Source organism: Caloenas nicobarica, chromosome 3 (assembly GCF_036013445.1).
Source record: "Caloenas nicobarica isolate bCalNic1 chromosome 3, bCalNic1.hap1, whole genome shotgun sequence".
NCBI classification, from domain to species: domain Eukaryota; kingdom Metazoa; phylum Chordata; class Aves; order Columbiformes; family Columbidae; genus Caloenas; species Caloenas nicobarica.
The window spans coordinates 91,298,928-91,369,569 of record NC_088247.1 but is presented as its reverse complement, the minus strand read 5'-3'; the positions used below and the strand labels follow the sequence as shown (position 1 = coordinate 91,369,569).

The 70,642-nt window shown below is 46.3% G+C and overlaps 1 protein-coding gene across 3 annotated transcripts; it reads left to right on the top strand.

Moving 5' to 3' along the window:
- Positions 1 to 11,559: 11,559 nt before the first annotated feature.
- LOC135987139 (uncharacterized) lies at positions 11,560 to 69,451 on the top strand. Of its 3 annotated transcripts, none has more exons than XM_065631847.1 (5): positions 11,560 to 12,140; positions 29,777 to 29,852; positions 31,104 to 31,594; positions 54,575 to 54,625; positions 66,800 to 69,451. In XM_065631847.1, exons 1-5 carry the CDS (start codon positions 12,072 to 12,074, stop codon positions 66,926 to 66,928), a joined length of 816 nt encoding a protein of 271 aa, XP_065487919.1. In that variant the 5' UTR covers positions 11,560 to 12,071; the 3' UTR covers positions 66,929 to 69,451. The 3 variants fall into 3 exon arrangements, with proteins under 3 accessions (XP_065487919.1, XP_065487918.1, XP_065487920.1); XM_065631846.1 differs by having other exon boundaries at positions 54,572 to 54,625; XM_065631848.1 differs by lacking the exon at positions 54,575 to 54,625.
- Positions 69,452 to 70,642: the final 1,191 nt, after the last annotated feature.

Below are 70,642 nucleotides of genomic sequence, written 5' to 3'. Positions count from 1 at the left end.
CGCGCCGCTGCTGCCCCCTGGCGGGTGCGGGTGGCGCCGCCTCAGGAGCCCGGCCGAGGAGCCCCGCTGAGGGAACGGCGCGCCGGGCGGGCGGGAGAGCGGCTCTCGGGCCGCGGGGCCGGGAGACGGCGGGACAGAGGTCCTGGGAGGTGGTTTTCAAAAATTTTTTATTTATTTTTTCTAACTTTGTTTTTACGCGGGAAGGTGTCTTCCTGCCCGGGTTAAGGGATGAGCGAGGCTTCCATCGCCGGCTGTCGGCAGAGAGCCGCTGTCAGTGCAGGCTGTGCTCCCTTCTTGGCCCCTTGGCTCCCTCGGGCCTCCTTGCAGCCCTGGCGGGACACGGCCGGGCTGAGCCCCGCTGGGGAGCGGTTTGCAGATGCTTTCGGTTAGAGTGCCTTTTCTGGCCATGCATGTGTGTGACTGCACCCCTGCAGCAGTTCCTGCAGAGCGATCCAGGAGTGGGTCATTTCCTTTTGACTCAGTGGCATCAATCACAGAGCATATTGCTCTGGCTTTTGGCTCAGGTCTTCAGATGTGAAGACATACACTCCTGCTCACACATGGGCCGTGGGAAGCTTGGAGACAAGCCTTGGGCTGTGGTTTTGTGGGCCTCTTAGCATCCGTCAGGCACTAACTGCAGCTGGCAGGGCACTGTTCCCCAGCCTTCTCAGTGGCCATTATATATCCCCTCCTGATTTAAAAGTGTCAGCATGTCTTGTGAGCCAGGCAAGTCAGCGTCAGGGTCCTGCCGAGCAGGCCTGCTGAGCTCAGACTGCCCTGCTAGCACGGAAGATCTGCTGAACAGAGCGACAGGCTTCTGTGGGTGTCCCAGCATTACATGCCATGCGGAGTCAGGTCTTTAGGCAGCAAGTTTTATCTCATGCTGATTCAGACACTTCTGGTACAGTAAACCGTAACCTAAATCCAGACATTGTCCAGACTGTTTAGAGGCTCTCCCTTGCACCCACAATGTACACACTGTATTGTTTTATATGAACAAGTACACAATAGAATTTTTATGGACAAGTTTATGTGAACAAAAGTTTTCTCTTTTTTTTTTTTTTTTTTTTTACAGCATGAGATTTTGACTTTGTAGCTGAGGCTCTTTCCTGTAAAATTTAAGACTGCTGCTCATGTTCCACTGCTGAAGCAAGATGACTGGATGGACAGAGGATGCTATCCTACCCATGGATAAAGAGGATGCTATCCTGCCCGTGGGTAAAGAGGAGTCATCTGAAGGCTAAAACTGTAAATAAATACCCTACGCTTCCACATAACATGCCTGGAGTAGTTACAGGGAAAACCAGCTATTACTAACAGAGGAAATCAAAGTGTATTTTGTAATTTGGGACACACTAAAGGTCCTATATGTGCTACAGGAATGGGCCCACAATTGCTGTGCCAATCCCATCATCCCCATGTGTCTTCTTTGCCTCTGCAAAATGACATTGTGTGACTGACATCAGGCAGACAGGACAGAGCAATGGCTTCCAGCTCTGAAGACCTGCAGTGTCGCCTACCATGAGAAGCAGGTAGAGCTGGTGGTTCAGGCTGCCTTCTGGCAAGGTGGACACAAGGTGCTCAGTCACAGGAGAGTCCTGGGCTTTACACTGTTTCTTGGGTCTGCCAGATCGTGTACCAGACAGACATGAGAGAGTGTTAGTGATTCACAGCAAATCTCAAAAGTAAAGGCGATCTCCAGGCAAACACCTCTAAGCACAGATGAATACACACTCCAGTTGTGAAAATTAATGTGAAAATTATGCCCAAATGTTTCCAGTTATTCAGAATAAAATTGCAGTGTCAGAGAAGATAGAAATTCAAGGTTAGCTGGAAGGGAAGAATGAAGACACTTGAAAGTAAGGACTGCTGATGGCTAGCCAACCAGCAACATAAATGTCTATCTGCCACGCTTTTGCCGAGAAATCCTTCCCATGCAAGCCAAACTTGATACTTGTAAGTATATGGTTTAAGTTCATAATATTCTACGTAAATGTATATATATAGATACTGTGTAAGTATATATAGATAATATATGTGCACATGACAGTATTTTAGGTTTACATCTGTATCAGCAAATGTTCTGGGGCACTACAACTCCATTGTTTATAAAATTAATAGTTGATTCCTGTTAATTTATTCTTTCCATGGTTTTGGCCTGTGCCAGCTAACACTCTTCCAAACAATTCCCAGGCATGACTGAGGGAGTTAGTGTGGGCCAGGGGCCGTTCCCAACAACCACCTGGATCCAAATGCCTTGCTTGAAGGATAAAAGAGTTTAATGTTTATAGGTGCAAGCCATCATATGCCAGGGCCCTCAGTGCCAGCGAACAGTCCTGGGCATGTTTAATTTACTGGTATAGACATAGCCTAGGAGCCCAAGGGATTAGGCAGGCTTTTAAGGGTTGCATGCCTGGACTTAGATACTTGATTTCTCCCAAGATCCATTTAATGGGACCTTGTGTTTTTTGTGGACATGGGCCTTGACCCTTTGAATCTTCTATCACCTTAACTAAAAAGCCTTGCCTTCTGGTGTTAATGGCCCTTTAGTGTTTTCCCTAAATAGCAGACACCCAGCAGAAGGTAAAGTGGGTTGTAATTACACAGTTTTATTATCACTGCCTTCCTCATAGTGGCATATAACAGCAGTGAACTCTGTTTAATTAACATTTTAAAAAATATTTTTAGGAAGAAAGTCACATAAAACATAAGAGAAAAAAAAACCATACAAAATGGTATTTTTTTCAAGGCCTGGCTAGTTTTCATCAGGCTTTGTAGAAAATAGCTTCCTTTGCCTTCAGGTGAAATCTGGAGATTTTAAGATTACACTGATTTTGCTCTATGAAATTATGGAGGGACTGACTAGAATTTGCAATGGAACACACTTGCAACTGTATTCATTTATACAGATCCTTGTGGTATAATATCTCTTGGGAATGGTGCTATTGAGTTTCCACTATGTGAATATACTTGCGCTTTTAGCTTTTTTGTGTCCTCTGAAGAACAGCACAGAAAGGTCTCTGACTGACAGCAGCAAATCTAAATTGATATGAAAGAACAAATCTTCTTTGGTCAGGATGTAATTGCAGTGCTCCAAGTTGCATACTTTTTCTGACCCATCTGTCTGCTCTAATCACAGCTCTTTCTTCTAACTCTTTCTGCCTCATTCTTACTATAGCTCGAGTTTCATTTCTGTCAATGCAGCCACCACATTAGCATCAGAATATGTAGGCCTGGGATGAGATGAACACTGGCACGATGAGTGTCTGTTCTTATCTGTGAGTCTGGTTGATCTGGTGGGACTGCCACTCTGCTATGCAATATGTGACTTGAGTATCCAACCATCCCAACCACAGCCCACTCAATGTGCAAATAGGTGTTGGGACAGCTCTGATACTGTGATGATGATACAGCATGGTGATGATAGCAGCAAAAAACTGGGCAGAATTATATTGAAAGCCATTTTATCTGCTGGTATGATGAGTGCCTACCATATATACAGCAAATTTGGCTGGATCTTCAGAAGTCGTCTTTCGGGTTTACACAGGAGAAAAGAAGAGGGCTAGGAAGAGATGACATTAACATCCGATCCTTTAGACTGAACCTATCTGTCTCATTTTCTTGAAATTTGCTACACAGCTATGCAGGTCTCCCAGAGATGGAATCTCACACACCTGCTATTTGCACTTGTTTGTGATGTGTGAGCAGGTTAATACGGAGGATTTGATGCTGTGTATCTGATCCTATTACCTATCTATGGGGAGCCAGAATACAGCCGAGTAGATCTGTCTGAGAAAGAGGAGAGGTTTTTCAAAAACAAGCTCCCGAAAATTACTCATTAATACCTCTAGGAATGCTGGCTATGGTGTGGAAATTAAGATCAAAAGAATTTGTTTCTGCATTGCCTCCTCTGAATGCAGTCAGGTCGTGTGGGCCATACTTGTGTTCTCCTTTGAAGAGTAGGGAACTGGTGGTGGGTGTAACTTGTGTCAGGCTCTGGTGCCCACCACTGATACACTCGGACAAGGAGAGGTCATCCTAGGGTGGGATTTGGAGGCAGGCCCTATCCTTTCACTCTGGCCTTTTGCACTGTTCTTGGGCTTAAGCACTGACAAGGGAGCGTGCAGAGCCTGGGATCAGCAACCCGGCTGGCCCTGTGTGAGACATCCAGACCTTTGGCTAATACAAGTGCAACTTCCTGCTTGCATATGTGCTCATCAACAGAAAGCAGCTCGTTGCTGTTATGTGGCAATCCCTGTTCTGCCCTCAGCCCATGTGGAAGAAAACAGAGGCAGAGCTGAGAAAAACCAAGCATCCCATAAGACCCCTTTCCTTTCTCCTGGCAGTGCTAGGTTGGTGAGGGTGAGCCGTGCACAGGCAAAGTGGTGGTCTCTTGTGCCCTCTGGGGACGAGTGGTATATAATACAGGCAACAGAAAGTGTCAGATAGGATTCAGGACTTTTCACAGCGTTTCTTTTAGCCAGCCCCCTATAAGGCAGGTTTGTAGGACAGGAGGAGGCCATGGCTGTTGTGTCTCTACAGATCTGCCAGATCCTGCTTCTGTCCTGACAGCACCCCTTAGTGGAAAAGTTTTACCCTGGAAAGAAAGAGACATAAGGGAGTGATGTACAGTAAGATTTCCATGAAAATATCTCATCCCCACACTTTATCTGCCCTTTGTCTGAGCCCATTTTCTCTTGCCCCATTTTTTTGACCATTTTTAGTGCTAGCGTGCCTGCATGCAGAGCTCACAGTTTCTGATGCCAGACTCATTTCCTCCCTCCCAAGGACATTTTCATCCTTGTTTACACAGCCATGCTGCATAGAGAGCTGTTCCAAATGGGATTTCTGGTGAATAGCTTGCAAATAACTGTCCTTAGTTGTGAGGAACCGATAAAGGTTTCAGCATTTGGCCTTGGCCTCTAGAAGAGCCAGGGGTGGGGGAGGGGATGTGGTGTGTGTGTCCAGATGCAACCTGCATTAACAGAGTTCAGAAAGCAAGGAGTAAGTGACATGCTTGTGATTTATTCTCATTACAAAAATATTCTAACGTAGCTCTTTCCTTGGCTAGTCTAGCAATCTGAGCTTTTGAGGCAGAGGCTTGTGAAGACAGGTTGTCTTGTTCTGTTCCTCAAAGTGCAGTTTTAGTGGATGCTTGGACCCCTTTGGTTGATTTTGGGCTGGTTTGTGGCCACAAATCCTCAGTCATCAGAGCACTTTTCAGTTCTACAGTTATTTTGAGGGCTTTATATTTTACCTCTGAGCCTTTCTCTGAGGATTCTGCTGTGCTGTCACTCCTGCAGAGGCCTCAGGCAGTATTTTGCTCCTCTCCCCAGCTTTCCCTGCCATGCTAAGAGCAGCTCAGTAGCGCAGGTTTATGCACTCACTGTCTTCCCTTCCCACTGATAAACTGGAGCCTAGCAGCAGCTGGAGATGGGATGCAGGTAGGCTGACGGGAGTCCTAGCAGTTCTGTGAAACATCACCAGTGCCTGGCTGGTGTTTTCTGATCATCTGATGGCAATTTGAGAGGTCTGACCAGGCTTGTGCTGAGGCACTGTGGCCAGGAGGCCCCCAGGCTCGCCCAGCCAGGGTCCAGAATGGGTGCAGCCTGGCTGTTGCTCTCCTCGTCCATGCACTATGCCCACAGCAGAGACAAGCTGCAAGGCAGCAAGTTCCAACTTGCACCTCCTTGAAATTCTTCCTGGAATTTCTTTCCCTGATAACACTACCCTGGCTCTTTTTCACTTTCCTTAGAAGCACTGAAACTGCCCACAAATACTGATCTAGATGGGGTGCCCAGAAAGAAGAACTGGGAAACCTCTTTGATGTTGAAAGCCGTGTTTTATTTATACACTTGGGATAAGCCCAGAGGCTGTCTGGGCAGCCAGGAAGTTCTAGAAAGGAATTTCCCCCCATCAAACTAGCAACCACAATAATATTTTCTCCTTTGCTCTGCAGAGGCTGTGTGTGCTCACTTCCAGCACTTTTGCTTAAGAAGTTTCCTGCCTTTGCAGGAATCTAGGGCCTTTTTCTCTGATGCTGCCCTTTTAAGCATGTAAGTTTGAGATTTCTTGTCTTTGACCTAAAGACCTGAAGTCTGAGGCAGCTGATGAGCTGGTTGGCCCTCTCTGTGGGGGTGGGATGTATAGACTGGATATTTCTTTCATCTTTCGACTGACTGCTCCTTGCTAGCTACATGGCAGGGCTCAGAACCACTGTGTGATCCCAGCTGAGTACTGCTATTATGAAGGCATTTGAAAAGGAAGAGACGTGAGTGAAGGAAAGGAGGTCAGAGATCCTTTAGCCTGATGAGATGATTCCTCTTCTCCAGAGGTTAGAGGGAAGAATCTATCTAAAGCGGAAATCATCACTTTTCTTGTGTTTCTGAGGAGCCAGGCTGCCCTGCTACCCTGGAGCTCCTCGCTGGCCAAGCTAAACTGTTGGCCCTGTGGGTCCTGTCCAAGTGGGTGTCGTGGGGGCCCTTCCAGGCCTGTTTGCAGAGGAATGAATGTCTGCAGTACCAGCTAGAGAAGCACGGTGTAAACAGCTGTGGTAATCCTGCTCTCCCTGGTTCTCATTGTATTAGCCATATGCTGGCCTTCCAATTGGCCCTAGCAATTTGCGGGAAGAGAATGGGCAGCAAGGGAGTTATAACAGAGATGGGGCTGCCGAGCAGTGATGTTAAAAGGATCATCTCTTTTCCTTACTGCTGTCATGTGGCCTATGCAGGCATGGTCATTGTTCTTCTGTCACATAGCAGGGATCAGTAATTTCTGAACAATTTTTAATTTCTTTTCTGCTTCTTTTCCTCTTTTCATGGCAGTCAAAACTACACCTGCAAAAACATGCATTCTAGGTAGTTCATTACTCAGATGTGCCTAAAAAAGATATATCTCAAAGAGAACAAATAGCTGTCAGTCTCAATGATCTCTGACCAGCCCTTCCTGACACTCCTTTAATGTCCAAAGTGTTTGCATGGCAGCAGCTGTCTCAGTTCTGGAACAGTTTGTAGCCATTAAGGTAATGGTGGCCAGTGCTCACCTTTGGGTGCCTATAGTCTTAGTGAAGGGCTGCTTCGTGATTGCATGTGAGATGTTTTCCAACTGCCTGCCCCACGCTCCTGGTATAAAGATCACACGGCCAGAGCTTGGAGAGTACCTGTGTGCACTGCAATTTCATCCCTGCAGCTTGGTCACAGGGTGTTTGTGGTTTGTATGGGAGGAACTTGACTTAGGTTGGCTTGTGTTAGGGCAGACATTGCACAGAGGCAAAGTCAGAGATGATCTTGTCTGGGGAAGCCTACAGGCACAGCAATTCACACACTGGAAGGAGAAATGCTCTGTGGTACCTGCCATAAGTGATTGGTGGCTGGCTCGGTGATAGAGCTCGGTGCACTTTACCTGTTTTGTCAGTCATACTGTTCTGGGAACTATTCTCATTATTTTTGTGGACCGTTCTTCTCCCCTGCTTTTACCCACATACATTGGACTGTGGCTGAGACAGGTGGTGGATGGCCCTGTTCTGTGGGACCATTCAAGATGTGTCTGGCTTTGAGGCCACATCTCCCTCCAAACAAGCTCTAGGCTCAGCTTTCATCCTGCTTCCGCCTGGCTTTTAGCATTGCCCTTGGCAGATAGATGCTCTTTCTGTGCCCGGCACTGGCTGTAGCTCCAGTGTATGTCTCTAGCCATCACCCATTTAGGGTCATAAGTGAGAGGGGATGGATGAGGTTTTTCCAGCTCACCCGTCTCCCTTGGTGTAATGAGGGGAGATCCCCAATAGATGGCACTTGAACTTCTTCCCTGGCAGGTTTTTTTGTCTTCAACATCGGGATGTTCAGAGCAGCGTCTGCACAGATGCAGTATGATTCTGCTATGGCACAGGGCGGTGTTGGGGAAAGGGAAGCAGAAGAGCCGTTCGGTGTGTGAGGTGGGCTGAGTAAATCCCCGGTGACCTCAAAGAGTGAAAACAGCCCCTCCTTCCTTGTGAGAAGTCTTGGCCAGGCCTGCCTGATAGGGCCTTCTGCACCCACACACATTCCTGTTCTTGCATCTCGCAGTGTCAGTGGTACACCCTGGGCAGGATAAGCTGCAGAAGGTATTAGATTGTCCTCTGGGCACAACAGGAAACACAGCTCAGAGGGAATCTGTGAATTAAACTGATCCTCACTGCATTGTGTTCACTCCTTCTGCCTGTCTCCTATTGTACTGTTTGGCTACAATTCCCACAGAAGAATGTCTCTGAGGGAAAATAAGATGTGGCACACTGAGATCTAAGACAATTCTCCAGGGATGTGTTCCCCATGGCAGCAGCAGGCGGGAACACATGGGTTTTGCAGAAATGAACCGTGATCCTGGGTCAGCTCACAGCCTTCTGCCCTCCCCCTGTCTCCACAACCCCATTTGTTCTTGCAGGGGGAGCTTGCCACTTGCCTCCCTTCTCCTCCTTGTCTGGCCAAGAGGAATTTGAAGAGATCTTCAAGCAACATTGGAGCAGGCGTGTGGGCTTACCATAAATGTTATGCAATGCATTTTTCATGTTTTTGTCATGTGACCAGAGGAAACTTGGCCTCTTTGACTAGGTTTGAGACTTGGATTTGGTTTGAACTCAGTGGGCAGATCAAAACTCCAGGGGTGAGAAACCCACAGGAACCAAAACCAAAGCAAAGCGATCACATGAGATGCTTGGGAAGTGAAACCACTGAATTTTGCATAGCTCCAGCAGTGTGATCCAGTAACAGGCTAGATTACAGTCTGGAAGCATAAAACTAGGGGCCAGGACATACAACTTCTATTCTTGGATCTCCCACAGTTTTCCTCAGTGATCTTCAGAAAATCAAGTAACTTTCCTCTGTCTTAGTTTTCTCCTTTGGGAGTAATACTATTACTTACCCCTGGAAAATATTTTCCTATCCTTGGATAGAATTTTCTTGGTAGTGTTCTGCAACTGCTATGTGTGTGGAGGAGCAACACCTCCAGACCTCTCAGGAAGCTTTCTTTCCAGTATATGTTGCAGCAGTGTGACTTGTGGCTGGCATTGTCTACTGGGAACCCATCTGGCATGTCAAACCTCATCCTTGGGGCAGGAATCACATAAGACAAGACCTGGAGCAGTAGGTTGCAGCTCTGCTTTCTACAAGGGCTTCTTTTCCTCTGAGGCTCTGTTAAACTGCTTTTTGCTGTTTGCAGCAGTGTGTCCCTGTGCCTCATTCCGAGGAGATGCTGGAAGGTGTGGATCAATGGAGAGCCTGTGATTTGTTGATGAGTTGCTCCTGGCATTGTGGCAGTGGAGCGAGAGAAGCCATGGTATTTTACCAGTATGAGGCGCAAGGTTAGCTGGGGAGCAACGTGAGAGTGTGAGTTTCTCCTGGGCCTGCTGGAACACAGAGACGCTCATGGCCACACAGTCTGAGGAAACACTGGGAGCAGGTATGTATAACTTGACCCCCAAGAGAACTCAGTGTACCCAAAGTTGGTGTTCGTGACTGTTCTGGTTATATGAAATACAAAGCAAGCAAGAAATAGCTGCTCTGCAGGTATCTGCTGAAGCACATGTAGGCTTGAAGAAGGTTGCAGAGTTAATACAAGGAATTATAGTATTAGCTTCTCTCACATCACAAGTGCCATGACAAAGCCTTATCAGCACTTGCTCTTGCTGCTCGTCGTTAGTAGCACTGTCCCAGCAGCACGTCAGGCAGCCTTGCATGAATCCACCACCAGCCTGTGGTCACTGCTGCTGTTTTGTGCCTTAGTGGAGTGGTGTGAGCTCAGGTAGAGGCTGTAAGGTGTTGGGGTGGGGTGGCAGGTTCTGCTTTTTATTTCAGGGAGCTTTTTCAGCTTTGTTGGTTCTGAAACGAACAACTGGGCCCTGGCATGTCCCTGTCCCAAAGCTTGAATCTGAAGAGCTCAAATATGGGAAAGCAGTAATACCCAGTAGTGTAAGCTGACTGTGGTCTATGGGTCATATCTTACAGACCATTAAGAGGAAAGCCAGCATCTCCTGTGCCAGAATAAGGAATGAATAAAGGCCTGGGGAATTTGGCTTTATGTGAAAAAAACAAATCTTCTTAAGTGATATTCACCAGGGTAAGAGACTCTCAGATGTCAGGCTTTGGGATATACCTTCTGCATTATTGGTTAGGGATCAGAAGTAATTTTTACCTAACATTAGATGTATTATTGCATATCTATATGGAGGATTCTGGCTTTCATCTGGCATTTTACTCTTTCCTATTGGAGGCAGAATGCTAGACTAGCGATCTGATAATGTGCACCATTACCTGTTTTCCTGTATTCATGCAATAAGGAAACCAAAATATCTAGAAACAACATATGGTGATTTAGAGCCATAAGGTTGGATGGTGATTTCAATTTGGTGTGAACTGAGGCAAAACCAGGTGAAAATAAATCCACAGTGTGAATGCAGAACTCACAGGGTAAGTATTGTTTAATAGATGAGATAGTTTCCTACTGCAGGCATCTTCTATGAAGGCAGAAAAAGCCAAAGAAATGCTGTTTTCTGGCTCGGACTCTATGCCTGCTGTACTCCTTCAAGAAAAATAATTGGCTAACTGGAGCTGAACTGAGGCCCTTTCCCCTGCAGCAAAGATGTTCACTTTCTTTTCCACAGTCAGCATTTTATGAGTGCTCTTTCCTTATCTGGATACAGGTGTGCTGGCTGAGAACAGGGAACCAATACGTTAACCAGCCCGTGCTCCTCTGGAATTCGTACACAAATGGAAACCTCCTCAGCGCTTCTGAACTTGTCCCAGGAAGAAGGTTGGGACAAAAGGCTCTGCTGGCCCCAAGGGACTGGTAATGGGCAAAAAGGACCTTTCACCTAGACACAGGGAGTTTATCACTGGCATAGAGTTGGCAGCAGGTGAAAGCCCTTTGTTGTTACTGCTGGCAAACCTGTCGGTGGCTTCCTGCGGGTTCAGTGCGGCTGGGAGCATATCAGTCAGTCTCTGATAACTTTCCTGCCTGTTTTGCCAGGGAGGTGCTGGAGGACAGGCCATGGAAACGGAGCACCTTGCTCACGCCCGAGGGCGGCTGGTGCAGCAGGAACCGATGCCATCCTGGCCCCGCGCTTGCAGTTGCTCTGAGCAAAGGCGGTGGCGAGCTGCCCTGCTGCTGTAGGCCCTTGGCGAGCTCCCTGGGTGGCTTAGGGGACTCGCGATAGGATATACGTGTGCTCCCTACGGCTCTGCACTCTGGATGATGGGACAGGACAGGCACGTCACGGCAGCCTGTTACCCTCTAGCTGTGAGCAGGCAGCGGCACGGCACAAGCAGCTATCAGTCTGCTACGTCCCGAGCAGAGCCCTCCCAGATCGGGGACCCAGGGCTCGCCGCCTGGGACGCGGTGGGCCTGCTCGGGACCGGTCTACAGCCCCCGAACCGGCGGAGCCGGCACCAGGGGTCACTCCACCGGGGCCCCTTTAAGTGGAGGCCCCGCCCCGTCCCGCCCCGGCCGGCCAATGGGCGCCGCGGCCGCCGCGCCGTTTGTTACAAGTTTCCCGTCGCGGGCAGGGGCGAGGGGCTGCGGCCGTGTGGGGGTTCGAGGCGGCAGCGCCGCCCGAGGGCAGCGGGCCGCGATGTCCGCCGGCGTTGGGGCTGAGGGAGGCAGGAGGGAGCGCAGCCATGAGCGCAGCCCGGGGCCCCGGCTAGGGAGCTCTGCCTTCCCTCAATAAGCACTCTGTGCTGAGCGTCTCTTGTCCCTTGCACCACGCTGCCAGCTGGTACCTCCCTCCTTTCTGAAGCGTAACCAGGGAGGGGTGGAAAGCAAAGGAAATTTGGTACTTTTTTTTTTTTCTTAGGCTTTAGAAAGGGATTCCCTCTTCCTTCCCTCGCGGAGGGCTGCAGGACAGAGTGCGGTGACGGACGACAGAGGGGCACAGCTGTAAGTGGGCTGTCCGGAGCCTTGCCCCCGCCACCCCCGCCGCTGTGTACCTCTGGGTGCTGGATGCAAGCTCTGCGGAGCTCCTCCAAGCGTAGCGGCAGCGGCTCGGCAGATGTAGATGTGTGCGTGTGTGTGTGCTTAACCCTTTCTTGGCTCCTCGGGTTTGTACCATGCTGAAGATCCTCACCAAAAAGCTCAGGAACCAGAGTTTGAACGAAATTCAACCTTTCCAGCTAAAGGTAAGAACAGGCGGTTTTGTCTGGGTTATTTTTGCACCTTTCATGTAACTAATAACGGGGCCTTGAGACACTAGTAACTTGCAGTGTTTATTATGCTGGGCCAGTTTCCTCTCAGCCGGTGTGCTCAGTAGGAACTGGCCTGGACTGTGTTCCTGCTACTTAAGTCCTGTTCTTTTGCTCTCAGAGTTACACTGCACAGTCTAGTAGGTAATACAAAAAGGTGGATAAAGGCAAATGTATCTGTCTATTCTTTAGAAGTATTAACTTTTAATGGTGTTCACATCTAGCTACATAGGCATTCATAGTCTAGTTACCTTTGTATGTGTGCCATCTGTAGTCTCCTAGCTCTCACCTGGCTGGAACTCCGCTGTGCTAGGTAATGTACAAACACTATTTGTCTAAAATGCCTTTCAGCTCATTATTTGCTTTTCTCTCACTTCTGGTCCAGAAGGCTGGAATATAAGCTAAAGTTTGTAGTCTGGCTCACTGCATTGACCCATGGCTTTCCGAACTCTTCTTACATCCTTTCTTAGTGTTAAAAAAAAAACCCCACAAAAAAACCAGAAACCCTTTATCGTGAATTTGTGGTTTTGTGGGTTTTTTTAAGCCCTTCCTGCCAAATGCAAGGAGGAATTTTTGAGCCATATGCAATGGGATAAAAATGGAGTCATGATGAGTTACTTACAAAAAATCACCAGATCCTATTTTGGCAAAAGTGTTGTGAACTGAGGGATACTTGCTGAAATCAGTAGAGTTACTCTGTTTCAGCATCAGTACTGTGGGAAGTCTAGTGCATGGCTCCAAATCAAAGAAGGGATCTGGAAAAAGTGGCAGTCTTCATTGCCTGAGTTGGGGGCTGGGGATCTGTATACCAGACTCTAGAGGAGTCTTTTGTATGTGTTACACAGAGGCGGTTTGCTGTGTGGCTGCATTTCTGCGCAGTCACTCTGGACAGGCTGATGGCAACTATCTTGGAAACAGTGCTGGTGTTTCCTCAAAGTTTGCTGTGTCTGTGTACTTCTTCCTGCAGGGCTTGCACATCCTGTGGTTCTTGGGGGAGGTAGGATTAGATTTTATTTTTGGAAATAAAATAAGGGCAATGCCTTAGGTTGTAGTAGATGGATTCAGTGCAGAATATATCTGCAGAGACACTGGGGGATTTCTTTTGAACACTGTGTTTCTGGGTCTTGTGTCTGTGATCACCTCCTTTAGCTTTATTGTTTCTCTTGGAGCCTCAGGTTGTGAAACAGTGAGAATCTTTGGAAGCAGCAATCAGGGCTGTATACAGCCTTCGGGATGCATGGAGGAAAGCAGGAGAACCTGCAGGAGTGTGTATCTGCAGCCATTTTGTTCATATTAGTGGAAAGGTTTCATGCTGCAAACAGGTGGTCTGCAGTTTTGCAGGCTCAATAGAGGAGACTTAGGCTTGCACTATTTCTTGCCAGGCTAATGCATAGACCATCAGAGGTAGCATTGCAGTCTGCCGTGGGGAGTGGTACAATGACTGGTATATATGTGTATGGGCAGAAAGCCAGACTTTCAAATTCTGGGTTTATGTAAGTTTTGTAGGCCTTTGGGGACCATGTGCAGCTGCCTGGTCTTGGTTGAGCCTTGTACCAGCATACTAACGACTTAACAAACTGTGCAGTGCTCTCTGTTAGGTGTGGGCAGATCTCCTTGCAGGTGTGGGCGTGGGATAGGTGGCACAAGCAGTGAGTGTTGTGGGAGCTCCCTGTGGCTGCCCTGTGCATGGACCCTCTGATGAGGTCAGGTGTCCTGTGCCATCTCCCTCTGGTGCCTTCAGATGATGTGGGGCTGCCAGGCACAGACTGGACTTCTGCCTCTCAGCTTCCTCACACTGGTCTGTGTCTGTGCAGTATGTGTTCTGGCATGTGGTACACGCATTATTTAAATGGTCCAGTCTGCTGTCATTGAAACTTAATGAAAAGTTAGGTGTGAGCATAAAGTCAGAGAATGAGCAACCAGTTTGGGAAGAATAAGAACTGATATGCATCTACCACCCAAACCAAGAGCTTTCTGAGCCTTAGAAACAGTGTACTTAGCTGCTCTTCTCCTTCGTTACCCACTTGCTTTTGCACTTTATGACCTTTGGAAGTTCCCAAATTCAAGGGAAAGTAAGCTGCTGTTGCATTTCTAGCTTGCAACACTCCTGCAAAGTCCTGGGAGTCTGTCCTTGGGTAAATTGTCAAATCATTTTTGTAAGCTTGGGAGATTTGACCAACCTTGGAGTGGCATCCAAGCTTTGGGGATCTTTTCAGGATTAAATTTTTGCCCACTGTAAAGATCTTGTTTTGGTACCATGTGTCCCGAATTGGTTTAGTGTGACTGTGGCAGGTCTTGTCTCCCACTTGGAGAAGCTGAGAGGCTGCCATTGCCTCCCGTTTGTGAAACCGGGAAATAGGCAAGCTTTGGGTGTTGATGTAATGGACTTTTTTTTTCTCCCCCTACTAAAATTGGTCTTTAGGCAGTTGACAACTAAGGCTGCTCAGAGGGCTTTGACTCAAGAGGTCTGCTGGCTCGTGCTTGTGTTGCTGAGGAAGCTAGTGTCCCTTTATTGCCCTGTCACCAGAAGTCACCCTAATGGGAAGGGAGGGTTTGACTGACTGACATTTCGCCTGCTGTTGGGTTAGCATGTGCTGCCAGCAGTTTCTGGTAAGGGTGCCTGGGCTGTGAAGTGTGGTAGTTAAGGCTCAAATTTGAACCCTTAGCCTTGGAAGACTGGTCCTGCTGACCTTGCTGTCTCCCCACTGGACACTCATGACCCTGTAGCAGGGGTGGCTCAGTGGCAGCGTCTCCACTCCTGAGCTGTTGTGGTTCATAGTCCAGCCTGTTGGCTTAGAGTCCCTTCAGCTGCTTTGGCCCAATCCAAGAAAGGACTGAATTGGAGCCTTGTGCCTCAGCCTGTCGTTCCACCTCTTGCTTCAGTGGTCTGGTGTTATTTGCTAGAGATTAGGCCAGATTCAGAAACTTCCAGTTTTTGGATGGCTGCTAGAAATTGAGAGCCAAAAGCAGATCTGACTTTACAGGTAAGAGTTCATCTTTGATAGGAGCTGGCAACTGGGTCTGTTACAGAGCAGACTTTTTGAGACAGGAGAGAAGTGAAGACAAGGGGTTGTCTCATGCTGTAGTGACATGCTTCAAATAAGGAAAGTGAGACAGACATGTAACTCAAGGCCTGAAATTTTCGTTGGTTGTCCAGTCTCACAGTCTAGTGCAGTTTTTTATTTTCTTTTGTAGTTTTGGACTGGTAGCCCCGAGAAATCTGTCCTGAACTATAAGTCAAATTGTCCAAGGAGCTTTAAAAATGCATATTCTGGAGTTGCATGCGTGTTTTTGTGATGGAGTACAGATACTGAGCCCTTAGAAGTATTCTCCAGCTGACTCAGTGAGCTGTCTACAAATGAAATGTCTTACTCATCCCTACAACTTGGGGTAGGGGTTTCTCACACAAATGTGTTTCTTCCAAATCCCTCTTCAACTCTTGTGGCCTTGCATATTTGTGTGGTGGATAAAGTGTAGGTGTCTATTTTCTAAGCTTTACTTGCAAGCAAGCTCCTTGGGGCAGGGAGCATCTGGTTGGAACAAGTCTGCACATTGCCAGTCAAACTAAGCCCTTAATTAGTGGCCCTAGGTGTTATCAGAATGAAACAGTTGGATTGTGGTGTGTTAAAAAATTAACTGGCTGGAACAAGTAGCTGAAGAAAACTAAGCACTTTAAGCGTGGTGATTCCATTCCAACTTTGCTGTTGACACAAACTACTTTGGAGGCAATACAATTGTTTTATTCCACAAGGGTTGTTAAATTACTTATGTACTTGGCATATTTCTTTTTGTCCTGGGCAGGGGTAATTAAGACATGTTTGTCATTTCCTTAATGTCAATCAACAAAATGAAGTCATATGTGAGTCTATTCTGGTGTCAGAACTGCATTTCTCTGCTATGTAGTTTTAGCTTTACACTTGCTTACAAGGAAACTGTGGATTAGGCATTAACAAAGCCACCGTGTCAGTTCTCTTCATGTACCTTGCAGCTTGTATATATGCATACACAGTTCTGGGGACCAGCAAGTCATGTCAGTTATTTTCTGCTGGCATCTGCATCCAGAGCCAGCTATGAGACTCTAGTCTGGCTGGCCAGCCCTGACCAGTGACTGAGAGTGTTCCTGACCCTTCCTATATGAACGATGCAGTTGTCTGTTCAAAGTGAACCTCAGGCTTGCAGGCAGTGACTTAAGAGTCACTGTCCTGGTGATAGCTAGTAATTCTGCAGAGCCAGGAGTGTGTTGTTTAATTTTTTTTCTCCTCAGACCAAAAAAGAATGAAGTAGAATTGTTATTGTTGATGCACAGTGAGTGTGCTTTCAAAGGGCTGTGTAAAGGCTCATGCTTTGTATGAATGAAGACAGATTAATTTCCTTCTTTCTTTGGGCTGACTGCTTGTCACGTGCTCAGCCAGCCACTGGTCTTCAGGCTGGCTGAAGACAACTTGGCGCAGTGAAAATTTAGCTTCATCTGCCTCCTGTGGAGTGTGAAGGTTTTCTCTCCTTCATGGATTTTTTTTTTCAGCACATCCCACCAAACAGGTTCATTGCTCTAGGGCTGGAGGACTCTGTTTTACATTGAACCTTTGCTTTTCCTCCTACTAACACCTGATAACATTAGGTGCTTCTGGTTGGTATTGATCTCATTCAGGAGGGTGATAAACACTTGCATGAATGTAAGTGTGTAAATGTAGTTTTGGCTATTGGAGTATCTGAATATGCCTAAAGTTAGGCTTGTGATAATTTGGACTAAAATTATGTTAGTGGGTTAGAAATGCTGTGATAGATATTAGGTAAGGAAAAGAATAGAACATGCAATCCCAGTCACTCAGAATTCTGAAAAATTAATACTGTGTATTTAACTCTTGCATTTCAGTGAAAAAAGGTTAATCCATTTTGCTTTGCTGGATAGTGCAGTTCTACTTAATTTCCCGCTGTCATGCACTGTCTTACAGCTCCTGCATTTATGTAGCACTGTTTGGGAGGCTAAAAGTTTTCCTGACTAGGAAAATAGCTTATATTTAAGTGAAAATAGAAAGCAGACCCAGGTCATCATTTATTTTAATTATGGCTCTTGCAAAACAGTGGGTTCACCTTTTTTAAAGTAAAACACAAGGCTTGCATCTGCTTAAGACACCTCTGTGGAGTGGTGGGTGGGCAGAGCACTACTCTGCTGGAGTGTGCCAGCATGGCCAGCTTCTCTGGCTGTTCCTGGGGTCACAGAAGTGTTGTTGGGATGTCGAAGTATGGGAATCAAGGGCTGCATTCCTTTTTCAGTGGGAAATACACTCCCACCCACAATATAGGCAGCACCAACCCCTCCTACCTCCATGCATTTATCTGTAGCCCCTGTTCTCCTGTTCAGTGGGATTCGGGTTGCTGGGTGACCCAACTCTTCCTAGCAACCAGCATCACAGGTATGTGTGCACCCAGGGCTGTTTTCTGCTGCAGTAATTGTTGTACGTGGCCGTGGGCAGAGCCTGTTTGCCCTCCTGCCACCATTGACCAGAAGAGTTGGCCAGCTGTTTTTGAATAGGCACCAGCACCACCCACAACTGCTCAGCAAGAACACCCAGGCAAGGATTTAGAGAAAAGCCAATTAGTTGTGACCTTTATCTGCACAGAAAGCATTCTCTGTGTGGTATGAACTCTGCTGTGACCCAGGCTTGAAAGTAGATGTAAAGGATATATGGACCAATGTGACCTATGCAGAGCTGTCTCCATGCCAGCCTGGGCACGGGCTTGCCCACGCTGTGGGGACATGGCACACAGGTGAAACACAGTTCAAAGTCTAGTTCGTTCTGGACCAGCTTGGTTGCTGCTTGGGGACAGACAGCTCAGGGTGCCTCTGGGCATTTCTCCGCTCTCTTGCTATGTTGTTCTTGCTTTTCAGACCCAGTATAACCTCCTCCCTGTTGTAGACTGGTCTGTTTACATTAGCCTAGCCTCTGTGTGTCCTTCGGTATACATGGTACTGAATTGTTCAGTTGTTGTGGGACAGGCATTTTGAGGCTGTGGCATCTAAGGAGCTGACTGAGGCAGAGGGAGCTGATCTTACACGGTGAGTAATCTCTCTTCCTCCTCTGTAATTACTGCAGCACATCAAGCACTCAGCCAGGTGAACTTCTGCTGTTCTTTGAGACAGCCCTAGCAGAATGGGAATGCTACAACAGAGTACCCTTGTGTGGGTACATCATGTGAAGAGCTCACATGGTTGCTTCTCTAGTCCAGCCTTGATAGCTTCATGGAGGGTGAAATATTGTGGACACTTAGGGAAACTTGCTGGTATTCCCAAATGTAAGAAAGTATCTTGCTTGGAAGATTTGCACCAAAGTTGCCATATAGCTGCATGTGCAATAATCCAAATCCTGGGTCTTCCTAGTTGTTCTGGGTTAGCATGACAGAATGTCATCTGAGAGTGACAGGGGCTAAAAGCCCAAAGAAGGTTCTGTGAGTAACTACCAGCTTTGCAAGCAGCTTATGTGGACCAGTCTTTGCTTTTAGACCTCTGTTCCCTGAGCACTCTTAGCTGGCCAGCCCACCATCCAGGCTCACTGTAGAAGTAAAGTCCTGCTGCGGAGCCCCTCCAGCTTGCCAAGGGCTGAGCTGTAGTGCTGGAAACAAAGATTGATGCCTGTGCCCAACTGGCATGCATCTTCTAAATGAGTGTAATCGGCGAGGAGATGTGGTAAAACCTGGGGAGGTGTCCCTTGGGCTTGGTAGACTGAGTGTCTATGGATTCTCTTCCTCAAATGAGCTGCCATCGTGCAGTACTGGCATGACTGGGTTGGTTTGTTGTTGTACCCAGCAAACACACCTGAGAAAAGCCCTTTACAGCTTTGCCTGGGATCACCTCCCAACATCAGCCCATATGAGATGACCTAAGATTTCAGGGCTGGAAACACCTTCTGAGGAAAAGAGGAAACCAGTGCTAGAGCCGAAGCATCGTGAGGAGGTTTTTATTAGTCATGGCTCCCATTTCAGGGATGGGCTGACCTGAGGTTTGTTGCCTGGCTGCAAGGTAAATGGTCCTTATCTGAATTTAAATTTATGAAAGGACAGGAGATGCCTGGATAAAGTTCTCTCAAATACCTCAGTATTCATTAATGTCCACAATGAGAGCAGACAGACCTTGGTTTCTGAAATTTCTTGGGAACAAACTATTGATTTGCCTTGGGTAGCTGCTTAATTGATTTGACAGGGTTACAAACCTGGTTTTGAGCTACTGATTTCAAAGATATCTCAGAATTCAAGTTGCCGATGGCATAAAGATCCTATCCCCTCACACTCATTTTGTTCAAAAATCTGTCTCATCTTAGCCCTTCCCAATGGGGTCACATGGTTTCCATGATGCAGGCTATTTTTTAACTGATGTCCTTGCTTCTTGGCATGAGAGGCCACAATCTGCCAAGCTCTAAATGGACACAAGATGAGGAGAAAATTCCCTTTGGTTGAATGGGGAATTTCACATCTTGAGGAAGGGTGCCGGGGGGGCAGCTAGATCCTCCAGTTTGCTGAAAGTGTGTCTGGATGTAAGCTGGGAAAATATAAAATAATCCTTCCATATCCTGTCACCCAGTTATTACACAAAGCCAAGTGGTTGTTCTAGACAGTTGTCTGCAGCCATACTCTTTTGGTGTGGGGGTTTATTTTTCTCTTTTTTTTGTTTATTTTGTTCTTTATTCCTAGGCATTGGTTATTCCAAATAAATGAAGGTTCTTTGGCCAAAGGCTAATTAACAGGAGGGACCAGTGGTATTTGGTGTGGAGCATATGAAGTAAAATAATTTAGAGGCTTAAAAAAAAAATCAGCATCTTCCACAAATATATTTTTGTTCATAGAAAACCCTTTATTCTGGCTTGGACAGAACAGGTCATTCTTGGGAAACCCCTCAGTGGTATTTTGCAGAGGGCTGCAGTGCAATGCAACTTTTTACCTGTCTCGCTCCTGACACGGTATGCAGGGGTGCCGATTTAGCATGCGGTGCATGGATGTTGTCTCAGTACCTCTCTGTGGTGAGTGAGGTGAGCTGGATCTGCAAGAACACTGTCGGATTTTGTCCTGTTCATCCCCTTGTGTTGTGACATTGCAAGTAAATGCGTGTGTGTGGCCTGCTTCTGTGAATAGGGTTCAAGAGCACCCATCCTGTGTCAGACCTACAGTCTGTTTTCCCAGTATCCCCTCTTCTGCAGGTGCCACAGGTGGGTACCTAGTGGAGGCTGTAAGAACAGCACATACTTTGGTTTTGGGGACTTCTTGAGACAGAACTGCTGTCTGTGCATTAGTAGCCCAGTGGACTTCTTTGACCTAAACCTGTCTACTACACCAAATTTATGTAGGGTCTTTGCATCTAGAACATCCTGTGGCAAAAACTTTCAAACCTTAACTACATGCCTCTTAATAATTTAATTCCATACTTTCTGGCTCATATATTGGAGGAGAGAGTAAACATTCAAATTGCGGCTTTGTGCCACTCATCTCTAGCCCATCCCTTCATGTGTGGGGTGAAGAGACCACCACCTCTTTGGGCAGATTATCCCAACTAGGATCCACTAGAATCACACAATGCCTACCAGGAAAGGATCTGGTGTAATGAGAGCTGTTGTAAGTTTTTACATGGTCTTAACTCTTACTTTAAAAACACCCAATCAGATGGATCAAAGATTTGGTCTTGAAGGATTATCCTGGGTTACTGGCTTGCTCCACTGTAAAACACAAGGAGTTTGGTGTAAATATGTAGAGATGAAAGGAGCTTGTGTCTGCTTACACTCAGCAGGGTTAACATGGTAATTTTAGAGGAGGAGAAGCCTGAAATGTCTCATGTGCTCCAAATGCATTTTCCAGCCTGACTGTAAGGCATTGTTCCTTGTGTTTGCAAATTCTGGCTTATGTAGTTCTTTATGGCTAAGCAGAGGTGAGTGTCAAGTGAGGTCTCCCAACACAGGCAGCTTCTCCTCAGCTAATAAGTATCTTGGGGCAATGGCAGTTGCTCTCTCTGGGTCTTTTGAGGAGGGAATGGAAAAACTGTTACCAGATGTGGTTTTTATGGCAGCTGCTGTCAGCTGTGTTTTGCTGGCAGAGGAGACTGGTGGAGCTGGGGAGTTGCTGTAAGCTGTTAGAGAAGCTGGTCTGTGCAAAGAGACCTCCTCACAGTAATGTAATAACTGAGCTAGGCTAGTGGGTCTGGGGTGTAGCTTGGAAGGAATGTATTTAGATCCCTGTGGCCTAAGCAGGAATGGTGAGCACTGGTGTGAGCAGCCATCTCTCATCCTACCCTCTCTCAGCAAATGGATTACAGATAAGATTAGCTATTCTGTAGGTGCTTTTCCAGTTCTAGGTGTCCCTTGTACTCTCTTCTCCTTATGTCTGAGAGGGTTGTCAGCCTGTGATAAATAGTGCTGCTTTTAATCTGACTGTGTTTGGAGCTGAGGTTCAGCAGCAAATGGACTGTAAATTACAGATGGAGCTAAGTCACTATAATATTAATGCAGGGGAGATGAGGCCTAATAATGAATGTCTTTAATCCTTCAGGCTCCTTCTCGTCTTTCTGGACTGCTGTGCTTTGTGGTGTCAACACTGTTTCTGTGGATGCGAGCCAGGGGAATGCCAGGGCTCCATGCTGTGAGCCGTCAGAGGAGTTGACCTCCTTTGCAAAGGGATCTCTTTATAGCACAACTGTTTTGTAGGGCGTTGCTTCTTTCTGATGGGTGTTTCCCAATGCTTTACCACTGTTTTCTTTGCTAATTCCCTTCTGAACTATGTGCGTAAAATGCCATCTCCATGTAACAAGTGGATGCTAGTTTTCCAACAGAATCCTTGAAACTTGGACACGAATTAGCCATAAATCTCTATCACATCAGCAAAGCCATGAGTAAGGTAACAGAGCTGGAGAGAAACTTATTGTGTGGCTCTGTCACATGACTGCCAGCTGAGGCCAGGCTGTGCTGAGTATTTGTAAGGAGCAGAAGCTGAGTGGTAGGAGCAGACAAGAACACTTGCTGGAGACTTACTGGGATGTGACACATCTGGAAGCTTCATTTGCAGGTAGAAGTGGAGTTGAAGTGTATGGTGTCTCTCACCACAGTAAGAGCTATAAACCTAAACTAGCCTCTTAGGCTAACAACATAGGGACAGCTTGAGAATTTTGTAAAAAATTCTTGCTACCAGAAAGGATGGTACGTATCACAGCATGGAGCTGCAGCATTCCCCTGGCCCCCATACTGCAGAAGCAGTCTTATTTGGTAAAACATAGTGGTCTGGGAAGGCAAGGAGAAAACTGGAGGATAAGAGGCTCTACTTCAGCAGTAACACCTTTGTTACCAGGCCCCATCCACCTGCTGAGTAAGGGCTGTAGTGACTTCATTCCATCATAATTTCCAACATTGTGACCTGTTAAATCATAGCTGCAGCCATGTTCAGGGCAAGGTTTACACCAAGAGACTCTGGTTCTCATAGTGGCTTTGAGGATAAATAAACTGAATGGAGTTCTCTAAGATTTGGAATGTGTTTAGTGCTAAGGACCAAAGTCTGGGTGTCTTCTGCCTAGAAGGCTTTTTAAAGTCTCTTATTTTAATTGCTAGCATTCCTTTTGGGTCCTCTGTTGCCACACAAGTTTGACTGATGGCTGGTGGGAGGAGCATGTGCATATACGTGAGTGTCTATACTGCTGGTCTCTGCTGGGTAGAACTGAGCCTGTTCTAATGTCTTTACAAGTACTGCCTTTTGGAGGTTTATCTTGAGTGGAATTTAAAAGGATGATCTTTGTTTTGTTCTTATAACAATATTCACCCAGAGCTTTTGAGAACAGACCCATGGTGGATAGGAGTCAATGGAAAAGGCTATTGCTGTGGCTCACCTGATACCTGTGTTTAAGACCTGATCTCTAGCTGTTGTAAAACAGTGGAGCTCAATTGTAGACATCAGCTGCCTTCAATTTGCTGTGACTGGAGAACATCAGATGTCTGCTGTTTTTGGTGACTATGGAGTCCATGTGTTTATGTACCATAGGCTCATTGGTGCTGTACACTGTACCTCTCTGGAGAAATGGATGCATTGGGACCTGCTGTATATATATTTTTTTTAACTTGCAAAAGCCTCTGGTGTGTTTATCTTTAGTCTTCCCTTGCAAAATCATCTCAGCTTAGCCCCGGGAAAAGCAGGGGGAGATTTAGGAAAGGAGGTTAGATGCAGACTGACTGCTGCAAGAGAAGTGATGTGGGGCAGATAAGAGAGTGCAGAGAGTCCAGCTGTGCTCTGTGGGTTTAGCATGAACCATATTTTGAGCATTCTCTGTGCCCCTTCCCAGTGCTAAAGCCAGCCCCGCTGCACTTGTCTCTGCATAGAGTCACGCCACTTGCAAATGAGGATCCCCAAGCCTAGAGCAGTGCCCTGTCATCTCTGTGATTCTAGTCATGTTTGGCCACAGTTGTAACTTCTGTCCAGGAGCTGTAGAGAGTAGATAAACTTAATCTTGCTGTGCCAAAAATACATCCAAGTGACACGTATTAATTTATTCACAGAATTACAGGAGGATGAGGGAGAAGATATAAAACAATAAGAGGACCACACATGCAACTCCCTGCACCAACCTCCCACTCACATCCTTGCTGTTCTGTGCAAGCCTAATGCTTTCCTCTCTCAAGATCTAGGTAACTCAACTTAAGCTCATGCTTCCAGAAATCAAGTTCAGTCATTGTTCTGCAGAACAGAAGCTCAGTTCCTATGTTCTCTGGATAATGAGTCCCACCACTTGTACTCTGAGAATTGCCAGTCACCATGTTTGCCTGTGTCTGTGTGAAGTAAGCATTCAACAAAAATGACATCGCGGATTCTGCTGCCTAGAGTGACTCTGACTCCCTCAAACCTGTGAAGCAACCAATGGTTAACTAGACTCTAGACCTATGCAGAAGGCTAACTAAAGGTGCAGCATTCCTACAAAAAATAGGAATTTGCTGTCCTTGGCATGGGGCAGGCCTGGAAAACAAGGGCTTTGAGGAGTGCTGTGTCCCACTGGCCCACCACTGCTTCCACTGACTTGGCCAGACAGCTGCTTTGTCAAGCAGGACAATGTTCAAGGGTTATGAACCCTGGGTTTGAATTGTAGCCATTTGCAAGGAAATCAGAAAAGGAGTTTGAAGGCAGAGCTATTATGAAAATGAAAAAGGAAAATAATAATAACAATGGAAAAAAGCCTTTATAAAGCTTTTCCAAACTAGGACTATTCTGACGGGAAGCCGAACTATTGAAGGACCCAGATCTAGTTTAGATAGTCATATATCACATGTGGATGTTTGAAGAATGAACTGAATTTAATCTCTAACTCTGTTGCTTTTCTTGAGGAGAGAGCAAGCATTATAGCCTCTTTTACTAGCATAAATTGCTCCTGTAATGCTGAATACCTCTAAAATAAAATTTAAAGGAGAACTTGGCAGAGGAGTTAGATGTTCATTTGGAGGTCTGTTTGACTCACTGTTTCCTTTTCCCTCATGTTGTTCCATGGCTCAAAACTGCCTTTCAGTGTCTCAATCTCCCTTGTTTTGCCACTCTCTCTAATTCGGAGTTTCTTATAATTGGGAAGATGGCACCTCACTCATTCAAAATCAGGCAGTGTCCCATGGCAACTACAGGGATTGTTGACCTGGTGAAATAACAGTGTGGAAACTTAGTAAAATGTTTTTAATGAAGCCAAGCAGTTGGGAAGGAGAAGAGCCAGCAGCAGAGCCCTGTGCTGTAGGATGCCCTGTCTCTAGCAGCTGCTCGGTAGGCACTGCGGCAGGGAGAAGTGAACTCTGCTTTCATTTCTTCAGTCTGAAGAAATGGAATTGGGTTCCCCGTAGCAGAGATACCACTACTCATGGTGAGCTGCTCATCCCTTTCTGCTTTTGTGCCAGGAACCACTGAGTGAGACCACCTCAGCAAAGTCTCTTTCCCAGGGCACATGTAAGGCACTCTGCTGGAGTGCCAGGGCTTAAGTGAGCAAGCCTGTGTCACAAACAGCCTTAAATGTGGCAGGACAAGCAGCACTGGCCTCTGCTGGGGAAGTCACCTCCCTGGAGGTGAACTCTCTCCCTCCCAGAGGGTGACTGGGAATGATGCCATCCAGCCTGTGTGCATTCTTGATTCAAGCTGGGAATGAAGGGTTGCCTGTGGTCAGTTGTATCTTTGTCTACTCTTCATGCACATACCCTCTGTTGCACTAAACCACCCTGTTGGTGTTTACAATACAGCGCCATTAAGTGAAGCCTGTTGGGAGAGACTTGTTCTGCCTTAGAAGTGAGATTCCCTTCCCTTTTGTAAACTCCCAGATGATTCTTAATGTAACTACTTTTCATCATATGATAGCAGGTTAATTTCTCTTCTGTAAGCAAAACCAAGAGGAGCTTGGCTTTAACAGGGGGGTGGGGTTTTCTTATCCTCTGGAGTATTTCAAGGCTTCAGACTCTAAGGGTGACTGGACCCTTGAGGAACTGGGCAGCTCTGGCTGCTGCTAGTTGTCATTACTCAGTTGACAAGCAGCAGCGTGATAAGAAAGGCAAAGATTTTTTTATCTTTTTCTTTTTTTTTTTTTCCGTATCTGCTAGTTTGTCTTTTGTGTTAAATCTCCTTCAAAGTTATAAGCTTTACACTCGGTTCTCCTTAAATACCATCTGGTTATTCTTCACAAACCCATTTTTCCATATTGGAGGTTGATGCAAAAATCAAATGCATGGGAAAGTTTGTCCATGTTTCCATCTGGCATGGTAGGAGTCCTTAGCCTGACAGAAGGCATATCTGGTGCCAGAGATGAAGGACCCAAGTGTAAGACGGAGATCCTCATCAACAGGAGGCTGCTGTCTTTGAACTTCAGATCTGATGCATTTCCTGAAGAAGGACTGGAGGGTGGATGGGTACTCATCCTTTGTTTTCTGGCTTGTTTTGTGCCATGGCTTGTAAACATTTACACATCTATATGCATTGGAGATGTTATTCTCTTAAATTTTGCAGGTAAAGGTACAGAGTGTACTGGGCACAGTTCTGGACAACCTGTTCTAGTTGACTCAGCTTGAGCAGGGGCTTGGGCTAGATGATGCCAAGAGGTCTCTTCCAGTCTAAACAGTTCTGTGATTTATGTGCTGTGAACAAAGCCATGATCTAGTGGGATCTTTGACATGGAGATCAAGTTTTCTGTTATCGCAGTCACACAATTCTGAGTTTGTGAGGCAAACAAGGCTCTGCTGCCTTGGACAAAAGTAAATCTGTAGCTAGGATAAGGCAGAGACTGTGCAAGGGAGGCTGGAGGCCCGAACACAATACTGCTGTGTTTAGTGGAATGCTTTTGAAGAAAGGACAGTGTTACTGTTAAAGCCTGAGAAGAGTCAAGCAAGGGAGTATTTACCTCCTACTAGTCAGAGCATTAGTCTTTGATTCCCTGTGTCTATATAGTTTCTTGAAATTCTTGTTATCCATATACACAGTCCTTTTTTCAATCTACCATTAATCTTTGCCTGAGTGGTGTATTACAGCAAGGAGTTTCATGTATAAAATTTAAACTCTGCAAGATTAATGGTTAGTCTATGAACGATGGTCCTCTGTTAGGAAGCACGGGAGCTAGGGTCTCATATGTAGGACCTTCAGGTCCCACAACCAGCATGTAGTTTGTGGAAGGATTTACTAATAAGAAAAGAATGTAACAATACTAAAATAGAAGACCTTTCTGAATGACAAATCTGAGGAAAATTATGTCTTATTGAAAGATGTGAAGACCAAGCAGGAGGGTATTTGTGTGTATGTAACCCCCACAAAATCAGAGATGAGAGGACTTCTGAAAGACAGTGCAGGTCATCGGACATTAGAGATAATGTGACTTCTGAGTTTTATCAGCTGTGTACTTCATGCATAAAATGCACATTTTCTGGATTTTAAGGCTTTTTTAGGGTTATCCTGTGATGTGTATTATGAAAATATTCTAATTCCTGAGGACATTGTCTAGAGCAATGGTATAATAAACCAGTGGGCGTAATGAGAGAAACCAAGTCTGAATGTTGGGAGAAATGTGCTACTGATGTGTTTTTCCAAAAGAAAAAACGGGTGTCAGGAAGAGTGCCTTAATACATGTCTCTAATTGCCTTGATTCTGAAAAGCACTTGATACATTGCTCATAAAAACCGTAGTTGATTTTAGAAGAGTGGGTGCTTACTCTTCCATGGCTAGCATCAGGACGATGATTAGAAAGACTGTGGGAGCCCCTTTTTTTCCATGAAGCCTTTCGTATTGTCCTACTACTTTAATTTATTTGGGATATCCTGTGGGACCAAATCCACAGACTCAGTATCTTCTTGTTTGAAAGAGGTTTCTCATTTCTCACAAGTGCTCTGAACAAAGCCTGTAGAGAAGTGTTGAAGGCAACTTACAGGAGATTAGTCTTGGGCTGCCTGTGGGACTGGCGAGGACTTAGCAGAGGAGACTTATCCATATGAGACTAGAGGCTAGCAAAATTGCACTTGTACAGGGAGGAGTGAATATTCTGGAAGCCTAGGACCAGTACACACAAAGACCTTCAAAATGTCAATCATTGACTCAAGTCCAACTCCTATCTTAAGCATCTCAAGCCAGTGACATTGTGCAGTAGCTCTTTGACCTGCCTGTGCTAGATGTCATTGCCTCTTTTTTGGAAGCAGCACCATGCCATGTATTGACATTTACAGCACAAAAACTGGAGATGATGGCTTTCCCACACAGAGCTGTTAAAACTCACTGAAAACCCAGCTATTTCTAAATGGAAGGTTGTGTTTTTTTTTTTTTCTTAATTTTTTAATGTGAGGATGAGCCACAGACTAAGGTCAGTACCTCTCGAGTTAGAATTGGAGCCTTAGCTTTTGTAATGGAGACAGGACCACTGTCTGTCTGTACAGCAGCTAGCACAATGGCACCTCAGTGTCAGCTGTCCCCTCTATGAACTACCAAGGCACAAAACAGGTATTATACCTGTTCTGGGGACAACTAGAAGTTTGTTAATTTGGCAGTGTTCCTCAGTGCCAGCTGCCTTTATTAAATGATGCATGTGTGTGAATATGTACAAGAAAATTGTAATTGCATGGGAAAAACAACCCCCTGCATTTACGTCAGGCACATCAGCAATGGGGATAAATCTGTGTCACTTTCCCCATTCATCATTTGACAGTTGGGAAAGCAGTTTAAAGACTAGCAAGGAAGGAAAATATTTTCCGATTTCTTAAAGGGCAACATGAATATAGAAGGGCAAAAGGTTGCTCTTAAAAATGGAGGAGAAAAAAGGTGACAAGCTTTTGGGGGAACAAAACCCCCAAAGGCAATCCTGGAGGACGGTCACAAAACAGGTGTTGACTTAAGAGCTGTCAAATTCAGTATCAGTCAGAATTTCTCCACTATTTCTGTTTCTCTGCATAGGCACCTAGTTAAGTGCCCAAGCAGCTTCGGAGACTCAGCTAAGAATGATGGGAATGTTTGTTCTGAATAAAAAAGTGTAAGGAATAATAAAGCTCACATTGCAGTGATCATGTTATTTCAGAACTGTCTCTTTTAATAGTGTCCTTTGATGTATTGCATTTGCCTTTGACTCATTTGGTTTTGGCCATTGCCAGAGACACATACTAAGCTGCATAGCTCAAAGGTTTGATCTAGTAACCTCCAGGTATCCTCTATGCAGCAGAACAAGTCACTTTAGGAATGAGGTAGATAGGGTTTCCTCTACGTAGGAAATACAGCAGCAGTGGGATCTATCTGACCTACAAAAGCTAGGTTTCAGATCTTACCCCTTCTCAAGAGACGACTACCAAGTTTGTTCAATGTTAGAACATGTTTCAAGTAAGTAGTATTTGAGTATACAGCAAGTGGTTGGTGAAGTCCATTGGCAATGTTCTGAAAATTCCTGATAGACAAAACATGTGAGTTGTCATTACTCTTGGAGCATTTAAAGGTGTTCAGTGGCACTGTAAGAATCTGTGCTGGTGGGGACAGCAAAATGTTATTGCTTGCATTTCTGTGAAATCATGTTTTTTATTTGTGTTGCATTCTTCAGAGTTGTTCTGTTGGAAAGCAAGATGATTCTGTTGTTTGGTGGCTTATGTGTGTATGCCTTCAAGGGGGAAGTGTGGGTACATACATAGGATGGCTAAAGTTAACATGCCACTTCCATTTGTGGGTGCCTTGCAAGATGATAGTGCTGTTGACAGGATGTGTCTTTATTTCAGCAGTGGGTTTTGGAGATTCAGTTGTCCACGTGACGTGGATGTGGTAGGCCATGATGGTTATAAGCTATGCGTCTGGGGAGTGAAGGGCAGGGTGTGTTCGTTGTGCTTGGGAAAGAGTTGGCGGTGCAGTAAGGTGGAAATAGTGGTAGGCTGTGTGTTTTGTTGCTGCAAGTAAGAGGATACGATGGGAGTTTGAGGTTGGGAGATGAGGATGTGTATACAAGGAGGTGCTACAGCTGGGTGTGTGTGGTTAGGTGGGGTGGATGCCTGCAGGATATGAGAGGGGGAGGGTGGGGGAAGTGGCTTGGGCAACAGCAGAGCAATGTTTAGTATTCTTGATGAAGCCTTTTCTTTCTCCTTGTCCCCTAGATCTCCTACCCCCCAAGTGATGAGGACAGCGATGACTCTGAGGGAGAGAACCAGGAACTTGCTCAGATCGACAGAGGTAAAGGGATGAGATAGGAGGGTCCTGTGATGCTACATCTGAAGTCCATTTTGCTTTTCACTTGTGCTCTTGGAAATGCCTTCTTCTGTCCTGAGTGTGCCACAACCAGATGCATTAAATCAGTCACCGTGAAGTCTTTGGGACCTCACAGGGAGAAGCTGCTACTATCACGTGCTGCAGTTGCACTATTCTTATCAGAGACAGACATTGTTAACCACATGTTAAGGCCCCAGTGCTGCAGACATGGGACAGAGAAGGTCTACATTGTGCCAGCAGCAGAGCTGGGACTAAAAATGTATCTTCTATTCCATGCTTGTGCACCTGTTGTTCCAGGTTTTCTCTTCCTTGTCATTTTGAGTTTTGACCTTCACTTTCTTCATTCCCCTGGACTCATTGTCTGATTAGCTCACTCCCTTGTTCCTGTACTGTTGGTATTGGGCAGTCCTATTCTTGAATCTAGCTGAGGGTCTTTGACAGAGTAGTGACAAGTGCTCTGCTGTTGTTTTTGGACCTGGTATGAAGCAGCTTAGAGCTGCAGGTGAAATCTGTAGTAAATGCATCTGTTGAGCTATGCTAAGTCTCTGTCATTTGTGCATGCCCTATGTTTTATTGTTGTTTAGCCAAATTCAAGTGGATTCTTATGCAAAGGCAGAAGTTCAATTCCTGACCCACAGGATATGTCCTGTTGAAATTCAAATCTGTGCTCCATGTGCTTAAGATAGAGCTCAGCAGAACAGGTAAAGTGTGCCCAGCTTGTGGCTGAAGGCAGGCTCTCTTGTATGACAAGCCTTGTAATAGAAAGAGGACTTTCACCTCCAGAAACTAGATCTCGATTATGTGAGCCACAGACATGCTGATTAGAATAATGTAACTTGCTTGCCGCCTCTGTCCTCAGAACTGGTCACTAGAACTTAATGTTTTCAGCTAGAGGCAAGTGCCTAACAGCATGTTTGTAAGATCATGTCGTCTTCATGTTCAGGGGATGAGGTGGGCAGCAGGTCTGTAATCTTGCTCTGCAACTAGCCTTCAAGGTGACAGTTTGTGAGGGGATGTCTAGCAGTCTGGTCTAACCAAAGATTTGGAAATATTCAGCTGGGGGATGTTTCTTCTGGGGAAGAAAAGATGTGAAAACATCTCAGAAGTTTACTTGGGAGGAGATACAAAAAACAGGTCAGGAGAAAGCACGCCCAGTTTACTAGGGTGTGGGACACAGATCTGCTGTGCCACTCCTCTATCTCCTCCTCCCACCAGAGAGAAGACGGAATTGTACCTTGACCCCTCTGGCCACCAACCAGCTCCAGAACCAGGAGAACCAATGCTGCAAGGTTCGGGCCCTCTTCCATGCCAGCCTTGACCGCCACAGCTCAGAAGAGGAGCTGGAGCGCATCAACCGAGAGTTTTCCGCTGAGAAGCGGAAGTGGTCCCAGGTCAGCAGACTTGCCTGCTGCAGTGACAGCAACAACACCTCCTCCAGTGATGAAGAAGTGAAGAACTTGTGTGCGATGTCCTTCCGGCCTGTGGCAGAGCAGGCTGATGGCCTGCACGCCAGCCCAAGCCCTGTGCTGTTCAGTGCCTCCCCTCCCAAGAGAGTCCAGCCCCTGGTACGGAGCCCAGCCTCCAGACCTTTAATCTTCACCAGTGTCGGGGCGGGCCTTGAGCAAGTCATGCCTTGTAAGAGACATCGACAAGGATATGGGGATAAGGTCAGCAGGCCCAGCCTTGACCTGGAAAAAATGCAGCAGGTAAGGCAGAACTTCATATGAGGAAAGCAGCATCACTTGAGAGAAGGTGTTCTAAGCAGAGATGGAGAAGGATTATTAAGGCAGGGCTCAGTAAATTCATAGAGTTGCTTCTTATGATCACATCTTCAGGGACATAATTGGTACTTCTGCCATCCGTCTAGGATAAACTAGGCCTAAGTGTAGATACCTCTCTGAGAGGTAAAGCTGCTGCTACTTGAGTGGCTCTTGTTACAGTTGAGCTGTTATCTTGCTACCTTCATTAGGAAGGCAGCATTCATACTGTCTGGTTCATTGCGTTCCATGGGAACAAAATCACTGGAGTTCACTTTTGTTAAGTTACTCCTGCTGCCATGATCTGACCTATACCACTTAACTCCAAAATAAATTCATTGCTTAGGGTTGTATAAAGAAATACCTTTGTGATGAAAGTGGGTTTAGACTTGGTGATAATGGGTATTTCCACACTAGTTGACCTCCTTGGGCCCAGATCTCTGTGCATCCTAGGAGTTTTACAGCAGTGTAAAACAGTGCTTTTTACCTTCATAACACTTTACAAATATAAACTGCTTAGTGTCTGCTTTAGATGGAGTTACTCTTGATTTTGTGGGACTTTTATAGGGCCCTGGGATTGAGGTGTATAAATGCTAGGAGTTTTCTTCATCTCTGCAAGGCTAGGTAATGGGGCATGCCTGGTACTGGTGAGGTGGGCTGCCCTGCTCTCTTTCAGACAGCGTTGCTGTAGAGTTAGTATTTCAGCTTGTTCTTTATTTATTTTTCTTGCCGTGGTGTAGTGTCAGTTTGAAAGAGTATCCGCAGACATTTGCTGACCCCAATAAATTGCAGTAAGTTAAAAACAGTTATTTTCAGTTCTGAATTTCCTTTAATTAGGGACAAATTTCACTGCTTCTAGTTGGTTGGATGTACTAGTTTTAACCTCCCTAACAACACCCCCTTTAAGCCTACGAGATGGACCCACTAAAAGAAAGGACTATGTATTTATTTTCTAAGATTTATACAAGTGAGACCCTTCCATTTCCCCATTACACTGCTGCTTATTCTCAGTCCTGCTGGCAGTGTACGCCATGTGAATACATAATACAGAGACTTATGGTTTCAGTACAGTTTTCTTCAACCTCTCTTCACCCTTCTAGCCAAGTTTCTGCTCACAGAACATTCAAAAGGCTCAGTTTTGCACTTTACATCACCCAAATCTTCTACTGATACTGACAGACTTTAATTAGTCTTACATCCTAATGAGAGAGGAATAAAGCTGGTAAGCCTATGTCCAGCCTTCTTTTTATCAGAGTACATGGCAGTAAAAGAAGAAATATTCCTTTTGGTCCAAGTGCTTTCTCTGATTTGTATCCCAGGCATAGCATCTACCTGCTTTGCTTTAAGTTCCTTTCAGCAATGTGTTTGGGAGTATATTGGTGAAGGTTAGGGGCTAATTTAAATAAGCTTTCCAAACTGTTGTGGTTTTTTTTCTGGGAAATGTTGTGAGAACAATTTGCCTCCTAGTCCATCTGCTCTTCTACACTTCTGGATTAATTGTGGCACATAGTTTTGCAAAAGAAGTTGAAATCTGGAGTGGAGGTGGGGGTGTGTTTTAAATAACATTATTACTGTAGATGTCATTAACACTTCCAGGTTGTGGAGTCCTTCTTACAAATAAATGATATTCAGCTAGTGGTTTTAATTTAAAAGTGTGCTGCTTTTTTTGGGGGGGGGCGGAGAGGGAGAGAAACATGCAAAGTGATATGCAGCCTGAATATTTTGTTTGGTCATTTGTATTATTTTTATAGTTTTAATTGGTTTTAACCAGTAACTTCTTGGAGCTTTATGATGACTCCTTGCTTGCTACATGTACTTTTTCTGCTGCAAAATCATGATAGAAGTAAAATAGTGTTCTAGATTGGGTCTTCTACTGACACATGGATTCCCATCAGTTTAGCTAAAATCAGCAATCTCATGGCCATCATCTGAAATCTGGGTTTTGTTTCGAGTTCTGCCACAAAATCCTTGTATAAAGCTGGGCAGGTCTCATTCAGTACCTCCATTCCCCACCTGTAAAATGGGACTAGGGTGTGTGTTTCTTGGTCTCAGTTTCCAACAAAAAAGCCTCTTATTAACTGCCTGGGCAGCACTTGGCATCGTGTGTGTGTTGTGTGGTTGGTTGTTTGTGTGGGGTGTTTTTTTGTTTTTGTGTGTTTATTTTTGGTCAGGTAAACAATGCAAATGAGGAATGATATTAAACTGGCTACTCTAAGGTTTCACCTGGGCTCTGAACATCAAGCTAGTCTTGTTTTGTGATTCTTATCCTTACTATCATGTGCTTGCTCATGAGAATACGGCTGAAAAACGTCATCAGATGGAAAGTGTTTTAAGCAGCAGATGTGGTTTTCACTCTTGTCCTTGAGACTTACTTCCCATTCCTGCAGCTCTGTGGAGCTGACAGATGACAAAGACTATCAGACAAGATTAATTTGTGCCAGAAACAAGTGTGTTCTGAGACAAGAAGACACTTTTGGCTGCATCATGTGGTATGGGTTAATTAAGGATGGATGAAGAGATGTTGAGTGCTTTGCCTTTGCATAAATCCTGTTTGTTGGATGGTGGTAGAAAATTGGTCCAGAGAGTTGCAGTGTGGAGCAGCTCTGTGTTGGGATACTTAAGCTGTTCTTAAGGTGGAACAGACAAGGCAACTTTTGCAGGAAGGCTATGGATCGGTGGCATGTGGTGTCCAAATGTCGTTCTGTGTTCCAGTGATTTGGTGCCTTTTGGTAAGGAAGGGGAGCAAATTGGGAAACACAAGTGGGTTGGGGGCAGTCTGAGTACTTTTAAGGGGTTAGGGAATTGCTGTGCTGCTTCTTCAGTTCAGCCTCCCTCAGCAGGAAAGGCTGCACAGGAGCAGGTTTACAAAGTCCTGTTCTGGTTAGGTGCTGAGCCATGCCATTCCAGCTTCACAGGGCAGTATGATTCTGCCCTTCTGTGCCCCAGCCATGAGTTTGGACAGTGGTGGGTGTATTTCCCACCCTGGCTGGTCAGCTGGCCACCCAGCCTCTTCCTTATTGAGGCTGAGCAAGGGCAATTCAATGCGTGCTTTTCTTCACCAAAGGACTAGAAAATTAGTTCAGAAGACTTCTTTTTTTCCCCTAATTGGGCAGAAATACCCTGGCTTGTGCAGACACCTGCATTGCTGCAGTGAATGCCCTCTCCCAGCCACCCCTGGATCATGGTCCTTGGACAGCAACATCATTACAGGCAGGCCCTGTTGCCAGCCACTTGCTATTTAACGAAGGCTGTGCATGTCCTGTGGCTGCTGCCACCTTGTTAACTTCAGCCGATCTGGCTTTTTTGGAAATGCTGAGAGCATGAAGTCAAGGAAAGCAGGGACATCTTTTGACAGCTCAAGGTGAAGGCACCAGGGGACTGCAAGGGTTGGCTGTGGTGTAATGAAGTCCAGGGTGTCACAAAGACTCCTTAGAGCCACTGAGCTCCTTCCCAGGGAATGAGACTAATTGTTCCTGGCACATTGTATAAACAGAGAGGAAGTAAAGGGTCCATTCTCCTGTCCTGTTTAGTGGGACTGGCTGGAGCTCCTTTGAAATCTACTTTCAACAGCTCGAAGTCAGAGTGCAGCATTTGCAGGGAGAGAGATCACAAGAGATCTCTCTTGGAGAGCAGCTTTGGGTTGGCATGGTGAGCAACCCAAATTGTCCTTATTTGTGTGTGGATAGGTGGCTGGTAAGGAAAGCATTGTTTTAAAGTACAAGGCAGAGAGTTTGGGTACATGGGTGTATTTCCAGTTACGCTACAAAGTCACTAGGTAGTTCTGAGCAAGTTGTAAAACATTTCTGCCATGGTTTACCTGTATGTATGAGTAGATGATATCAATATAATTGTCTTTTGGAGGCTTAATGCATTATTTTAAATGCTTTGAGATGCTAGGATGAAAAAGGCCCGCACAGAAGAAAAAAAACACATCCTGTGCTAACATTTGGATTTCTCACTGCAGACACCCCACCCTTTTGGTGGGTAACTAGTTTCAGTGTGTGACAGGTGAGTGGAATTTTGTCTTGACTTGACACTGAAAGTGGCCTGGGTACAGTGCGAGCCCTGATCTGGGCTTAGTTGTGTAACATCAAACCCAGCAGTCCTCCTTCTGCATATTTGAATGCTGGCATGTTGGTTGGACTGGGCCTGGTATGGTGCTAGGCACTCAAAGCTTGCTTTGGGCTGATACTGGTTGCACAGAGGCTGCAGGATGGTACTTGCCACATGTGACCAAGTATCAGCATGTGACCCCTGGTATGTTGAGGTCTGGGCTTTGGGCTACTAATGGCTCCAGGGTGAGATTTCAGTATCCTTAGCACAGCTGCGCTTTGCCCTTCCCTGTCTCTCCAGGACTTGACAAATAGCTTCCAGATAGAGAACGTGTGAGCTCTTGAGTACTTTTCACCTCTTGGCCTCCTATTTGAATCCAAGCTGTGTCAGTCCCTGAAAATTGTTATCATCTGTTTGCCTGTCTGAGCTTGCCTCTGTGCTGTGGGGGTGCCGGAAAACCCACTGCTGGTGCTGGTGGTAGTTTCATCACTGTCTCTGCCCTGGCTCTTGCTCTCCAGAGTGACTGAGCAGAGTTCAGAGACCTATGCCGAGCGTTACGGCTTACACCATTTCCTAAGCAGCCCAGTGCCAGAACTTGCTTCTCCCAGGTGTGAAAAGTTGAGCCATAGCAGTTCTTTGTCCCTGACTGAAGTAGAGTGGTGTTTGAAGCAATTAGTAAGGAAACTGTTGCAGAAACTGATTGCGCCATTACAGAATGAGAAATCATGCTTCTGGTAACCTCCTGCAATTTTGCTCTTATTTTTCACCCCCAGAAATACTCTACAGCAGCTGCTCCTCCAGCACAGAAGCCCCTGTCTGTCTCACCCCTGCCAGCATTTGGCACTGAAGTTGCCAGCAAATCAAGCGCTATGCCTGGCTGCTGCAAGGCAATGCTAGCATGAGAAAATTTGGGGCTGAAAATGATTGATTAAATTGTCCAGTCTACTTGCCAGCAAGGATGTAGTTCTGCAGCAGGAGGCTCTGGGACTTTAGACATGTACCACATGAGTGGGTGATGTGGTGTGGTAGAGCTGTCTCATTCTTTGTGTCTTTGGAGAAGCTGAGGAGATGTTCTGTTCTGGTTTGATGTCTGTTATACAAAGACTCTTTGGCTCAGTGCCACCCAGCTGATATCTGGTTTGCTGCTCAAGGCATCAGCAGTCTGACAGTGGCAGAGAGAGGGAGGGTTGGAAGAAAGATGTGCTGTCTGGGAGGTAGAGAGAGACTCAATAGCAAGGGAAGGCATGAGGAACTCCACCCTGCCCTGAGGAGGTGATTATGATTCTGCCAGGCAGCAGATATCTGTGGTGCTTTCTCTATCTCCCCAAAGTGTTCCTGGATGGTTATCTAATCCATGCAAAAACATGCTGTAATGGAAGTGTCTGTGTGCTCTCAGGGCTATATGAATCAGAGCATAAAAGAGCAGTAACCCATGTAGAACGTGGCCTAGCTGCTTCCTAGAAAGGGTAATGATTTCCTCTTCTTTCCTGAAGGAGGCAATTGAGTTGACTATGTCTTCACTGATGGTAAGGCTCACCTGCTGCCTTGGTACCAGCTTGTAAATGTCAAGGGCAAGGCAGGTAGGATAATCCAGTCCTATTTCTAAACTTTCAGCATCAATCAGCATGACACAGGTTAGAGCATTCTTACAGAACGATTGAGGTTGGAAGGGACCTCTGGAGGTCATCTTGTCCAACCCCTCTGCTCAATCAGGCTCACCTGGAGCCAGTTGCCTAGGACTGTGTCCAGACAGCTTTTGAATGTCTCCAAGGATGTAGATTCTGGAGCCTCCCTGGACAATGTCTGCCAGTGCTTAGCCACCCTCCCAGCGAAAGTGTTTCCTGAATGTCTTCAGCCTGTCAGGGTCTTCAAGGTCTCGCTGGTGTATCAGCAGCTCTTCCCTGATTTGTGTTATCAGCAAACTTGCTGAGGGTGCACTCTGCCCCATCATTCAGATCACTAATGAAGACACTGAACAGCACTGGATCCAATATTGACTGCTGGGGTACATTACTAATTGCTGGCCTCCAACTAGACTTTGCGTCATTGATCACAACCCTCTGAGCTTGGCTGTTCACCTCACTGTCTGCTCGTCCAACCTGTACATCAACAGCTTCTCTATGAGGATCTATGTTCTCTGTACATTGTTGAAATACAGTATTAATTTCTATGCAAGTCTACTCCAATTCTGTCCTGCTCCATGACATCTGTTAATACAATGTTCACCTTTCAGGTGTGCTGCTAGCAGACTTTTATTCTGACACATCTCTCCTTGGATCTCTTTCACCATTGTGTCAGCCCTGGTGCAGAGTGTATCGGCTTCTCCATCCCTAGGGCCAAACACGTCTGTTCTTTATCCCTTCTTGCCTTGTTTTGCCTGAGTGCATTTTTGATCTGGTTTTGTAACACATGCAAAGGGATAACAGTTCAAGAGGGAGATGGACAAGTGAGCCACTATATGAGTGCTTCTGTCTGGAAATATTTATCTATCCCTTTTTCCCCTGGGTATCTGGCCAGATAACTGTGCCTTTTTTTTTTTTTTTTCCTGGGAGCTTGCATGTTGGCGAATATAGCTATTTGGGACCTAGTGCCACCTGGGCTGTCTCCAAGTGTGAACCAGTAGTTAGAGCATCTACTGAAACATCTGAAATCTGGTTCCTTGAGGTGGTGCATTGAATCATGAGAGTGGAGATTAGGATGGTCATGGTGATTTGGAGTGCACCAGAGAGCTTAGTTGAGGAAAAGGAAGATGAGGGAAGGAAATTAGATGTAGCTGAAGTTTAGGAGAGTATGTGTTGAAGGCAAGAGAGATCTGTGGGACAGGAAGGGAAAGAGGAGGGTAAGAATTAGTGGAGACAGCTAGAAAGTCATTTTGTTCTACTGAGATTCCCAAAGGGACAATAATAGCACCTGGCAGCAGTGGCAGCAAATTATGAGCCCAAGGTTAAAGCCAATAGCTTGTCATTTAGATTGGCAGCCTTGCTGGCTACCTTCCCAACCCTGCTGTCTTTCTTTTTTCTCTAAGCTCTAAAGCCTGGTAAGAAGGTATTAGACTAAAGCTGATTCTTTGGCTGCAGACCAGAGAGAGGAGATCAAATGGGCATATGGGCACCACTGGCATGTGTCCTTGGGCTGTGACTTAGGGAGAAGTCCTGAGTGCTGCTGATGATACTGTGTGAGGCTTGAACTCTTTGTGTGTCTCTGAGGGGTAGGCAGGTAGGTAGGCCTAGAGGGAGCAAATTTGGAAAAAAGGCATTCCCACCTGAAAGTGGCTGCCAGAATCTCTGCATGTGGATGGACAAGGTTGGGGTCTTGACCTCTAGCATTTTTCTCTCAAAACACCACAAAGAATAGTTCCTACTGAGCTAGTGGAAGGAAAGGCTCAGTCTGCCCTGTCTACTGGCAGTACTTTATGGTGGGCTGCCAGCAGGCCACAAAAAACATCACTCAGCAAAACATGGAGATCCTGACTGCAGCAACAACACAACTGGTTAAAATGTGATTTGAAGTGGGATGAATGGCAGTCATGGAGTGGGTGCTGGGTTGGATACCCAAGGGTGGCAACCCTGCAGCATATAGCTGTTCTGTCTCTTTTGTGTTGGTGGTTGCAGGTCCTTTTTGAAGAAGGTTTTCCAAAGGATGTTTTGTTTCTTGTTTTAACACAGTACAGTGCAGAAGGATAATGCTGGCATGTTCCCTGTCCCACTTTCTGAATTCAACCCAAGTAGCCTCAAGGGCCTGGCAGATTAAGAAGTTTTGCTGCAGCCTGCTTATACTTTCCAGCAAGACTGGTTAGTAGGTGGTGTGTGGAAGTGAAGGTAAGGACCTTCTCTACAGTGCTCTCCTCTGGAATAGGGCTGAATTGTCCTCACCTCACCCAGCCTTGGTGTGTCTGGAGTAGAAGGGCTGCCTGGGCTGGGTCCCAGTGTGACTCTTGAGTTGGCCAGATACCTCTCCCTTCCTACTCCTCCCTCAGCATGTGGCTCATTGTGATACAAATATCTCATCGTTGCCTGGGGAGAAAAGGAGTGTGCAGGCAGCTTCACCATATGCTGTCACTGCCTATGTTGTATTTGGTCTGTGGATGAATGGATCTCTCTTCAGGCGTTATAAGTTACGTCTTTTGCTTGTGGTAGTGATCTCTGAAAAAGATAAAGCCTTACAGTTTACCTCTTCAGAGGATCAGTGAGGCGAGCTTGAGGAGACTGGAAAGGGTAAATGGCTATTTAGTACCAAGCTGGTTATTCCTCACGTAGTCCAGAAAGCATCTGATGATGGTGGCAGTTTTCTGCTTGCATTTCTGACTTTTATATAGATTAAGAAACTGAAATGAGCAGAAGCGAGAGCTTAGGCTTTTTCTTTTGTTCATACCCTACCACCACTACTAAGCATTGAATTCCCAGCTTAAGCACTTACACAAGTGACCAGTCTCTTAGAACTCAGAACCCACAAGATAACAGGCTACTACCACATAAAAATCAGATGCTAAGAAACTTGTGCAAAAGACTACACAGGAGTGATGGCAGCAAGGAATGGAAAGCAAGAACTTGTTTTTTCCCTTTGCTTTCCACTGGCCCTGCTTAGCCCCATATCTCTGAAGTAGGACACCTTCCTCATCCAGCACAGCTTGGCACCAGTGTTTGAGAGGTGATACAGGTGTGCTTTGCACCCTGGAGTCACGCTGTGGGGCACTGCTTGTGAGTGAGTAAGAAGGAAGGAGGGAGGTGGTGGTTTGGAAGCAGCAGAAACAGGGCGGTCATGTGATGGTGCAGATTAACTATTAATGCCCGGCGTTTGTGCTCCAGTTTTGCCACTGCAGACTGAAAGCAAGCAGCTTGTCCTTCAGCACGTCTGAGACTTGAAAACGCAGCAGCCATTACTGTTCAAGAGGCAGAAGCTGGCTGAGCTTTTAAGGCCAAGCCTGTGACTAGAGTAAACACTTTAGGAAATACTGGTTTTGAGACAAGCTTTGGTGTGGTAGGATAGCCAGCCTGGCTGTCAACAACACAGCTGTCCTTGGCGTGGGCTGGTGTTTGGCTCTGATTTTCTGCCTTAGCTCTGAATAGCTGGCTCTCCATTGTTGGCTCACATGAGAACTGCACTGTTGGGCTCTGCTCATGCTTTCTTTCAGCCTGTTGATGTCAATGGGAGTTATGGGCATTGGTCCACAGCTCTCCTCACAGGAGGAGGCACTCAATAGAAGCATCTACTTCTCATATAGATGGAGACTGAGCAGATTCACTTCTAAAACTCCCAGCCCTTCTCCAGAGCTGTGTTCCCAGACACATGCTTCTTGTTGAGCTGCAATTGGTTTTGAGGAAATGGTGACTGAGTTAAAGACAAACCCTCCGTCTCCAAGCCAAAAACATATTAATTACATTTTTTCTAAATTCAAGGTTTCAAAAGCATAGATGTCCTGGGGCCACAGGTAAATTAAAAGCACAAATTAAGATACTTAAAGGGAAACCCTAGTAAGTTTGCTGGTTTTCCTCATTGAAAATAATATTTTCAATCTCCCGTTGGACTCTGCTCATGCAAAACAATTTCCATAGGAATGAATTTGCAAAACTGAGGATCCGCTAGAGTGGTAGGACCTTAATGCTAATGAAGTCTGTGATCATGTCTATGCTGGGGCAAACTATATTTTTAGTTCTAAAAATGTACTTGTGTTTTAAAATCCTGGCATAGCTTTGCAAGCTGTAATTTCACCTTCATGTGTTTGATTATAGAAAAAATGGGTTGAGCAGTTATGCAAAGGATAGAATCCTGAATCACTTTGCAAGTTACATTGTAATCCTACTGTAAGCATGCTCATTTTTGACAGCATAGATAAGTTATTTGCCTACCTGTGGAGATTTTAGGAACTCTCTGTTGCTTCAGAGGCTCCTATAGGCTCTGGTGTCATGGTATGTGGGCATAATATGATTAAGAAACAAGGAACAAATCACCTTCCAAATTGCCAAGCTAGTGGATCTATGCAATTCCTAGCATAGGTAGAAATATCCTTAAAACAGGGCCAGTGAGATGTCTTGTTTTCTCACTGCTGTAAACATGTTACTTGTTACATTATGGGTGATATGGTTTGTGGCTGGGGGAACTACCATAGGTAATGGAATGCCCTGGGCTTGTTCAAGAAAGCCTGTTACTGCTATTGTTTGCTGTATGTGCAGGAAAGACAAGCCTTACACAAGAGTGTGGTGTACCCGGCTAGATATTATGACTGTATATTGAGCATACCTTAACGTAAGTCTTGAAACCTAAGCTGTGGTGCTTTGGTCAGAGCTCTGATTGGAATACCATAGTGAGTTCATGATATGTGTATTTTCATCATAGTTCTGAATTTGGTGTGCTACTAAATCAAGTTCTTAACTTGTTTCCAACTTAATATATATTTTCCTGTCGTCCTCTGAATGACTCTGCCAGCTCTGGTTTCTAAGTGTTTTTAGAGGAATGAGTGTAATTACGAGCAGTGGAAGTGGTGCTCTTGGAAAACATTTTTTGAGCAGAGAGACTTCTAGTATGACATCTTTTAGTATTCTTGCATCTTTCATCATACACCTAATGTTCTTTTCAAGTGTGACTGTTACAAGAAGAATGAAAGGCATTTTTTATGTGCTGATTCTTCCCGTCTGCATTTTGCAGACTCTTACTATGGGCAGTTATGCTAAAACAGCCTGTGGAAAGACCCTAGAGATGAGTGAAACAGTAAACCACAAGAAGCTGAAAAAAATCAGATTGCTATCTCATGATGGGCTGCTGGTAGGGTTAGAAGCAGAGAGCAGCAGTAACTACTGCTCCAACTGAGGCTTGCCTGTGTTGCTTGGTCCACTGTATAAAACTCTGTACTGAGTTGAGACACTGGTTCATTTGCTTTCCAGATGCAAGCATCCAAATCCCCCAAACACCCTCAACTATTCATATAAATGTGGTATAAATTTTTGCTTTTACTATCAACCTTTCTCTGCACAGAGGATCTTAATGAACTTGGCCTTGAGACATTCAGGTTGGCCTTTATTCTTTGCTCTTTCTTCTTTTAATTAGATAATCTGAACTCCTGCCCTTCTCCAGTGTGGTGGGTGAATGAGCCCTCTTGGTTTTAGGACATGACTGTTTTGTAAGCATGAGATGGGTCAAAATCCTGAACTGAAAAAAGGAAACGCCGGAATGATTTGTGTATTAAAATTGTCATCTGTGTTATGAGCGCTGGCATGTGTTATACAGGCTTTGATAGGGATCTTATTGAGTTGAAGGTTTATTTCCAGCTATTTGCAAAGTGGATCTTGATGCAGACAAAGGAGTGGCATACATGAGATCAGCAGTTCTCCAACTGGTTCTTTGGGCACTGCTGTAAAGGTCGCTGTGCTCTGCTGACACCTGTTCAGAAGGGTGCTGGCCTGCTTCTGGCTCTGAGCCGGCACATCACTGCTCTTGCACAGGGGAGGTTCAAACATTTAGCAGGAGTAATGTGTATCCTGTGCTGGCACCCATGAACAAGTGGAGATGCTGAAGCTCAGCGCGTTGCAGCATCCAGGGAAAAGCACTGTTTGCTGATATACTTTTAGTGCTGCTTGTGTTGGGGAGGCTTCCCTGGGCCAGATTCTGTCCCATCCAGACCCATGTGCAGCCGTGAGGATGTGAGCAAAGGGGATGCAACAGAGTATTGGAATCCACAAGTGCTGATCACCAGTACTGAAGGGAACCATATATCTATTTAAGAGGTTAATGACAAAACACCAGGTGGGGGATACTGGCTTCTCTGAAATCCTTGCAAGCTGTTTACATGGGTAGAGGCCTAGGCCAGCCCTTCCAAAGTTGGTAGGTCAAACCCCATCACAAGCTCTAAGCTTTAATCCACAAACACCACCCCAGGCCCCGTGTGCTGTGAGGCAGGTGTGGACAGGCACTGCTTCATGTGGGCATGGGAGAATGTTCTCCAAGCACTGTGATTAGTTATGTGCTGCATAAATGGCTTAGCTCCCTGGAGAAAGAGGCCTTTATCGTATTATCCAGCTAGCCACTTCAGCATGTTTCCTTGTCACTAATGTGTATGTGAGGTTCAGCAAGGTGGGGGAGCAGGGGGACAAGTAGGTGGTAGGGTGGGGAATGTAGGAACAGTAGGGTTACATCATAATTTCTCTCTGTGGTTATTAATGTTCTACTATTCCCACTTCATGGATGTCTATTTGAAGACAAAAAATGGTCTCTCTGGTTTGTGAATCGTATTCTGTCCTGTAATTTCTAACATAGTACTTGTTTATCTAAAACTATTTTCATGTGCTCATGCAAACAAATGAGATTTCACAAATAGTGATAGTCATGTCAAAGGAGAAGATGCTGAAATATGCTGTGGGGCTGTGCAGACATAACATGTACATGTGCATGAGTGTCTTGGGAGGAGAAGGAGCAGGCTTTTGTGCCCTGTGTTCAGACTCTGTGGAGCCTGAGCAAGCTCCATGGCTTGAATGTTTGCTTGTTTGTTTGAAACAGGCTTGTTTGGGCTTCCCAGAGCTGTTTATGCAGTCAGTCTGCATTTGGCTTTTTCAAATTTTCTCTGCTGTCCACAAATCCAAGTTCTGGTCTCAAGATGCGACCTTATGTGTTTTCTGCTTAAAGTTGTGTTTGAGTGCTCCCAGCAGCACCAGCTGAACCCCAAGGCAAGGGTTCTCATGGGGTAATGTCCTTTGCACTCAGCTGGAGAGAGGGTGGGAGGCAATTCAGTCACCTTTGGAGGTTCCTAGTGTGAAGAACAGGCCATACCTGACTTCCATGCCACTGAAAAATCCTTTCCTGATTTGGTGCAATGAGTGTACCCCATGTTGCCCTATTTTTGAGAAGCTCCACTAAGACCAACCTTCTGTCTAAGAATCTGCTGAAAATGTGCATATTCAAGGTTCTCCTCAGAAAAACCCATTGATCTCCATTGGACATTTTCTGTGACGGATTAGATAGATATAGTGTGGGTTTTATACCTCCCGAAAAGTCCCTTGTGCTAACCATAACCTTTAGGGCAGGTTTTTGGGCTGACAAACAGACATTCAGGGCCCAGATTTTTATACTTTTAAACATGAATACTTGATATCAACATCTAAAACATTCAGGTTGGCTCAAAAACATGAAGAAATTGGCTTAAAAATCCAGACTTGAAACAATTTGGGCTCCGTGTGTGAGGGGGGTGTATTGTGTGTGGTGGTTGGTTTTTTTGTGGTGTGGGGGGTGTGTGTGTTTGTGTGGTGTGGTGTTTTTTTTTTTTTTCTTCCATGCGTACAGCTACCTTTTCCTCTGTCAGGGCAAGACTGTGTGAGCATGGAGTCTCTTCCAGAAATCTGGTGTCCCAGATGACTCAGCTGTTCACTTTCTGGCTGGTGTGCACCAGGCCTCATGGCTTGCACAGCACCTTCAGAGAGACCATCTTGTAGTTTTTCAGTTAGCTGAGGATGGTGTAAATGTAATCTGGCACATGCTCTGGTAGCACCTGTGTACTTTAGGTTTGGAGCAGCCATCTGTGGATTCTCTTCCTCTTCATGTCCCTGTAAAGTCACAGCTGACAAGAGTCTGTACCTTTCACTGATTTTAATTTTTTTTTCTTTGCCAGGGTGTACAGCTGTGTGACTTTCAGAGCCCCATGTCTCCCTGCTTAGAGGAAGCTGTGTTTACTCTATTGCATGACTTGTGCTAATGTAGTCTTCCTGGTGTGCTCCAGGACAGCATTTAAACAGCAAATGGTGGAAGTGTCTGGGGCCGCTTGTTTCCAGCCCCCAGTACTGCTGCCTCCCATGTGCTGCAGCAGCACTGAGGGGAATGGGATAAAGCTGCAGGAGGCAGTGTGCCTTCTCCCCTAGCTTTGCCATGGCAGAAGTCTGTGAGGAAGAGAGGGGCTTTGGAGTCATGTCTGAGCCAAGGCTTCAGTTAACAGTCACAAGCTGGGACCGCAGAAGTGAGACAAGCTATAGAGACATCAGATGATATGTTAGCCTAGACTGGACATTCCCTGTGGATAGCTTTGGAGGCGAGGCCAGGAATGAAGGGAGGAAACAGTCACGTTGGCAACCCTGAATTAAAAGCCTTGCAAGCTTTTTCTCAGAGGCTGCTACCATGCCTGCCAGCTGTGAAACTAGACCCACCCCCACCCATCCCTTTGCACCTCCTCCTCCCTTCCCAGGCTCTAGTGAGCAGGAGGGGCAAGCCCAGCACTTGAACTTTGGTAACTTTGGCATGTGCAGGTGAGTGATAGCGAATTAATGAATCCTGCCCTTTCTTTATATTTTTGTTACTCTGCAGGTGCTGGAGTTTTCAGTGAGATCTGTTTCCTGCACAAATGGAACTTTGCATTTTTTCCAAGCCTCAAAGAAAACTCAGCAAGGGATTTTGGGTTGGCGAGAAGTGAATAGATGAACCATCTGATGTACCCTGCAGATCAGCAGACTCAAACTGCCAGACCAGCAGTCAAAGTGGCTGCTGAGCCAGAGATGCTCCATACAGGGTGTTCACTTCCTCCATCCCTAAATTCAAATCAAAGGGCTAGTGGTAAAAGTGCCAAGGCAAATGTGGTCTATTTTCTGTGCCTAGGGAGATGAGGCTTCTGTGCAGATCCAGAGCATATCTGGAACACCATATGCCACAAAGGTGACAGAGGAGCGGTAGAAAACCAGTCACCTATGGGCAGACAGAGTCTGTTTGCTTAGACCATGACTCTGTAAGTAAGTAGCTGTGTTTGCATTAGCTGTGGCTCTAGTGTGGTATTGAGGGTGAACTTCAAACAGCAGCCTGTAATTTGGTTAACTTTATCTGCTCTCTGGGCCTTGGGAGTGGTGGGAATTTGGATGCTGTGCCAGGTGGCAGACTGTGATGGCCAGGCTTCAGCTTGCACTCTTCTGTAGCAGGCACTGATCAGGCCCAGCAGCCAGGTGCCACTCTGGTGCTCACCTGTGCATCTTTCCAGACTGAGATGCCACTGGCTTGTGCTTATTTAAAGAGCAATCACTTATGGGATTGACTTGCTGTTCTGCCAGTTAAGACTCATCTGTGGTTCAGGGTCATTTTGTATTTGCTGTAGGCTCTCACCCATTTCTCTTCAGTAGTGACCTGAGACCCTCCCAGTAGTGCACAAAATGGGGTCACTAATGACACCACATTGGGGGGGATTTTGGTGACCACAGGTGTTATTTTGTTGTGCTTTTCATGTTCCACCATTTGCTGAGTGTGTGGTCCCACGCAAATCCCTGCAGTGCTTATTTTGTAAGACCTTGTCTGTGGTGTGTTTTTGTTTGTGTTTTTTTTTTTTAATTTGAATTTTTTCTCAATGATTATTTAGTAATCAGCATTTCCTCTGCTGCCCTGTCCAGAGGTGCTAAGTGGTCAGCGTTTGCACAGTATGGAGGCTGTGGATTCGTGGCACCTGCTGACAGAGGTCATGCCTGGAAAACTGGGGCTTGGGTGTCTAATAGAGATGGGGACCTTTTACAACAGCGTCGAGAGACCCAATCTACTGATGTTTTGAAGGGATTTCAGACAAATTGAGGATAAATGTGGCAAAAAAACCCAAACCAAAACCATTAATGACTAACTCAACAGAATATGAAACTGAACTTTTCTAAAAAGTTACTTCTGAGGCTTTTCATGGTATTCCACAGTATCACCAGAGCTTATGGTCTTTGAGTGCTGGGGTTTGTTTTTGTAGGAAGGAATTGTTGGCCAAACCACTTGAATTAGCTTGCATTTTGAAGTGCTGTGAGGCTGTTTAACTTCTGGTGGAGCAGTCTGCAGGCTGTGACAGATGATAACTGTGATTTAAGGCTGTGGCTGAAATAACAGCCCTCCTGGTGCTGCCCTGCTGCAGAGGCTGGGCAGGGAGCTAGTGTCCACGTCTGGCACGTGGATGTGCTGGGTAGTGGCCTCACACCCCTGGGCCCAGACAGTGGGTGCTCCCCTGGCATAGGGCATCTCTGGCTGAGAGGTGCATGGGGTGATGCAAATGCAGAGTACCCTGAGGTGATTGCTGGGAAGGCCTGGCCCCCTTGTTTCTCTGCTGATTAAAGTCATGTGTGCCTGAGAGCCTGAGCCTGGCTTGGGAGGTAAGGTCAGCTGGAGTTGCTTCAGCTTTACGGCAGTAAGGAGGAGCCTGTGACCTACTCTTTTTCCTCACAGTTTTTGTTCTGCAGAGCTAAGAGGTGATGCCCATGCCCTAGCAGCACTGCTTGGTGCCAAGGAATTTAAAAACCCAGTCCAAACCCAGCCTACAAAATAGCTTTAAAAGTGGTTGTGGTTTGTTTTTTGTTTTTGTTGTTTTTTTTTTTTTCTTTTGCTTGTTATCCTCCCAAACCAGTTGAGAAGGCAGACTTGGAATCGTCCCTGCAGAATACTCATCACCATGTTGGTGAAAGGACAGAAGCCACAGCCTGGCTCCCTCACACCCTGCTGCATGTGCATGCAGCTCTGTTTGCTTGGATGGGAGATGTCTGCAAATGCAGAGGGTGCTGGGCTGTGGTGTTTTAGGCTGGAGATGCCTGGAGCTGTTGGGTTCAAGAGGAACCAAAAGCTTCAACCTCACTGCTGAGGTCTGGCTGGGGCTCTGTGGGGTTGCATGCCTGGCTTGTGGGAGTGCTGCTTTTGGGGGTAGCTGATCCCCTTCCTTTAATTCAACCTGTGTTGTAAAAAGGGCCCTGCTGAAATCCCCCCTTCATCGGTAGCATGAGGCTGCTGCTGGTTTGCCTGCATGTGTGTCTCCCGACTCTCTGCTGGCTAGCAGCTATAGGCCTGTGGCCCCCTGGGCTGGCTGCCCTGTGCCATGCAGCGGGACTCGGCCAAGCAGAAGCCTGCAGCCACAGTGCGCCACACAATAGTGACTTTGTGCAGCTCCCTGACCTCATCTGCCCACTGCGCTGCAGCTGCGCCCCTGCCCTGTGCTGTCCCCCTCCGCATGCTTTCCCAGCCTGAGCAGTGGTGGGGCAGGGGACAGGCTTTGTTCAGCAGCCAGCTGTGGGGAAGGCTGTTCTTCCTGGCCAAACCTGGCTCTGGGGGTGGTAGGGAAGGAAGTTGGGCAGGCTCTTGCTCTCAAATGCCTTCCCAGGAGAGAAGGGCTTTGCAGCTGCGCTCCCCCAGCCATCTTGGCGTGTGCACATGGCATTGGGCTGGAGCTCACACATTGATGTCACTTCTGCACTGGTGTCTACTTCACCTTCCTCTTACAAGAAGCATCTTGTTGAGGCCCCTTCAGCCCCCTTATTGGGCCATGGAGCTGCTTCAGTGCCTTGCTGTCATTTTTTTCTCTTTGTGGATATCACATCACTGGGCACGGTTTCTCCCTTTGCATCAGCCTTCAGCTATGGCTTAGAGTGCAGTTTCTCCTCACATTCTAATGTCTTCTTCTGGTTCTTCTGAACAAAGCATCATCAGTTTGCTTCTGTATTTTCTGTGATGGACATTCAAGCTTGGTCTGCCTTGTTGTTCTTGGAAGAATCTGGACAACTGGGAAACTGGCTGGCAGGGTTAACTGCATGGAAGTAAAGCAAGAGTTCTGGAGTTGAGGAGACTTCTTAAAACTTTGTCTGCTTAAAACTTTTTATCCTGTCAAGAGCTTTAAGATGTCAACAGGTGACAGAGATGTCCATATCTCCAGTCAAAGTACACCAGCTCTTCTGCGAAGGGTCCTCAGCGAAACTCACAAAAGGCAGACTTCTGGCCTGCTTTATGTTCTCTGGTCTTTGAGTCAAGTTACAGCACAGTTACTGAATACAGACTTTTTGTAAATGCTTAAATCCTTTTTGTTAAACAAGTGAAATTCCCTGTGAAATTCTGAAGTCAAAACAAGCTGATTATATATCAGTATGTAGCATTTGTTGAAGTGTGCTGATTTATTGTAAGTTAAATGAAGAGTTAACTGAGAGTTCCTGTGCTCTCTTATATGAAATAGACTAGACTGGTTTGAAAAAATGGTAGCAGTTAAACTGTATCTAACTCTAGACAAGCCCTTAGGTTTAAAACTACAATCAGATAATAAAATTAAATAACAATAATAAGAAAAACCCCGACACCAGTAGATGAAAGAGCTGTTGCTTTGTCCTATGGAGGTAGTGAAAATGAAACCATTCTAAAAATAGAAATGTGCATATGAAAAGCAGATGTAAGATGAAAGGTGTTTATTAATATACAAGCTGATATTTTGCATTTTACACTGATTTAAGAGATTGATCAAACTCTCTAATATTTGAAAATTAAGCTGTGATGCCTGCCTTTAAACTATTTGTTGGCAGAGTTCTAAATATTTATTTTTGGACTGCAGTAGTGCGACAAATTGATCCTTCTTGAGGATTTCACTATTTCTAGAATGACCTTGCACTAAGACCATCTATATTTTGTTTGTTAATATATATTACAATCATCTGGGTGATGCCGTTTGTATACAGTAGTTCTGGATACAGTATCTTGTGTGCATAAGCAAATATACGTGTGCCTCACTTTCCATCTGGGTTAGTTCAGAACTGATCAAGTCAGCGTTAGAGGACTTGGAGCACTACTGCTTAATTGGAGATTAAGCAAGGCTGGACTAGAGAGCTGTGCTCTGAGAGAGCCGGGGGGTGGTTTATCTCTGCTTTTAATGTGGTGTTTTGATGTGGCAGTGATGTGCAGCAAAGCCACACGTGCCAGTTCAGGGGTCCATTACTGCATGTCATTCAGTAAATATGTCACCCTCTAAGTGATCATTTCCAGTCCCTGCAACTTTCTTTTGAATCCAGGTCCAGGATGGAGAGAGTCACCAGGTTAAAAACAGAGTATCTGTATAAGGAGAGGTGAGATTGGTGGGAGAGTTCTTAGGCAGAGCTGATTCTGCTGTTTTCTGGGAGTTTAACCCTAGAATGTTCCCATTCAGCCTTATTTTTAGAGCATGCCATAACTCTTGTGCCCTCGAAAAGGCTTTCCACATTTCCTTAGTCATGTCATTTCTTCCTTTTAAGTAGAAGCCAGAGTAGATCATAAAATAAACTTTCCTTTGCGCAAATAATAGTGCTCCCAAACTGTAGGTTTCAGCTCTGATGCCAGCAGCCCTGTTGGAAACCAACAGGAGGGACTCTTTAATTGAAATAGGGAGGCTGAGCACAGATGCTGCCTCTTTCTTCCACCTGCAGAAAAGGAAATAGAAGAAAGAATGTCAGAAACCAAACCCTAAGGTTTATTCTCAGCTCTGCTACTAACATTCTCCATGACCTTTGGCAAATCTCTGCTCTACTCCTTGTCATAGCTCCCAAAAAAACCCTTGAGGAAATAAAACTGCACTTCCAGATTGGCCTAGTAGTTAGGAGTAATCGTGGGGTTGCTAAACTGAATGTGTCATTTTTCTTATAGGCTGTTCCCCCTGTCTTTCAGGTACTGCAAGCCATGTAGCCAAATAAATGTTATTTCAGCTCTGCCTTGTATCTATGTAAATAGGAGTTAATGAGTTGCCGCATCTCATGGCTGGCTTGTGACGTGGAGGTCTCCAGAGGGAGGATGAGGAGAATCTGCCGTGGAAAGTCCCTGGCTGTTGCTAGGCAGCACTGCGTTGTAGCTTCCCTGTCCGAAAGTCTGCGCTCAGGTTTGGCAAGGAAAGGGAAAACTGAGGTATGGAAAACCATACAAAGATACTTGACTTTTTGTAAAGCACGGCTTTACAGTGCTGGGTGCAGAGAGCATGTGGCTGCAAGTGGGGTGGAAACCAATCTGATTAAATAGAATAACATTCAATAACTGGCCTTTTATTTATTCATTCTCAGCTGCAGGATCATGTGGCTGGCTTGCTTTTTCTCCCTCTCCCTTTGTTTTGCCTCTTATGATTATCTTGCACCCTTGCAGTGAAGCTGGAACAGTGTAGCACAAGCAGTCTTGCTTCACTTCCAGTCTAAGTGGAAGTAGGAAAATCCAGCAGTTCCAGAAGAGCTACCTCTGCTGAGGTTTATGCTCCAGTTTTATAGCCTGTGGATGAGGGGAAGTCATGTTTTCATGTTACTACTAAGTCCATCAAGAGGCACACCAGAGATCACTATTAGCTTAAAAAAAATGTTGTGTAGGGCGTCCTGCTCTTGCTGCACAATGCAACCTCTTTGAACTGTAGCAATAGCGCAAATAGTGGCAAGATCCTCATTTTGATGAAAGCTCATCACAACAGCATTGCTAAAAGAGCACCTCTGTTTTCTGCTAGAAGTGTAGGACTTGGGGTACAGCTGAGCACTTGAATTCCTCTTGGTGGAATCTGGCTGGTTGTCCATCCACCTACAGGCTAGTTCAAACTTTTCAGTCAGTCTTTGTTGTCTTGTAATTGCTGTCTCTGTTCTTCCATATGTGTTTTAATAGAAGGCCAGGGTAAGTACATTTAAGGTCTAGCTGCCTTGTCCAGTTTGTAGTTGGGAAATGTCTTTTGTTGCACCCCAATGAAGTTATTGGGGGATCTGTAGATGGGACCTCACTAGACACTGGACCCCACTGGACTGTACTAGAAGGGGTTGTACTTGCTTCCTGGCCCACAGAGTTGTGTTTAAAGATACTTTTCCCCTTTCAGCAGAGGATCCTGTGGTGATACTGAGGCACTGTGGAATTCGGTGTCACAGCCTTGCTCCATCCTTGGGGGTTCAGCCAAGTACCACTGTAAAGCTCAGCTTTACAGCAGCCTAGAGAAGCTTGAGAGTCTCGCCCAAAGTCATGCAGCTTGTAGTCAAATAGGATGTGGCAGGGTCTTGCTCTTCCCCAAAGAGTGGGGCTCGAAATCTGAAGGCCTGATTCTCGTTTTCGTTGCTTGACCCTACTTTGTCTCACACATTTTATCCCATCAGTGGGCTTGTAGCATGAGCTATCTAACTTACCCTTCCTCATCCCCACCAGCCAACATTTCACAGCAGTCTAGAAGAAAAGCTTATGGAGAGACTAAAACTTTGCAAGACCTCACAACTCCTCACTTTGTCCTTCCCTGCACCCCTGGGGTTTGTCAGCCCCACCAAGTTCTTCCTCAGTCTTTTTCACTGTGTGCTTGTGGGGGGTCTTAAAGGCAATAACCTCACAGCAAATACCAGCCTTGCAATAACCGTACTGCAGCCTGGCTGGGAATGGAGCCTTGTGTTTTTATAGGAATTCCCAGAGAATTGTTTAGTTGGGCAGCACTGGCTTGGGTTAGTTCAGTTCAGCAGTTCCCTTTGTCTCCTTCTACCTGGTTTGTGCGAAGATCTGTTGGATCCTTTTAAGTAATAAACCTTGGTGCTGCACTGTAGCCTGTGCTGCCAGGCCAAACCTGGGGGCAGAGGCATCACTGAATAACAAAGATGGCATTAGGATTCACCTGCTAAAGGATTAAGAGAATAAGCTCAAATTCCTTTCAGCACCTCCCTTCTCCGCCATGCATGCTCAGACAGTGAAATGTACTTTCCTCAGACCCAAAACTACCCATGGACAAGTTTTGAGACTTGCTGCAGTGCTCATCTCTTTTCTGGCCATGTAAGTGGGTCGTGAGTGTGCTGAGGGCTGGATTTTAGATCCAGGAAGATGATGGGCATAGAAATGGTGGGTAGGTCTGCAACTCCAAGTCTTGGGTAGCTGCGTGGATTGGAACTGCAAAGGTGTGCTGATGGGGTGTGGAACTGACAGAAGGTAGTGGAGAAGTGGGACTTCTCTCCCCACTCCCCAGCAGTACTTTCTACTGGAAAAATATATTATGCTTTCACCTGAGCACTGTCTTCAGGGTTTTTTTTCTCAGTTTTTTTTTTGGGGGGGGTGGTGTGTGTTTTTAAGCTTTTTGAGTTTCCAAGGCTATTCTTATTGTATTGCTTTTGTCTTCTACTGGAAAAATGAGGAAGGCTACAAACAAAAGGAGAGAGAAAGTAGAAAGATCTCATGAATTACTATCCATATCAGTAAAATGGTGACGTGTCTTTCCACAGGTCTTCTGTGTTAAGAACTTAACCTGAAAAAAACACTTCAGTTGGTTTGTTAAAGTGTGTGTGTGTGGTGGGCGAATGTTCCCCCACGCTTCACACAGCTTTCCAACTGGAAAAGGGTAGAAAACAGTCATGAGCTTGGAAAAATCTTTTATTTCATTCAAAATCTGATGGAGAAGTTTCTTCCTGACATGCCTGCATCATCAAGTTTTTCACTATGAAAAATGTAGTTGAAATATTTTTTTAATGGAAGAAGTGTTTGTTCTTGAAGCCTTGTTTTTCCACTTTGAGTTGTTTTTTGGAAATTTTTTTAAGGGGAAAGAAAGTCTTTATTCACTTGCCAACTTTCAAAGCACTGCCTCAGAACCGGGATACAGCTGCAACTCACCTGATTATTTCTGTAGTTACACAGAGTAATTGCTGTTTTAAGTATATCCGGTTTGCTAAGTTGTGTGGTTCCTATGTTATGACAACTTTAATGGCTCTTACAGTATATGGCAAAGGGATTTAGGTCTATGGGCAGGTGCTTTTTAGTTCTAAATAAACAAACATAATGAAAATAACTGTTAAATAATGATAGCATCCACATTTATATTAGACTATTTTTTTCTTCATAAAAGGAAGATAAATTCACCTGCTTCAGGGCTAAGTCTAACCACTAATTGACAGAAATTAGGAAGAAACTCCCTTTTAGGCAGTTGTTCCTTCTCTTTCTCTGTGGAATTTCTTGTACATTCTTTTGAAACCCAGGGTATCAGCCACTGCCAAAGGACTCTGTGCAGGTTGGATAAGACAGTCTCAGATTAGGCTGATTACTTGATGGCCACCTCTGGTAATTCTTAGTCTTTCATATCTCATTTAACCATCCATCCATCTTGTTTTCTGATTAAATGTTGATGAAAAGAGACTCCCTACAACCTCCCTCTTTCTGTTCCCTCGTGCTACTGCTACTAATCCCTGGATTCTACTTCTCTTTCAGAAGATGCTGCTCAAGAAGAATTGTGGAGCGAAGACTAGAGTTATTAAAATTCGTGTAAGTTGCCCTTTTCTGGTGCAGTTCCTTTGTCTTTCCACATACATCTAAATGTGGTGATTCTCTTTTAACATCTAGGCCTAGAAGATTATTTCTTGAGGTTTCCTGTTGCTTGATCAGCTGCATAACAAAAGTGGCTAGTCTGGAGTATAGATTGCAGTTGCAATTTAGGTTAGGTGCTGGTGAGGCTAATAATATGTTGGCTTTTCCATTTTGGATACTATGGGCTCAAAGCTTCCTCAGAGTGAAAGTCTGCATCACCTGCTGTGAGCTCGTACAGTTATGCATGGCTGTCTTGTAGGGTGTAATTTGGATCCTTCTTGACCAAGGGAAGTGGCGTTTGGTAAGGGCGAGAGGTACTGGTGGATAGCTGTGGAAAAGGGACTATATCAGCCTGGTGCACTGGTGTCTGCAGAACTGTGTGGGATGTGGGACTGGGTGGTGGCAGATGATGGAACTAGGCTGCTTGGATGGCTTTGTAGCTGGGATGACACTGCAGTGTCTGAGCATCTCCTGTTCTGGAGCACACGCACACATAGCAGGTCTAGGTTTACTAAACTCTCCTGCTTGTAGTTTGTGCTACCTGCACCTCCAGGTCTTTGTCTCTAGTACTCCAGCTCCTGACTCTTCAGCCAACCACTGTCTCCTTTGTGGGTACCTTGGCTTTCTTTTGGTCAGTGCTGTATGGTGCTGTGCAAGGTGTGTGTGTGTGTGACCTTGCACATGGCAGCCAAAACAAGTGCCTCAGTCCATTGAACACCATATAATCCTCCACATTTGTGATACACAGGCAAAAATAGGTCAGGATGACGAAAATGTTTGTGAATAAACTGTTACTTTCACTGCAGTTGTTGCAGCCTTGCAAGAGAGATGAATGACAGACCAGGATCCTTCAGGGTTTATACCTTTCCTATCGGGAAATGGGATTGATGCTTTATGTACCCAGAAGTGCTACTGTTATGGGCATGCTGTTTGGTGCCCATGCCCATCACTGCTTTGCGGGTGAATTTAGTGTTTGAGAGGAGGAGGAGCAGGTAGAGCTGGCTAGAGCCTTGTGCAGAGCTGGATGGTATTTATCCAGCTCCTCATATGCCTTCTGCCAGGGTACTTCAGTCCTGTCTTCCAGCAGCCCCACTTCTGATTGCACAATTAATCCTGATTAGTTATATGTTCTCTTATGCTCCTGTCTGGATTGTTTTCAGTAGAGCTGTCTGTTCCTGTGCCCTGTGAGCTCTTCCTGGATTGTGCCTGTCATTCAGACCTACCAACAGTCTAATCCTGCTGTAGTGTTTTAGTGCAACTTGTTTATTTCTTTCCTTTATGCCTGTCCCACGTGCTTTTACTTTTCTTTTTGTCTGGGTGTTCCTAGACTGGAGCTATTTCCAGTGCAGCCTGGTGACAGTCCCCTGGTCCCTGGGGTTTCAGTGACACCTCAGTGGGGTGGTGTCCCCTGACACCTTGAGCTCATTGTTGCAGCTTACTCTTGTGTCCCTGAGGAATCTGAGAGGCAGAATTATCCCTTTGATCCCTACTGACCCCATGTCTGCTCACACTAAAATAAACAGCAGAAATGGAGAACACACCCTTCTGACAGATGACACAGAAACCATGCTTCTCTGGCCAACCTTGCCAAGCTGGGACAGTGCATCTCTACCTAAGGTACTCGTGTGGTTTCTATGACAATAGCATATGGTACTTCACAGTCTCTTGTTGGTTTGTAGTGGTGAAGAGCTGTTAGGTCAAGGAGCATTTTTGCTTCCAATTTTCAAATGATTAAAAGTGCCCCCTTTTGTGTACCCAGCTTAGAAAGGAGGCTGCATGTTCATGACAGAATACCTTGCTGAGGTGCCTCAGCTCTGGAAGCAGCTGAGAGAGATCAATACCTCTGAAGGATGATACTGTGCTCTCATCATATAAAAGGAAACCTCAATCCAGCCAATAAGACATGCTTGGCACAGGGTTCCTTCTCAGTGTTGCCCAGCAGCAGGACAAGAGATAATGAGCACGAGTTGAAATACAGGAGATTCAGGTTGCCCGGAGAAATTATGAAGTCTCCGTCCATGGAGATGTTTAAAGCATGCCAGGACATGGTCTTGGGCAATATGCTCTTGCATATCTGACTGATATTTTAGTTGCCTTGACCTCTTGGGGCTTTGCTGGCATGTCAGGATACAAGGTAGGTGCTCTCTCATGCATCATCCCAGCTATTTTCTTCCTCCCTCTTCTGCTGGAAGTCTCCCATTGGAAGGTGAGATGGAAGAGCAGTGTTTTTGCCCTCTGGCACTGAAACACAGTTTCAGCCCTTGGAAATGTTCATGGTCCTTGGGAGTCTTTCTCAAGCAAGTGACCTAGGCTGGGTTTTGCTTCTCCACATGCTGTTTTAATACTAAGTTGCCACCTTGTCATTGGTTCTTGTACTTCAGCTTCCCATGGGTCAACTCAGGCGGTGTTAGGCTACAGCCTTTTCACTCACTCAGCAGTTCTTAAGCAGGATGATGAGACAGTGATGTGAAAAGTCTAAACCTAGACAGATGAAGGCAGAGACATTAATAAACTTCTCAAATGTGCCGCAGCTCAGTTGTGTTTGAAATGTTTTCAGAAACAGCAGCTGTGAGAGGTCAGAGCCTACTATGAAGAGAAAGAAATATTAAAAAAAAAAAAATCTCCCTTTTGTCCCTCCCCAGTAAACAATAATGGAACAGGAAAATTGGCCCCTGTGGGCAGGCGAGCAGAGACAAATTGGAGGTGATGGGGTGTGTGTGAAGTATGGATTTGTGCATAATAGATAGATGTAGCATAGCACATGTCAGTGCAAGGTGAGGGGTGGACGTGGGCCTGCGTGGGTGTTGCACAGTGAGGTGGGCAATGTGTGTGCACAGACCTGGTCACTGCTGTTCCACAGTGTCAGCCAGTGTCATGTCTGTAACTGGAAGCAAGGTGAATCAGAGGGGTTGCACACGTGTGTGGGTGTTTTAGCATCCAGGGCATATTTGCATGGTACAGTCGGGTACTGTGTGGAGACACTTCCTTAGTGCTGGAAGGAGGATGACTATACGAGCACTTGCTTGCAGGGTGTAACTGCCTCTGTCCTGGACCAGGCTTGGTCAGCTGTAGCCAGCTCTGAATGCAGAGACCCATCTTCTGGAGTCTTTCTATAATACCGCAAGTCTTCAGTTCTCTAGGCCCTCTTGGGATGAAAGTTACAAGTCTGTCATCTAGTCCTATTCTTGTTCCTTTACGAACTTCCTACATGCGGCCTCTGAATGGTATTGGTGGAGCTGGGCTTATCTCAGCAGCAGTAGGTGGGTAGAAGACACGGCTAACAAGCCCCTGGGTATCTCAAGAGCTCTTGTTGGGGCAAGCAGAGAGGGAGTGAGGATTTCAAGGCCAATCTGATAACCTGACTGATCAGAGAGATGTGTTTTCCTATCTAAAAATAAAATAAGGATTTTAAATCGGAAAATAAACCTCTTGTGCTCTTGCCTTGATCTTATCAGTGTTGAGAATGCCCTCTGCTTGGACAAGGGCCAGATCCCTGGAATGACTTCCCTGTCTCTTATCTCTTTCATCTGCATCCTAAAAGGCCACTGCAGAAACATGCTAGGTTTTCTCCTAAAACAAGGAACCTTTTCAGCTTGGTATTGAGCAGGAGAGATATGCTGGCCGGAGCCTTCTTGGCAGATGTTTGAGCTATTCACAAATGCAAGGCATACTAGGTGATGGAACAGTATTGGTACAAACCTTTGGTTCTGGCTGCACAGCAAGAAGTAAAGATTTTTAAAAAGTCAGAAGACTTTGTGTATGTATGCATACATATATGTATACATACACATATGTTGCCCCTTCCATCACAGGCTCCCAAAGTGCTTTGCAAGCCTTGCTAAATAAAGCATCCCAGAGGCACATAAATATTACTATTGCAATTTCAGAGTGAGTAAAACTGAGAAACCGGCAGAGAATGTGACTTGCCTGAAGAGAGAGTGAGGAAAACTGGAGTCTGGGCTTTGATCTTCAAAACACATTCCTTGAGCTGTGTCTGTATTCATAGCACATCATGCAGTCTAAACAGCTCTGACATTTTGGGCAGCAGAGAGCCTAAACTGCAGCTTGCTAACAGTTTGTCAAACCCTCCTGGTTGTCTTTAGTATGTGACTGAGTGCCTAAACCTGAACCTGCCCTTTGGAAGCAACAAGAGAGACTCATCTCCCAGGCCAGTCCCATCCTTGGGTTACTTGCTGGGCAGAGGCCCCTCATGGAGATTTTAGCACTCTAGCTACCTAGGCAGGCTCTTGTCTCTTGTTGATGGGCACATCTCTGCTGAGCAAAATGGAGAAGGTAATCTGCCAAGTGAGAGCCCAAATACTCATTTGCTTATTGGGGAAACCAGCTCCTCCCATGCCCCTCCCAACCCAGCCACTGAGCTGCCTACTGAAGTTCTCTGCGTGGTGATAGCTGGTCCTGGAGAATCCCAGCCCTTGGTCTGAATAAGTCCTGCAAAAGACTTTGTTCAGAGTTTCTTCAGCCTGAGGAAGGATCCAGTGTAGCCATGGCTGGAATGCCTTTATGTTAAAAACTATCCCAAACACCTGGCTCCAGACATTGTTTTATTTAGCATTGCTTTTAATGGATTTCATGGCAAAGGCTAACCACCCTTCAGCCTGTCCATAGCAGACAGAAGAGGGACTGTCATATCTCTTTTCTGCTCCCTTAAAGAAAATAATTTTTATTGCTGCACGCTTTTCATAAATTCCTGCCGTGTATGTCCTTGCACCTGCTAAATCATGTAAATGCTTGCAGAATACACATTGTGGAATAACCAAGAACTCTGTAATGCAGACAGCACCATGAAAGTAGTGAGTCGGGAGGCTGACATCCTATTCTCAGCAATGTCCTTGCTTTGTGGTTTGTGGGTTGTAGGTCTGGTTTAAGAATGGGGGGGTGACGAAAGGTAGAAAGCTGGTTAGGACTGAGGTGCAGCCCAGTGACCATCTGCTTCTGGGAGAGACCTGTGTGTTGGTGGTAGCTGTGGCTGGTGGTGCTGTGGTTCAAGGGACTGGGAAGTGGCAAGGCATGTTTCACAGAGAGGAAGACAGATTTGGTGACTTTTGGGTCACACTTGGGTGATGGAGCAGAGAGAGGGAGGAGTGGGGGATGGCAAAGAGTCACAGCGGCTCTGCCACTGTTTTCTGAGAGAGCCTCAAGTCCAAGGTGGCAGATCAAGCACATCTTTTACCACTGCATCCAGGCCCATTGCAGTTGCTCCTTGCTCCCCTTTGTTCATGTGGCTGTGGGAACCTGGCACCCATTCCCCCTCCCACTCTCCAGAGCTGTAATCTTCTTTTCCTGCACACCTCTCCCATAATACACCCACCTCCTGCGCTTGGCTTCCACTGCTGGGGTGGTTTGTCCAGAGGCAAGTGCACTGTGTCAGCCTGTGTTTGCAGCCTGCTCACACCAGGGTAATTAATACTCACTTTGCAGTTTTAATTTGGGTTCCCTTTAAGTTAAAAGCAGTGCACTGCTCTGTGCCAGCCTGGCTGGGGGGAATTGAGTTGCCCTGGCCTCATGCAAACTGGAAGCTGCACATGTGCAAGTACACGCCACATGCTGGCTCTGTGAGAAGCATGGTACCTGGGGTTCCTGGCCCAAGGGAGGAAGATTGCCAGGGCAGCCGGCTGTGAAGCCTCTGGAGGGAGGGAGCAAAGATGTTCCTGCCACACAGGGAAGGCTGGAGAGGGGAAGGAAAGGACAAGGTAGTATCGCTTTTGTATAGACAAAATAGTTATGGACTCTGATATGGTTGAGAGATTTAGGGCCAAATTGTGCCTTGCCTGTGTCTGTGCTTGCTTTGGAGCGTGGAGAGGACTTGTGCCTGCACCTCTTCCCGCTCTGGCACACACAGATCATGGGGTGTCCTTAGGAACTGCTGCAGGTGTGTGCAGGGAAGCACAGGCCATTTTCTATCAGGAGAGAAAGTGGAGACAAGACACAGCTCATTAGTGGAGGACAGGGTTCATTCACTTGTTCCTGAGAGATTTGTGTGACCTTCAGAGCATGACCTTCACTGGGACCCTGGAGCAGCGAGTTCCCCACGTTGGCCAGGTAGCACTGACAACCTGGCGCTCTGAATGACCATCTGTCACTTTTCCTTGTGGAGTCTCCTTCCTTCAGACTGTCAAGCAGGCAAAATCAAAGCTTGCAGTCAGCTTTCTCAAAGATGTGGGAGAGAGAGGAGAAGAAAGGCTTATTACACTGGTGCCAGCAAGGACCTATATCTGAAAGTGGCCTATTTCTGCTTTTGGGCAAGTGACCAGCAAGCATCTGCTAGGCCCTTTGAAGTACCTTCCAAAAAGGTTCAGTGTTGTCTGTCTGGTGGCACCTCTCGAAGTCTGGTAGTTGCCATCTAACAGCTTTGCACACACACTTGCGAATGTTTGATAGATTTTTTTTTTTTCTTTTCCCCCTTTTTAAGAGGAACAGTAATGTGTTTGTAAACTATTGAACTGGTCTTTGCAATGTGGTTGCATAAAAGGAAGTAGGTGTTAGGCAGCCTTATGTTGGTGGAGGAAGACAGGCCTTTCAGCCTTTTAGGGAAGGGTAATGAAGAACACAGAAAAATGGTGATAACCGCAAAGTTTTGTTTTCCTTGTCAGAACAGCATTTGGAATTGATCTTTACTTTTCTTGGAAGAGAAGGGAGAAGAGTAGCCTTAAAATGAAGTTCAGTCATGGTTTATCTTTTAGGTATCCCCTGAAATTAAATTGCATATAAACTTGGGGCTGGAGGAGAGACTTTAAGGAGGGAGGAGGTTTGCCACTGAAAAGTTATTCTTTGAGGTACTCCAGGTCTATGACTGAAATAAATTATCAGAGGCCCTGTTGGAGTTAATGAAGAAGCAGTTATTTGTGAATTGCTGCTCCACTGGAGGAGCTGGTCCTGCTTGTCAGTGACTTTCTTGAAAACTGTCCGAAGCGAGACCATAATTGGAAAGAAATCACCTCTCATCTGAGGGACACAACATCTAGATGTTAGTTAGTTCATCCTGGCTGCCTGACTATGGTGTATGTATTATACACAGGTGAAACTGAGGCACAGATTATGGGAAGTGACTTGGTCAGGACTGTGTCCAGAATGACAGATGTAGCTAGGAGCAGGCCTGAAGGTCCACTTCCCTTGCTCACAGCTGGTGGTTTCACACATTGAATTTGAAGTGTCACCAGTTTCTTTTCTAACTGCCTGACAGGGGTGAGCAGAAGACACAGTGAAATTAAAAGCAGCATACCTGTAAACGTTCCCCTGGGGATTCTGACAGCCTTTACTCTCTCTGTGCCATGCCTGAATGTCGATACTACCTCTGGCTCTGTCCACTCCTGGGCAAAGTGATTGTCTCACAAACAGGCAGCATTGCAGGCAGGCACCTGTCTTTGCCAAGGCTCCTCTGGGGATTTATTCCTTTTCACACAGGGTGGTGGTGGGAATCGGATGCGCCTTTACAACTTGCAATTACATGGTGCCTTTCATTCCAAAGGACTTTTAACAAGTGAGTCTACCAACTGCAAAGGGATCATTCACCCACCACTGAGAGGCATCTACCACTGGAAAGCAGCATCCTTTAAATGGAGCTCAGCAGCGTTTCCCAACCACTGGCTCCCAGGGGCAGGAAAGAAGAGACTCCTGTGCTTGCTTGGCCCTGAGTAGGGGACGGGTTGGCAGGGTGCACAAGCTGATCTGATTTTGAATCCTGCCAAGATAGTAGAGCTCTTATGAAAGAGGACCAAAGAGTATCAAGCAGGACTTAATTTTGTATCACCCTTTGCACACCACTCCCTTCTAAGACATTGTGTTAGGTAACTTCATTTCCCGCCGTCCTGTGGGGGTTGTCATTCCCACAGCTGAAAGCACACTTGGACTTGTGCTTGCTTTTGCTTTGTCCAAAGAAGAGAGCCACATTTCTGTAGAATCAAGAGTCCAAAACTGAGTTATTTCACAATCTGCATTTCGGATATTTTCACAGACTTCATAGGGGTTAGGGATGGGTTTCTAGGAGGAATGTGAGTTTGCATTAGTAGATTTATCCTTTACTTGCTTGTCTTCTTCCTATGTACTTTTTCCTTGCTGAAACGTACAATTACGTTATGGATGGATTTATGGAGCAGTTGCCCATTTCTGCTTTCCATGGGCTCCTAATATGATTGAAATTCTAGATTTCTTCTGTGGTCTCTGGCTCTCACAGGTGGTCTTTAAAGCACCTGCATCCAGTCACTATCTGTACCATCTTTAGGTGTGCTTTGTTAATGTGCTTTGGATATGTTTTGAGCCTGGTTGCTTATTTACCACCTGTATTTAATGGTGATAATGCAACTGGTGACTACAGTACAGGTTTACAAGGGTGTATAGCAGCACGTTCATATACGAGGGAAGAAGTGTGTGTGACCAAGGCAGTCTGCATGTAGTTGCTTGAAACGTGTGTAACACAAGCCCAGCTCCCTTAGGAGCTCATCTAACTCAAGTGAGCTGTGCAATGAGGCAGCGTGGGTGTCTGCAGGTGCTGAAGCTACTGTCTGTTCTGGGCAGTTGTACAAGCAAGTGATAAGCTGTGCTCCCCTGGATGCTGGTGAAGTTCAGACCCTGCTTAGCTTGAGTTACGATGTAAGTGGACAAGATATGTACAGGTGGGGACAGCTCTCCATGTGATTTCCAAGTTTGGGAGGAGGTCTGTGTGTGCACGGAGGGGTGTGGACAAGCGACCAGGGAAGTGCATGGGGAGCACCTGAGACCTGCGAGAGCAGGGGAGGCTGCAGAAGCGAGTGTGGGGCTGTGTGATAGAGCGCGCATCTGAGCATGTGCGCCCTCCTGATGGCAGCCAAGTGCTTGTATCTTGGGCCGTTCTCCAGCTGTGTAAATACATTGCTTAACAAATTGAGGGCTCTGGTTAATGATTGCCATTAGCACAGGGCCCATATTAGGCTCCATTTTGTGTGAGTTACCCAGCTCCCCAAATGCCATTAGAGTGAACACACCGGCCTTTAATGTCAAGCGTGGAGTGTTTGTGCTCTGAGGAGCCTCTGCAGGAGCTGTCCTGGGGTTGCTCAGTAGGGGCTGTCAGGCAGGTTTATGGCAAGCTCTCTGGGGGCCTGCTGCAGCAGCAGCTCCAACAACCTTCTGTAGTCAAAGCGATGTCCTAGGCATCACAGGCTGGTGCTGTGTGCTCAAGAAGGGAGGCTGGCTAGGACATTTGCCCAGACTACAGGGAGGCAGCTGGCCCAAGCAACAGGGTGGAAGGAATGTGTTCCCCTCTCTGGCAGCCAGCCCTGTCTGTCTTCTTTCTGAGAATACATCTACAAAGGCTTTGCCTTGTGCTACTCATCAGAGCCAGACCACCACATGCTGGGATCCCAAATGGTGTCATGGAGTAAGCCAGATCAGGCCTAGTTATCCCCAGAGCAGGATACAAGCTCCAAAGAAAACATGCTCTTCTGCAAGAAGAGAGGGGATTGATTTGGTGCTGGTGCTTTCTTCCTTTCAGCAAGGTCCCTAGCAGAGGTGCCACCCTGTCAATCATGGAGTAGGTGCAAGACACACCTGTACTGCTTAGGGTTGTAAGTGACTGTAGGTTGGACAGAGTGTTGCCATGAATGAGGGAAGTTCCATTACTGCCTCTCCTGTTACTGCCTGGATACAGAACCCTTCTCACCCTGCCGTCATCTACTGTTGTGGTAGCTGCACTGTTGAAAGCCAGCCATTATCCTGTGGCCACTTAAGAGGTGCCATGATGAAGAGGCAGGATTGAGTGCAGTTTGAGCCTTACTTGCAGCTGTCTGGCCACCAGGGAATCTCTGCATCTTCCTGTGTCTTCTCATGTCCCTGTCCTTCACCTCAGCCCTTGTTCTGTGCCCGTCTCCATGGTGTTTTGGGAAGGCTCTCTGCCCAACATGTTGGTGCCAGAAGAAGGCCCAGAGAGAGACCCCAGAGTGCCTTCCCACCCAAAGCCTGGTGAGTTTTGTGGATGACTTTCATCTGTCCTCTGGACCAGTCTTTCCCCAGCATCTTCTCCATCTGCCGTCCGCCAGAAACGAACTGATTCAGCTGCATTCTCTAATCCTGTCTGGCATTTCAAAATGGAGGGGACTGCCAGGTTCTTTGTTCCCATTCCCTCTTGGCACTGGTGGGGGACCTTCTCTGCTCTGGAGGAGGACAAATGTGCTGATTTATTCTGCCCCTTAGCTTTGAATAGGGGTTGCTATGTTACCCTCCAGCTCTGAGGCTTGCCAGAGCACACACCATATATAACCTCACAGCAGGTGGCTATTGAGTAAAGGCCCTTAAATCTGCCTCTCTTGTTTCTTATGCTGCTGGCCAAGGTGTCAGGGGGATGTAGTGAGGCATGATTTGCTGGCTGAAACTCCAGGCACAGCTGATGCCAAGCACCATGTTGGCATTTTCCATTCTCAAGTGCCCATCTTAATTTGCAAAGGAGGTACCCACTAGGCAGGAACACATTGCCCACACTGGCTTTTAAAAAGGCCCTTTCTGAAATGAAGGCTGCCCCATGGGGCCAAGCTGCGACCAAGATCCTGAGGGCAGAGGCTTCCAGATCCTGCTGCAGTGACTGCAGCGCCAAGGGCCTGGCTTGGACACTTCGGTAGCTCTCTCTTATTTGGTGTGACCGATTGGGTGAACCTGACCATTTGAGCAGCTTTCTGGAAAAAGCTGCATGTGCTTGTCCTGTCATGACAAGTTGAAACCTAGCCAGGATAGCGGGAGGTGGCATCAAAATATTACCTTGTTGTGCTGTTATCTCATTGCAGCCATTTGATAGACCTGACCTCAAAGTGCCAAAATGAACCTCTGTCTTAGAGGAGACAGTGGAGTTGGTAGTTGTTCCTAAAAAGCCTAATTCTTTGAGGAACAGTCCTTTAGTGCAGGCTGAGCAAGGGAAACCATGTGTCTTGCTTAGGAAAGGCCTGGAAGAAGAGTCAGCAGGGGGGCACATAACACACAAGCCCCAGCCAGATCTCCTTGCACTGTGTTTTTTCTAACCTCCATGAAAACAATGGTAAAGCCCTTCCCAGCAGTGGTGTGAGATGGGGGGCCATGTGCATGAATTTCTAAGCTGATGAACTTCCCAGCGTGTGCCACTCAGTAACTGACACCTATCCCTGGGGAATGAACTCTGCAGGATCATGACTCAATACTCTGCTGGCCCATAATGCCATGAGACCTCCTCTCCTGGCTGAAGAGTGTCTGTGAAGCTGCTGCCCCACTGTGCTTCTGCTTGCATAAGGAAAGAAACAAAACAAAGTTCCTGAGAAGTAAAAGGAAAACACTTCCTGTTTAACAGAGTGGAATCCCTTTGGCACTGTCATTCTTCTAGGATGCACAGGTCCCAGCACAGCCTGTTGGGGAGCAGCATTTTTGTCCTGTCATGCAGTGTAGGGGCTGCTTGGGTATTTCTGGCCTCCTTGCTCTGAATCTGCTCTGACCACGTCCTGAACACCGGGAACAAAAAGGGAGAGAATGGTCTTTTGTGATCTTGGTACAAACCTGGCTGTATGGCCTTCAGGTGGGATCTTTTCCTCTGGGCATCTCTCAGCTATTCCTCACTGAACTGTGGAGTCTGGAGCCAAAGCTCTGGAGAGTTTCAGTGTGTTTGGGACTTACAGATTAAGAAAGGGTGATTTGTGAATCCTTATTGGAGAGCTGTTGAAAAACAGGACTGGAGAATGAGTCTTCAGAGATGACTTGGTTTATCTCCCTGCTCTAAAAGTGTGGTAGATCTTCCTTCAAGGCCAAGCGAATCTGAATTTGGCTTTTCCACATGATACCTTCTGGCAGTGGTGCTGTTCTGACTCTGGGACTCTAAATGCATCATGGATATCCTGTTTCAATTAGTGGTTACAGGTGCCATGAATCTTGGTCATGTGGATACCAGAGATCACAGTCCTGGAGTGGGGTGGACGTGCATGTTTTCTTCTCGAGGGGTAGGAGCAAGGACATGAGCAAAGCACTTCACTGCAGATGGTAGTGCCATTTGCTGCAAGTACAAGTACGGCCACGCCTTCAAGGAGGTGTAGTTGTACAAGAGAGGGATGTGACAAAGTACTTGGGGCAAGAACACCACTGTTTGCAGCTTATACGAGCACTGACTTCATCTCTCTTTTTATTCCCCTGCAGAGCATCAATGGAGGCCGCCCACCGCCCCACTTTGTGTATGATCCATCCACCTTTGCCTTCCGTTCCCTCAGCACCTTGAAGCCGCTGAGCCCAATAGCTCCAGTGGAAGAACCGTCATGTGCCTACTGAAGGAGTTTCTCCAAAAACCTCAGGAACTATCAACCAACCACCTGCCTGGCAGGGAGAAGGGGAGGTGGTGATACCCAAGTGGGTGTGTGGGAGAAGGGGACAGTGACACATCTTTGCAACACAGCCTCTCTGGAAGCAGGAAGCATATGGCTTTGCAACAGTACCTGTTTTCATACTATTGCCATATCTGAAGAGTGGCAAAGGGAGAGATTCTTGTCTTTCGGGGCAAACCAAACCAGTCAGGTCTACAAACTGCAAAGGCAGCCACCAAGGCAGTGTCAAACATGGGGATGGTGGTAGCTGAAGATAACCCTGAGGGGTTCAGGGGCTAGTATGGCCTACATGGCAGCAGGGATGAGTGATCAGGGTGTGAAACCAAGTCCAGTCAGTTTCCCAAGAGTACCTGAGTCTACAGTGCTTCGCTATAGACCTGATCCTTCTCCCACTCAGAAGTGAGACAGAGGCTATACAGGGCTGCCTGCAAAGCAAGAAGATCCTTCTGAGATATAATTGTATTCACTTCAAGCTCTCTTGAGTGGAAGACCCTAGGAGAGGGAGGTGGGAGTGAGTAGCTGGCACATCTAGCTGTGTGTTCCAGCGGGTCTGCTGGCAACTCTGATATCATCTGAAATGGGAGGCATGAGCCTCCCACTTGTAGATTGGGGGTTAGAATAAAATTTTTTTAATAGCATGAAAGGTCTGTGTTCAACTGTCCAAGAAAATGTAACACTCACCCTCAGTCCTCTCAGCATCATCAGAGAGAAGAACTTGGGAGTGGCTGTGTGCTCTTGGGTCCCCTCTCTGCTGAGGCTGTGTTCTGGGATATGCAGCACTTCTCTATAGCATTGTCCCAATACACTGTTGCCTTAATGTGATGCTGAAGGTAACTGGTATCAGCAAACTCAACGAAATCTAATGTCTCTGGCAAGCTTTCCACTCCCTTGTTACGCTGGCTATTAAATTGAGGTAGACTCTTCTTGTATCAGTGCAACAAGTATTCCTAGATGTAGCATGGAGTGGGAGAAAGAGGTCTCTGTTTTGTGGGCACCTGTCGGTGGAAGAAACAGTAGGTGAGCTTAGGTGAAGCTGTGGGCTATTTCTCCATAGATGGTCCTAAGGCAGTCAGGACCATGTTGGGCCTTGCTGCTACTGGAGTTTAACTGAGATCTGGCCTTGAGGCATGTATGTATTTTGTGCCATGAGGCAACAGCTAATAAAACAAGCTCTTGCCTCTCTTGGTGAGGCAGAGGAACAAGGCATTTCCCCTTGCTGCACCTCTCTGTCGGGTGTTCACCACCTTGAGCCTGTATCTGGCTGAGTGCAAGGGGGAGTGAGTAGTTTACTCCTTGTCTGGAGCAAGAGGAGCAACTGTGAGTAATATAAAATATTTTTTGTTTTTAAATCTGCTCCAGTGTGGAGGTCTTTGTTACTCTTTGGATGAGACCAATGGTCAGTCCAACTGCCAGGAGGAGGCCACACAGTGAACCAGCATTCACTGGTGCTTTCTGGGCCCATCATTGAAACCCTTGGGGAACACCCAAAGGCTGTGTAGGCCTGGGGACCTGAATCCTCCACACCTACCCTCCTCCCTCCCCAACCACCTCATAGGCAGGCAGAGCAGCTGGGCAAGGCGGTGAGGGGACATCTGTCCTGAAGCTGCCCTAGCTCTGCCTGCTTTTTGGCTCCACAGCTGGGCCACCCTTTGCACCAGCACCACCTCCAAGGAGTTGCTTGTGTTTACTGGTGAAGTACCTCTGGCAGAGTATTTTTGTTCCCTGCAAGAAGTCCCTTCTTCCAACAGAGGCCGATTCCTCTGCTGATTCCTCCTGCCCCTGTAGGCACTCTGCTTTTCTTGTTTTGAGGGCACACCTCAGCTTTTTAACTGCTGCCACATCAAGCTGACCAGTGCAAGACATGGAGCGTTGCCCTTTCGGACCAAATCCCTGTGCTCAGGAGAAGGGACAGCCGTAGCCTGGTACCTGTCGGAAGAGGCACGTTCCACATGCAGGTGGCTGGGGCTGCAGCCCCTGTGTCTCCAGGCTTTGCTTAGCAAGAGCTGCCAAGGTGCTCAGCCCCAGAGATATGTTTCTGCCAGCCCACAGGTGTGGCAGGCTGTCTTCTGCTGGGTGGCAGTGGGGAACAGGGATGTCCTGCCAATACTATTGCCTTTTAGTACTTTTGTAACTTTTCTGTCTTTTCTGATCAGAAGGAAAAAATAAAAAGAAAAAACCCACAAAAAAATCAACAGCAACAATGAAATAAAGTGTAACAGCTGCTACATTCACACCTCTGGTGGGTCTCATGCATTTGCCATCTTCTGTGTGTCTGTGGGCAGGGGTGTAGGAGGGGATGGAGTAGAGTGAGCTATGACACAGCACTGCCAGTCCAGGCCATGTCTGCAAGAGAAGGGATTTGAAAACAAACTAGCAAGAGCTTTTCTAAAATGAATGCCAGGGTTTTTTGCATGTAAGAGCTGCTCCCTTTGAGGCTAGCCCTGATATGGTATGTTGGCCCTTGCTGATGTTTCCCCCACTGAGAAGGTACTTTGGCTTTTGAGTGACCTGCCTATTACTTGGAGTTTGAATATGACCTGGCTGGAGGTCTACAGAAGAGTGGGTGGCTGTACAGCTGGTCTTTGTCTTATAATTTTAGCCTCAGTAAATCTTGCATCTCTGTCTCAACATTCTTAGCAGCCCTTTTGCTTACAGCCAGAGCGTGCATAGTCTGCCATAGCATAACTATAGCTCACCACTTCCTCAGGATCTTGCTCTGAAAACTCTGTCTCAGGTACTTGTAATGTGTATTCCCCACCCCTTGCAATCTCCTTGAGCTAATTCCTGTCTCTTTCCTGCACTGCTAGCTCTGTATCATAACCAGCATCTCACAAGTCTATCGTCTATCTCCCCTTTTCCAAGGCCCCCAAGAGATACGAGCATAAATTCCCTTAGCAGTCCTACTTAGGCTCATTCCCGGGAGGCCTTTTCTGCTCTTCCCTCCAAGCTCTGATCTCCTCTAGGCTTCCTGCCATCTCTCTTATCTTAAAATCCTCCCTTCTCTGACAGCTGCAGCTCATTCTTAATTGGCCTTGGCCCCATTTTCCAGGGGTTGTAAGGTGGACTTGCTGGCTCCCCCAAGCCCCTTGCTCTCATACCTCCCATACAGAAATGCCTTTCTCTGTGATGTTTCTTCCAAAACAGCTAGATTGCTCAGTGCACCCACCTTTGGGGCACTAGATACCATTCAAAAAAACAGTGGTTGCTGTGACTCCATGAACCCTGATCAACTGTAGGCTTCTGCCAGGTGAAGCTTGTTTATAAGTAGATAAATGCATAGAGAGGGATGCGTTGACCTTCTGTCAGCCAGGCTGTAGGTACGGACACCGATTGCGCCAAAGGCAGAGGAGCAGAAATCTGGCACAAAGCTTTGCAGTGTGCAGTCAGCTACTTGGCTGGGGTAAGCGGGATTTAGAGCTGCTTCGGCTGCCCCAGGGCTGTAGTCTGGGCCCTCAACACGTGTTCGGGGTAAATTTAATCATGCCTACCCCTGATCTTTCCCTGCAAGCTGGGCCTCTGAGTTAACGATGAAACAGTGCAGGTTTTGTGGTAAAACATAATGATAAGCCTTCATATGGCAACAACTCTGAAGCTGTAAGAAAGCAGGTTGGTGGTATTCATGAAGATCTTATGGGGTGCTTTTCAGCTGCGGCTACCAGTA

Bases quoted from the DNA above. Each gene is read 5' to 3' on its own strand.
- LOC135987139 (XM_065631846.1), top strand. From the start codon at position 12,072: ATGCTGAAGATCCTCACCAAAAAGCTCAGGAACCAGAGTTTGAACGAA. The intron at 29,853-31,103 runs GTAAAGGGATGA...TCCTCCCACCAG, and splicing joins ACTTGCTCAGATCGACAGAG to AGAGAAGACGGAATTGTACC. The intron at 54,626-66,799 runs GTAAGTTGCCCT...ATTCCCCTGCAG, and splicing joins CTAGAGTTATTAAAATTCGT to AGCATCAATGGAGGCCGCCC.